The 72,089-nt window shown below is 40.8% G+C and overlaps 3 protein-coding genes across 3 annotated transcripts; all 3 read right to left on the bottom strand.

Annotated features, from left to right (window-relative positions):
* Nucleotides 1-14,690: 14,690 nt before the first annotated feature.
* LOC130466260 (protein MAINTENANCE OF MERISTEMS-like) lies at nt 14,691-31,902 on the bottom strand. Its single transcript, XM_056835022.1, has 6 exons — nt 31,327-31,902; nt 16,323-17,163; nt 16,078-16,237; nt 15,675-15,992; nt 15,271-15,592; nt 14,691-15,185 (listed from the first exon to the last, which is right to left on the bottom strand). Exons 2-3 carry the CDS (start codon nt 17,160-17,162, stop codon nt 16,082-16,084), a joined length of 996 nt encoding a protein of 331 aa, XP_056691000.1. The 5' UTR covers nt 17,163; nt 31,327-31,902; the 3' UTR covers nt 14,691-15,185; nt 15,271-15,592; nt 15,675-15,992; nt 16,078-16,081.
* Nucleotides 24,097-26,294, bottom strand: LOC130466259 (uncharacterized). The gene is made up of 2 exons (XM_056835021.1): nt 25,654-26,294; nt 24,097-25,461 (listed from the first exon to the last, which is right to left on the bottom strand). Exons 1-2 carry the CDS (start codon nt 26,086-26,088, stop codon nt 24,484-24,486), a joined length of 1,413 nt encoding a protein of 470 aa, XP_056690999.1. The 5' UTR covers nt 26,089-26,294; the 3' UTR covers nt 24,097-24,483.
* Nucleotides 31,903-44,201: 12,299 nt separating the features above from the next.
* LOC130462755 (uncharacterized) lies at nt 44,202-44,687 on the bottom strand. The gene has a single exon (XM_056831646.1). The coding sequence runs from the start codon at nt 44,685-44,687 to the stop codon at nt 44,202-44,204; it is 486 nt and encodes a 161-aa protein (XP_056687624.1).
* Nucleotides 44,688-72,089: the final 27,402 nt, after the last annotated feature.

Here is a 72,089-nt window from a genome sequence, read left to right as displayed (position 1 = left end):
AGGGTCCGATGTACGAAGAATTAGAGTCTGAATCTGAGTCTGACTCCGAGTCCGAACCTAACAAAATTGTAACCCCTCCCAAAAATAGTTTAGACCCGGAAATATCTACTCCGGGAGATCTTTTTGATGTAATGCTTCATGACTTTAATAAGACAAACAAAACTTTTGAGTATATGTCGCCTAAAAATTCGAGTAATAATGCAGAATGTCTCGCCACTAATGAGCACGAAAAAGAGCCAGAAGAGGAATATACCGAACTAATAAAAACTGTAAGTGAACAAGAACTCAAAACTCCTATAATTGAGGACACAGAATCGGTAAATATTGGAACAGAAGAAAATCCTAAAATCATTAAAATTGGCCTCACCTTAACTCCTACTGAAAAGGCCGATCTAATCTCCACTTTGCGGGAATTCGAGGGTGTCTTTGCTTGGTCCTACAAAGACATGCCAGGAATAGATCGAGAAATCGCTGAGCATAAAATTCTGCTAGATCCCAAAATGACGCCAGTAAAACAAAAGCTACGGCGGCTCAAAACAGAGATAGCCTTGAAAATAAAAGAAGAAGTCACTAAACAATTAGACGCCGGCTTTATAAAAGTCTCCAACTACCCAGAATGGGTGGCCAATATTGTCCCCGTAGCTAAAAAAGATGGACGAGTACGATTGTGCGTAGACTTTCGAGACCTCAACAAAGCCAGTCCCAAAGATGACTTCCCTCTGCCTCACATTGACATACTAGTAGACTGAAGGAAATAATGCCCTTGGTCCAAGTATGCATTCAATGATAAGTCTAATAAATGCGGTTCAGTATTAATTAACAAGTTAATAATTCAGTGAGATCAAGTGAGCTGAATGCCTAGCTAGAGGCCGCTTCAGTTCAAGTGGAATTAATGATATTAATCCACAGCTTACTCTTGACTGAACCCGTAGGGTCACACAAATAGTACGTAAACGGATCAAGTATTTAATGGCATTAAATACTCCATCTATGGATATTCGGAATCGACGGATCTTGGTTTCAGTGGGAGCTGAGATCGTCACAGGCAAGAAATGAATACTCCGGAAACGATGATATTGCCGGAAACGGAAATATGGATCGTATCGGAAATATAAATATTATCCAAGTCGTAGATGTTGCCGGAAACGGAAACATGGCACGTATCGGGAAATATTATCGGAAATGGAAATATTGCCGGAATCGGAAATATTGCCGGAAACGGAAATATTGTCAGAATCGGAAATATTATCAGAATCGGAAAATAATTCCGGAAACGGAAATATTAAATATTTGTTCGAAACGGAAATTAATTCCGGAATCGAAAATATTAAATATTGTTCGTATCGGAAATGAATTCCGGAATCGGGAATTTAATCGGAAGCGTATCGTACGAATAAGCATCGGACGAGGCCTGCCGGACGAGGGCCTAGCACGAAGCCAGGCCATTGCCCAGCAAGCCAAGCGCGCCACACGAACAGCCAAGGCCACGCCAGGCCCAGCGCAAGGCCAGGCCCAGCTGGCCGTGGCAGCGCGCACAGCGCGCGCAGCGCGCGTAGCTGCGAGCAGTGGGCTGCGAGCATTGCTGCAGCTCGCGTGGGTTTGTAGCTCGCGTGGGCCGTGCGGCCGTGTGGGCTGTGCGCGGGCATGGCCTGCACGCTTGCGGGTCATGCTCGCGTAAGTGTTTGTGTTCGCATACGAAACCTAAAACGTGCAGAATTCGTTTAATGATTAAATTCCTAATTCTATTTGATAAATTAATTAAATAAGAGTTTTATTATAATTCTAATTTAATTAATTCGTATCCTAATAGGATTCCAATTCTCTTTCCATACCCCTATAAATATGTGGCCTGGCTTCACAATTTATAACGAGTTATTCAAGTATTCAAAGTGAGTTTTTGAGAGAAAAATTCAGTCACACATCTTGCTCAAAAGTGCCGAAAATTTATAGTACCTTAGGGGCGATTCTAGTTGGTCAATCTTAAGGCGGATCCGGACGTGCTGTGGACTATCTACGGAGGGACGACATTTGGAGTCCTAAAGACTTGTTCTTGTTCGGTTCGGGCGCAGCTAGGGAAGGCACGCAACAAAGAGTATGCATCTAAATTATGCTATATGATTATGTGTAAATAATATGTATTCCTGGCTTAATGGTTGTTTCCGCATGATTTATGAATTGTCATATGTATCATAACCTAACAGTGGTATCACGAGCCTCTTATTATTTTCATAATCTAAATTGCATGAACATGGTTAAATATTACAAATTTGCAAGAATTAAAAGGGGTGATTAATTTTCGTAATTGTTAATTAATTGCAAATTGCGTTTATTTAATTATACGTACGCAGTTTTTCGGCAGTTTCTTCGTTACTCATCCAAATCGAGTGATTTTTGTGTCAATTCCGCATGTAAAAGGCATTCTAAACCTAGAATTCTCAAATTCGAAGCCTAACTATGACTTTTCGAAGGTTTTAGTTTTTCGAATGCAAAATTTCGTAAATCTTGAATTTTTGATTGACCTACTGTATATGTTTAACAAGTTTGAATGCCTAGCCTTGTTAATTATGCAATCTAATTTGTAATTATGGTTAATTAGTTGAAAATTAGAATAATTTAGAATTAATTTGATTTTCATAATTAATTATAATTTAATTAGAAACCTATGATTAAAAACCACCATAAAAATTGTAAATTTATGATAAATTTTAAATTTTTATGACCTATGCTTGAATCCATGATAATCTGAAATCAATTGAATAATAAATTTTCGATTTTTCGCCCTAAAATTATGAAATTAATATTAATTTATTAATTTGTCATTAATTTTAAATATAAATTTTAAATTTTTATGCGATTCGATCATATAACTTGCACGCACAAAGCAATGGACGCTACGTGTTACCCTTAAGGGGTGTTGTATAGTGCGGGCATGCGACGACGAGCAAGGGAGCTCGTCGCCCGTGCGGCACGAATGCAATGAGCAAGGGCATGGTGCACGAGCACAAGGCAGCAGCCCTGCCTTGTGTCGTGGGCCACGAGCTATGGACGAATGGGCATGGGCGAAGGCAAGGCACGGCAGTCGCGTGTGGGCAGCAAGCGAGCTGCGCCACAACGCGCACTGCCTCGCGCAAGCGCGCGCAGCCTCGCGCGCAGCGAGCGCAAGCTCGCGTGCCACGAGCGCTGCGCCCAGCGTCGATCGCGCGCAGCGAGCAATTGCTCGCGCACAACGAGCGATGGCTCGCGCACAGCGAGCGATGGCTCGCGTGCATCGAGCGCTGGAGCGCGCGCAGCAAGCGCTGGCGAGCGCGCACAGCGAGCGATGGCTCGCGTGCATCGAGCGCTGGCGCGCGCGCAGCGAGCACCAACTTGTGCGATGGCTTGCGATGGGTAGATGCAGCAGCTATGCGACGAGCGCATGGGCTGCGCGCACATGGCCAGCGATGGCTGTGTGCGTGTGGCCCATGGGCGTGCGATGCGTAGGGTGTTTGCATTACGATTAGATCGTTTTGAATGTTTAATTTGAAATTTTCAGTTTACGTAATTTTAATTAATTTTAAAATTAATAATTTAAATTATTTTCTTGGATTTTAATTTTGAATATTGTAATTATAATAAATTTTATTTATTCTAATTATTTTACTAAAATTAAAATCATGAATTAATTTAAATACGACTGAAATCAAATTAAAATTTTTGGATTCAATTATAAATTTATATGGGCTTTAAATTTTAATTAAATTTGTATGTTTCCGGTTAGACTTGAAATACATTTTTATGTTTAAAATTAGTAAAGCATATGAATTTATTGGTTTAAGTGGGAGCCCTTTTTAGTCATAAACTCTTGATTAGGTCTACGAATCCTTAAGGTTAAAACAACTTGATTAGAATTAATAAGGACTGAATAATTGGTAGATTATTGGTGCCCTTGATTAATTACTGCAAATGTTTACGTGATGCATAATGTGTTTTACTAACCAGCTATGTGGGCCATTCATGATAATGAATGGGTGAATGGTATATATTGTATATGTACTGTTTTGCAGGTTATGAAGTGACTAGTATGGCCCAAATAGGATAGAAAATATGGTCTGCGTACCATTAATTTGAATGTAATTGGTCTAAAGTACCAAAGATGTTTTTCAATTCAAATATGGTCTGCGTACCATCAAATAGTTGTAATTAGTTTTAATTATAGCTTATCCTATTTGAAGAAAATGGTGCCTCCCACGGAGATTTTCAGACGGACTTTGAAGTCAAAGCTTCAAGATGAAGTCGGGCCATACTAGATCACATTTATCTTATGCATGCTTTAAGTTATTTATTGCTTTAAATATGTCTTAATTATGCATAAGATTGTGGCTTGATTATGTTGCATGATTAAGGATTTTAGTTCACTTAAAATCTAACCAACATAGTAAGAGCCTTAAGTTCCAAACTTAAAAATTGAGTTAAAAGGTGCCATGCCAAAATATACACTTGCTTGGATATCCTTTACATCAATCTAGTAATAGTTTTCGCTCAGCGAGGTGTTACTTATTGGTCCTAAAGGGGCAAGGTACACAAATAATTGTGAGTACATGTTAGTTTTGGTGAAACTCAACGATATAAGTAAGGAGTCCTTTTATGTCGTGGCAAAATCGATAGGTTTACCTAATAAGTTCTTAGACGTACCTATCAACCAAGAATAGTTTCTAGACTATTAGCAAAAGGCTTTTGCTTACCTAAGATGTTTTAGGATTAAGTCGACAAACTGTGCTTAGTTCTTCAATGATTTTAGGATCTTGGAATCATTTTATTCACACCTGCCGGAACACATAACTTGAATAAAATGCTTAATAAACATTGAATTATGCATGTATGCTAGAATTTAAGTTTATTAAGAGAAACTGTGAATGGTTATTTATTTGTTTATTCTTTTCAATTGTAGTTTAAAATATGGCAAACAACAATTCATTCAACATTCGATCAATTCTCGAAAAGGAGAAGTTGAACGGGAAAAACTTCCTTGACTGGCAAAGGAACTTGCAAATAGTTCTTATGCAGGAAGAAAAGGAGTATGTCCTAGATGAGGCGATGCCCGAAGCCGCAGGCGACGGGGTCACTCAGGCAGCCCTCAATCGTTGGATTGATGCCAACAAGGATGTGAAATGTCTAATGCTCGCCACCATGAGTGCGGATCTGCAGAAAACGTTCATCAACTCAGATGCTTTCACAATCATCAGTGAGTTGAAGAACATGTTCCAAGATCTGGCTCGAGTCGAAAGATTCGAGACTCATAGGCAAATTCTTGAGACCAAGCTTAAGAAAGGCGAGCCCGTAAGTCCACATGTTCTCAAAATGATTGGACTCATTGAGAATATGAGTCGGCTGGATCAGCAATTTTCTCAGGAAATGGCTATAGACACCATCCTCCATTCTCTTCATAGCGGGTATGATCAGTTCAAACTGAACTACAGTATGAATAGTCTGGATAAAACGCTCACTGAGATTCACGGTATGTTGAAGACCGCTGAAAAGACGCTCAAAAGTGATAAGCAGGATGTGCTTATGGTGCGTGGGGGCAAGTTCAAGAAATCTGGAAAGAAGAGGAATGCTAAGAAAGGTGGCAACAAGGCCAGCCCAACTAAGCAAACTGGCGCCAAATCTGTAAAGAGGAAGGTCAGTCAACCCACTTCTGAATCCGAATGCTTCTACTGCAAGAAGAAGGGGCATTGGAAGAGAGATTGCTTGAAGCTAAAGGAAGATCAGAAGAACGGAACAGTCGTTCCATCTTCAGGTATTTTCGTTATAGACTGTATACTTGCTAATTCAACTTCTTTGGTATTAGATACAGGTTGTGGCTCACACTTATGTTCCAATCCACAGGGACTAAGAAGAAGTAGAAAGTTAAGCAAGGGTGAAGTCGACCTACGAGTGGGAAATGGAGCACGGATTCCTGCATTAGCTGTAGGAACTTACTATTTGTCGTTGCCCTCCGGGCTAGTTTTGGAACTGGAAGAATGTTTCCATGTTCCAAGTCTTACTAAAAACATCATTTCAGTTTCTTGCTTAGATGCTAAGGGATTTTCCTTTTTAATAAAAGACAATAGTTGTTCGTTTTATTTTAAAGAGATGTTTTATGGATCTGCTAGATTAGTCAATGGACTTTATTTATTAGATCACGACAAACAAGTATATAACATAAATACCAAAAAGGCCAAAAAGGATGATTCAGATCTCACCTATCTGTGGCATTGTCGATTAGGCCATATAAACTTGAAACGCTTAGAAAGACTTCAAAAGGAAGGAATTCTAGAACCATTTGACTTAGAGGATTATGGTAAATGCGAATCATATTTACTTGGCAAAATGACAAAGCAACCTTTCTCTAAAGTTGGAGAAAGAGCAAATGAACTATTGGGTTTAATCCATACAAATGTATGTGGACCAATGAGTACAAATGCTAGAGGTGGTTTCAGCTACTTTATCACTTTCACTGATGACTTCAGTAGATATGGTTATGTCTACCTAATGAAGCATAAGTCTGAATCATTTGACAAATTCAAGGCATTTCAGAGTGAAGTAGAGAATCAATTAGGCAAGAAGATTAAGGCACTGCAGTCTGATAGAGGCGGTGAATATCTGAGCTATGAATTTGATGACCATCTGAAAGAATGTGGAATTCTATCAGAATTGACTCCTCCTGGAACACCACAATGGAACGGTGTGTCGGAACGGAGGAACAGAACCTTGCTAGACATGGTCAGGTCAATGATGGGTCAGGCCGAACTTCCATTAGAATTTTGGGGACATGCACTAAATACAGCTGCACTCACTATAAATAGAGCTCCGTCTAAAGCTGTCGAAAAGACTCCATACGAATTATGGTTTGGAAAGCCTCCAAATGTGTCTTTTCTTAAGATTTGGGGATGTGAAGTATACGTCAAACGATTAATTTCAGACAAACTTCATCCAAAATCTGACAAATGTATCCTTGTGGGCTATCCAAAGGAAACAAAGGGGTATTACTTCTACAATACATCTGAGAACAAGGTGTTTGTTGCTCGAGATGGTGTCTTTTTGGAGAAAGATCACATTTCCAAAATGACAAGTGGGAGAAAAGTAGACCTCGAAGAAATTCGAGTCGAACAACAAACTCTGGAGAATGCTCAAGATGACATTCAGGATGAAACTCATTCTTTAGAAGAATCTGGTGAGAATCATGGTCAATCTAGAAATGTTACCCCGCGTAGATCGCAAAGATATAGATCTCAACTGGAAAGGTACTTAGGTATTTTGACGAACGAGAGCTATGACGTTCTATTACTTGAAAGTGATGAACCTGCGACTTACAAACAAGCTATGACGAGCCCTAGCTCCAAGCAATGGCAAGAAGCCATGCAACTGAATTAGACTCCATGTCTGAAAACCAAGTATGGGATTTGGTCGATTTGCCAGATGGCTACCAAGCCATTGGAAGCAAATGGGTTTTCAAACTGAAAAAGGACAAGGATGGGAAACTTGAAGTTTTCAAAGCTAGATTGGTTGCAAAAGGTTACAGGCAAGTCTACGGTGTGGATTACGATGAAACCTTTTCACCAGTTGCAATGCTAAAGTCTATTCGGATAATGTTAGCAATCGCTGCATATTACGATTACGAAATATGGCAGATGGATGTCAAAACATCTTTCTTAAACGGCGTTTTAACAGAAACTGTGTTTATGACACAGCCTGAAGGTTTTGAGGATCCAAAGAATGCTAAAAAGGTATGCAAGCTAAAGAAGTCAATCTACGGATTGAAGCAGGCATCCAGGAGCTGGAATATACGTTTTGATGAAGCAGTCAGTGACTTTGGTTTCATCAAGAACGCGGACGAATCTTGTGTATACAAGAAGGTCAGTGGGAGCAAAATTGCTTTCCTAGTATTATATGTCGACGACATATTACTTATCGGAAATGACATTCCTATGTTGAACTCTGTCAAGATTTGGCTTGGGAAATGTTTTTCGATGAAAGATCTAGGAGAAGCACAGTACATACTGGGCATCAAGATTTACAGAGATAGATCTAAAAGGATGATTGGACTTAGTCAAAGCACTTATATCAATAAGGTGCTTGATAGGTTCAAGATGGCGGACTCCAAGCGAGGCTACCTACCCATGTCTCATGGAATGACTCCAAGCAAGACTCAGTGCCCAAAAACACTTGATGAGCGTAGACGAATGAATGGGATTCCATATGCATCATTGATTGGTTCAATAATGTATGCTATGATATGTACACGCCCGGATGTTGCGTACGCACTCAGTGCTACGAGCAGATACCAGTCAGACCCAGGAGAGGCGCATTGGACTGCTGCCAAGAATATTCTGAAGTACCTGAAAAGGCACAAAGATGACTTCCTGGTCTATGGGGGAGATGATGAATTAATTGTTAAAGGCTATACGGACGCAAGTTTCCAAACCGACAAAGATGATTTCAGATCACAGTCTGGGTTTGTCTTCTGCCTCAACGGAGGAGCAGTAAGCTGGAAAAGTGCTAAGCAAAGCACCATTGCGGATTCTACAACTGAAGCGGAGTACATTGCTGCACATGAAGCAGCAAAGGAAGCTATATGGCTAAGGAAGTTCATAGGTGAACTCGGTGTAGTCCCCTCCATTAAAGGACCAATAGCCCTGTATTGTGATAATAACGGAGCTATTGCACAGGCAAAGGAGCCTAGACACCACCAGAGAGTCAAGCATGTACTTCGTAGATTTCACCTTCTACGAGAGTTCGTTGAAAGAAAAGAAGTCGAGATAAGCAAAATTGGTACTAATGACAACATATCAGATCCATTAACTAAACCTCTGCCGCAGGCGAAGCACAACTCGCACACTGCAGCTGTGGGAATCAAGCATATTGGAGAATGGCTTTGATGTCTCTGTTTAATGTTTTAAAGTTTTAGATTTTAAATCTTTGTAAAACATTATTGGTTAATCATTCACAATAAATGAAAAGAATTCATTTTTCCATTTAATTTGTGGTTTATTAAATGATGAGTCCCTTCAATTTGACGATATATTCAAGATAGACTGTCATGACCAGTCATGTGACTAAGAAATGTCTATCAAGTGAACTTGAATGTCAAAGGTTGAAAATGGTCCCTAGTCGGAGTTTTTTATAAAATTGGACGCATAGAAAACGTTAGACGATTAGAATGCAAGATGACTAGTAGTTCTGTTTCTTGAACTATGTGGACATGGCAATGTCATAATCATTTGCATAGATACTTACTTTGGGAAGACTAGTATCGGACAAGACCTATGAAACTTTACTGTAAGAGATGAAAATCTGTCATAAGTAAATTTCATTAAAATTATTAGACACTAAATCCTCAATACCTGAGTGATTTGAGATTACTTGTTTGAGTACTGGTTGCTTTGACGTTGACCAACCGTCGCACCGTAAAAGGAGGCTATAAAGGCAACGCTCAGGTAATCACCTATCAAACGAAGTCTAATCTCAAGATCACAAGATTGGGATTGTCCTCCCATAAATCGGGATGAGATGCTTAAAAGTTGTACAAGGCCACTCGGAGAGCTAGAAACTGTGAAATGCATGGCCGTGCTCGGATGAATCATAGGCTATGATTATCTGTTTATTTGATCAGTTGAACTCTGAAACCGAGGAACACCTCTGGACATAATAAGGATGACAACTCTTACCTTATGTTCAAGAGCAAGCATCGAGCGACAAAGGAATTAGGAAATGCACACTTGTCCCTAAGGACAAGTGGGAGACTGAAGGAAATAATGCCCTTGGTCCAAGTATGCATTCAATGATAAGTCTAATAAATGCGGTTCAGTATTAATTAACAAGTTAATAATTCAGTGAGATCAAGTGAGCTGAATGCCTAGCTAGAGGCCGCTTCAGTTCAAGTGGAATTAATGATATTAATCCACAGCTTACTCTTGACTGAACCCGTAGGGTCACACAAATAGTACGTAAACGGATCAAGTATTTAATGGCATTAAATACTCCATCTATGGATATTCGGAATCGACGGATCTTGGTTTCAGTGGGAGCTGAGATCGTCACAGGCAAGAAATGAATACTCCGGAAACGATGATAGTGCCGAAAACGGAAATATGGATCGTATCGGAAATATAAATATTATCCAAGTCGTAGATGTTGCCGGAAACGGAAACATGGTACGTATCGGGAAATATTATCGGAAATGGAAATATTGCCGGAATCGGAAATATTGCCGGAAACGGAAATATTGTCAGAATCGGAAATATTATCAGAATCGGAAAATAATTCCGGAAACGGAAATATTAAATATTTGTTCGAAACGGAAATTAATTCCGGAATCGAAAATATTAAATATTGTTCGTATCGGAAATGAATTCCGGAATCGGGAATTTAATCGGAAGCGTATCGTACGAATAAGCATCGGACGAGGCCTGCCGGACGAGGGCCCAACACGAAGCCAGGCCATCGCCCAGCAAGCCAAGCGCGCCACACGAACAGCCAAGGCCACGCCAGGCCCAGCGCAAGGCCAGGCCCAGCTGGCCGTGGCAGCGCGCACAGCGAGCGCAGCGCGCGTAGCTGCGAGCAGTGGGCTGCGAGCATTGCTGCAGCTCGCGTGGGCTTGTAGCTCGCGTGGGCCGTGCGGCCGTGTGGGCTGTGCGCGGGCATGGCCTGCACGCTTGCGGGTCATGCTCACGTAAGTGTTTGTGTTCGCATACGAAACCTAAAACGTGCAGAATTCGTTTAATGATTAAATTCCTAATTCTATTTGATAAATTAATTAAATAAGAGTTTTATTATAATTCTAATTTAATTAATTCGTATCCTAATAGGATTCCAATTCTCTTTCCATACCCCTATAAATATGTGGCCTGGGTTCACAATTTATAACGAGTTATTCAAGTATTCAAAGTGAGTTTTTGAGAGAAAAATTCAGTCACACATCTTGCTCAAAAGTGCCGAAAATTTATAGTACCTTAGGGGTGATTCTAGTTGATCAATCTTAAGGCGGATCCGGACGTGCTGTGGACTATCTACGGAGGGACGACACTTGGAATCCTAAAGACTTGTTCTTGTTCGGTTCGGGCGCAGCTAGGGAAGGCACGCAACAAAGGGTATGCATCTAAATTATGCTATATGATTATGTGTAAATAATATGTATTCCTGGCTTAATGGTTGTTTCCGCATGATTTATGAATTATCATATGTATCATAACCTAACATAGACAACACCGCAGAGCACGCGCTCCTCTCCTTTATGGACGGGTACGCCGGATATAACCAAATACTCATGGCAGAAGAAGACATGGAAAAAACAACTTTCATTACCCCTTGGGGTACATATTGTTACACTGTAATGCCTTTTGGTTTGAAAAACGCGGGGGCCACCTATCAAAGAACAGCCACCACGTTACTCCATGACATGATACACAAAGAAATCGAGGTCTATGTGGACGACATGATCGTCAAATCTAAAGACCGGCACGGTCACCTCCCGGCACTTAAAAAGTTCTTCACCCGAATCTTGAAATATAACATGAGACTAAATCCACAAAAATGTGTGTTCGGGGTAACCTCGGGAAAATTGCTAGGATATGTTGTTAGTACGCGAGGAATCGAGATTGACCCATCTAAGATCAAAGCCATTACCGAAATGCCCCCACCAAAAACTGAAAAACAGATAAGGGGCTTCCTAGGAAAGCTGCAATACATTAGTAGGTTCATTTCCAAGCTTACTATGACTTGTGAGCCAATATTCAAAAAATTAAGAAAAGAAGAAAAAGTCGAATGGGATGAACAATGCCAAACTGCCTTCGATAAAATCAAAGAATACCTAAGCAAACCACCCGTCCTCTCCCCGCCTTTGCCTGGAATCCCTTTACGCCTATACCTAACCGTCACAGATACTGCAGCGGGAGCTATGCTCTCACAGTGTGTACATGGATCCGAGCGAGCCATTTACTACTTGAGCAAGAAGTTCATACAGTACGAGACGAGATACACAGAACTTGAGAAAACCTGCCTCGCCCTCGTCTGGGCATCCAAAAAACTCAGACATTACCTATTGGCCCACACTATTCATATAGTGTCACAACTAGACCCCTTAAAATACACGAAAAGCCCGCCCTAAATGGTCGCCAGTCCAGGTGGCTAGTCATGCTCTCAGAATTCGACCTAAAATTCATGCCAGAAAACACAATCAAAGGAAGAGCGGTTGCCGAATTCCTGGCCGAGCATGCCACGAATGAGGAGACCACGGAAGCTTACCTCCTCCCCGACGAGGAACTTCTGATGATACGAGACGACTATTGGACACTATACTTCGATGGTGCGTCCAACCAGAAAGGATGCGGCGTCGGAGTTCTCCTAGTCAGTCCCGAAGGGGCCCATATACCAATTTCCGTCAAACTTGACTTCGAGGCCACAACCAACGCCGCCGAATACGAGGCCTGCATAGTTGGGCTAGAGGCCGCAGTTAGCCTCGGAGTCAAACATCTACAAGTCTTCGGGGATTCTTCCCTAATAATCAACCATATATCCAAAAGATGGAATGTCCGAAGCACTAGTCTCTCAAAATATCAAGCTAACTTAGACCAAATAGTCGAGCAATTTGAAAAAATCGAGTATACGTACTTACCAAGAGACGACAACCAATTCGCGGATGCACTAGCGAAGCTAGCTTCAATGCTCAACATCCCGAATAAATGGGACGGAATGACCCTTCGGGTCGAGCGAAGGAAAGAGCCGGCTTATTGCTGTGCCATAGACTCCGAACCTGAAAACACCGAAGAAGAACCATGGTACACGGACATCCTTCGTTACAAAACAAGTGGGGAATTCCCCCCAAACACCTCCCCGCGAGCACAAAAGGCCTTACGCCTCCTCGCTTCACAATATAGCATAATTCTGGGAGAACTGTACAAATACACGCCGAATAAAATCAAGTTACTTTGTGTCCACCAAAACCAAGCCCAAAGACTAATGGAAGAATACCATAACGGCGTGTGAGGACCCCATATGAACGAAAAAATGTTATCCCGAAAAATATCCCGCTCAGGGTACTATTGGACCACTATGGAAACCGATTGTCACCACTTTGTAAAAACTTGCCCAAAATGCCAAATCTTGAGTAATCTTAACCATTTGCCTCCCTCGGAACTATACACCTTCACTTCTCCATGGCCCTTTTCCACCTGGGGTATAGATATAATCGGCAAGGTAACACCAACAGGCGTAGGGGAACACGAGTACGTTTTAGTCGCAATTGATTACTTCACTAAATGGGTAGAGGCAGTCTCCTATGCAAAATTAACGGCCAAACATGTCGCTCGATTCCTAGAAAAGAACGTATTCTGTCGATACGGGGTTCCACATGAAATCATAAGTGACCAAGGTTCCCACTTTAGGGCCGAAGTCCAAGACCTGCTCGAAAAATATCATGTTAAACACCATAAATCCTCTCCCTACAGGCCGCAAATGAACGGCGCGGTAGAGGCGGCCAACAAAAATATTAAAGTCATAATCGAAAAAATGGCCGAAAATTATAAGGATTGGCCCAACAAATTACACTTCGCATTATGGGGCTATCGAACCTCAATCCGCACCTCCATTGGAGTAACACCCTACTCCTTGGTATACGGAATGGAAGCAGTTCAACCAATCGAGTTGGAAATTCCCTCCGTCCGGATCGTCCTAGAAAGCAAGCTACCCGAAGCTGATTGGGTTCAAGCTAGGTACGACGAGCTCGTCCTTTTAGACGAACGGAGGTTGAGAGCTTTACATCACGTGCAAGTGTATCAAAAGCGCATCGCAAGGCAATTCAACAAAAGGGTCAAACCTCGAAATATCAAAGAAGGCGATTTTGTATTAAAAGAAGTCCGCACACCTACTACGGACCCTCGAGGAAAATTCCGGCCTAACTGGACAAGACCATATTTTGTAAAGACCATCCTACCTGGCGGAGCAGTCCAACTAGCTGACATAGATGGAGCGGAATTCGCTAACCTCACGAACTTACACCAATTAAAAAAGTACTATATTTAATAAAAACCAGTCCGGAGTTAAGGCATCTAATAAAACACGTTAAGACTCATAAGCGAGCATTCTGTACATTACTCTAAGCAAACGGCATAAAACTCGATAAAGTAGGAAAAAGAGAAAGACAAAACTTCAACGCCCAGGGCTGGGTGCTGTTATTTTTTACGCCCAGGCCTGGGCACCGATATTTTCGCCCTTGAACGGGCGTCATTCTCTCTTGCCACCTATCCTCCCGATTCTGCAAGTGTTCGTACTCCTTTTTCGAACCATCAAAAGAACCACGAACACTTGGGGGGGGAAGCAGACGTGTAATGAACACCCTTTCAAATTTTTTTTTCAAAAGCTAGAACTACGCGCGACCTGATTCTGACAAGATACGTAGGCAATCCTTATCAAGGATTCGGTCCAATAAAAATAAAAAAATAATAAAGTCATGCAACGCATCAAGAAGAAAAGATATTGCAAAGGGCACTATACCCTAACCCATGCACGGGCAAGACCAAATAGAATGAAAAAACAAAGCCACAAGAATTTTCAGGAACAAGCCCAACAAAGGAGTATGGCACGAGTCGGAAAAAAACAAAAAAATAGTGAACATGCATATGTAATACCCCAAGTAGTCGGTTAGTCTAAAAATATGTGTGCACTCTTGTATGAACTCATTATTTTTACGAAATTCTTTCCCTTTTCAAAATTCGTCGTTGGTTTAGAAAGCTAATATTACTATAATCTGTCAAAGCAAAGCCCACGGAAGGCTCAAAACATTCTTGCACCAAAAAATCGCAAAAAATATATATACATGCGGAATACAAGAATGAATATATACAAAACAGGAGGTAAGCCTAAGACTCGTCATCGGCTCCATGTCTCCAAGCCTCATCGGTCCATCCACTCCACTTCCCGTGGTATGAGGGCCCCCAGCCAGAATCACCCCAAAAATGAGGCTGTGACTCCAACTCAGGGCTAGGCTCTCGGGCCACCGACACGGAACGTCGCCTACGCTCCGGCTCGGACCTCTCCCCGGAAGAACTCACCCCCGCGTCGGAACGGCGATGCCGTAGGGGCGAGTGCCGTGACCTCTCTCTCTCTCTCTCACGACCGTGTCCCCCGCCCGAGGGACCTGCGTCGTCGGCCCCGGCTCGTCCAGCACCCGTCTACAAGAAAAGACAAAAGGAGAGTGAGTAAAAGAAAGCCAAACAAGAGGTACAGGTCAACAGAAAAAAAAAGAGGGCACATTACCCGAGTAGAGTGGGGGCTCCTGCAAGAAAGTGCAGATCGGGCTCGAACCAACGCGGACTTCAACCGGTTGATCACCCCCACCATCGCGTTGGCCGTATGGGCCGTAACATGAAACAGGAATGTTAGTAACAAAAGAAAAAAAGAAAGATATAAGAAGAGTGCACAAATAAAAGGTGCATACCGCCTGTACTCCCTCAGGGAGCGGAGCATGGAAAACCCGGTCTTTCGGGAAAGTCTCCACAATCTCGGATCCACTCTCTCCGGTATACAAGATCCGAGCATCGGGAAGCACCCATCCCCCCAACGAAGGGTCAGGACGCTCCTGCACAAAACACAGTAGACATAAACACATGGGCACGAGCATGAAAACACTAAAATCAATACGAAAAGAGAGGGCAACTTACAGCGCCAGGCTCCGGGAGACGAAGAGAATCCTGGATAAATTGATGATAGCTAGCTCCATCTATCACCAACTCCGTCGCCGGCACGCCAGTCCTCGAGTGGACCCTCCACGACTCGCCTATCGAGCGAGTAGACAACGTGGTTGCAGGCGGAGGCCTAGGCACCGAAAAAGCCCCGACCGTCTGCATACGTACCCGCTCTCCCAGGTACAAGACAGGGTCCCGGCGGCCAACAAACAAGACCCGCATCTGGCTCAGGGCATAACTATCCCTGACCGAAGCATGAGTACCCCTAAAAGAGAGCCATGGGGTCCAAACCACCTGTTTTTGTACAAACACGGTCAGATCTCGCACATAGAAAATAAAAAGAATGACGAAATACGAGATAGAGGATGAGATTCTGTACATGCTCAGGGATCCCGTCCCGAATAAGATCCTACACGGTATCGGGCGGTGGACGCACTATCAGCTTCTTCTTCCAACCCCAACGGCGACCGGAAGGGGAACTCCAAAGGCCTCTGCCCCTTTCGGGGAGCCAGCCAAGGTAAGTGCTCAAAGGCCCACAGCTGCAAAAAGAAAAGACAATAAAACATCAAAAAAAAAAAGAGGCCCGGTAAAAGCGAGAAAACAAACGAAAGTCTAGACACATACCTCGATCAAACGCGGCACTCCCGCTAATGTAATCACAAAGTGACGTCTACTCGGGTCCGAGTCGCGCACCGCCAAACTCATCTGGCCGACGAGCATCGCATAGCCCAAATCGCCCCAGCGATAGTCACCCAGTGTAGACACGTCCTCCACCATGCCTATCCACCTCGGGTCAAAGGTGTCAGTCGGACCCGATAGAAAAGTGGAAGTAATAAAATGGAGGTAGAGCAGCCGAGCCTGTCTCGAAGGCGACTCCTCTACCCCATGCTCTAAGGCCCACATCAGGTCAGCGAAAGGTATCCCACGGGGCTGGTACGAAGGCAATCTCCTACCCATCCACGAGCCCAAGAGCCTGGTACCCTCAGCAACAGTCGGCGATGGGCCATCCGACCTCAGACGAACGGGGTTCCCTGTAAAGGTCAAGCCCGTCAAAGCCGTGTAGTCCTCGGGATTGATCGTCATCTCGCCCCAAGGAAAATGGAAGGTGTTGGTGGTATCCCACCACCGCCTCATGAATGACCGCAGAAAAGACAGAGAGATGTTAAGCCGCAGTATCTCCCAGAAGGTCTCGACCACCGGAAATAGTGAGCTCGCCCTCACCAAAGCCTGGGCGTCCGAGCTCAGGAAGCTAAAAACGGTCTCACTCGTCGCTGCGCCATAGCCGCGAACCGTAGTCTCTCTCCTCGCATGAAGGTGGGAAGTCACGTGGTGCTCTAGGTCGTAGTGCAGATCACGACCGTCGTAGAGCTCAGGGCCCACCCATAGGGGACCCGCGCCAGTAGACTGCCGCGTCATGCCACGCTCCTCGTGGCCACCAGAAGGAGGTGACGACTCGTCAGGCATGCTGATCAATAATACAATAAGGCATTATACCTTTAACAAAACTGGCACTCACACCAATCACTAAAGGAGCGCATTCCTCTCATAAAATGGAGTCATACAATTTTTTTTGTTCCCTAAGACATGATACTAAGTTCATATCGAGCAAAAAAAATTCCCTAAGTGAATTTTTTTTAATTAACTCCAACAAAATTCCTCCATAATTTGTCATTCATGAATTATGAGGAACGCAAGCAATATACCAAGAACACCTACATTGCAAGAGAACACTAGAGTCGTAGGTATACTTGGGGGCTAGCATGAAAATGCCCAAATTCAACAAAAATCAACATACTTGCGAAAATTAACATGCACAAACTAATTAACATGTTATGAGGAACATTTCCAACTATCTAATTAAAGGAAAGGGGCACAAAATCAAAAACCCCCAAATTAATTTCATGCATAAAAAATACTTGACAAAAATATTGAAATTGACAAAAAAGCTCAAAATTACTGAAGATTACTTACATTGGGAAGATTAGGAAGTGATTTGGAGTAGAATTCGTAAAGAAAAGTGAAGAAACGAGCAAGAAATCAGTTGAAAGAGATGAGGAGCTTGAGCGAAAATGGTGGAAATGGGAAAGGAAGGAGACGGTCCGCGAATTTAAAGACCCGTCTCCCCTTTCGCATTTTTAACGCCCAGCTCTGGGCGTTAGAAATTCTCGCGCCCAGAGCTGGGCGCTGAAAATGCTTCCCAGACAGCGAATATTCGCTGTCAGGCACGCGCAATCCCCTATTTTGTGTAAAATATCTGTTATCTTGATATTTCTTTCCCAAAGACGGTATTTTGCAATATCGTTAAAAATATACACAGTGTGGACCCACTTATAGGACACACCTGATCAGGAAATATTGCGACCCACCAACAGGATGTAATCACAAAAGCCCTTCTACGTAGGCAAAATAAGAAATTCAAAATGGGCTCGCCCACCCTCAGCGGGCGGGGTCTGCCTCACTAGCCGCGCAGGTCCTCAGTTTTCCAAAAATCAAATTTTCAAAATTCAAAATAAAATAGGCTCGCCATCTTTAGCTGGCGGGGTCTACGGCGCAAACCATGTAGGTCCTTATTTTTAAAAAGCGCAAACAAATTTCAAAATAGATTCGTCCACTTCTATCGGACGGGGTGTCCACCCTTAGCGGACAGGTTCGCCATCTTTAGCCGGCGGGGTCTACGTCACAAGCCGCGTAGGTCCTTATTTTCAAAAAAATAAGCAAACAAACTTCAAAACAGATTCGTCCACTTCTATCGGACGGGGTGTCCACCCTTAGCGGAAAGGCTCGCCATCTTTAGCCGGCGGGGTCTGCGCCACTAACCGCGCAGGTCCTTAGTCGCTGCAGCGATAACTTTTTCTGGTTTTCCCTTTTCCAAAAACTAAAAGGATTGGTTTTCCGTTTTTTCCAAAAAAGAGCGATGTGCTGGATTTTCCTTCGTTTTACGTCCCATAAAAACAAGGGGGTTTTCTCGTTTAGCTAGCCTTGAAAATGAGAATCTTTATAAACATTTTTACCTCGTGATTGGGCTTGGCCAGGCCCAATTACACTTTATAGCTTTGATTTCGAAAACATCTGTACCTACTCCCAATGACAAAGTGAGGGAGTTTCTACGCACCTTTAGATCCTTCCAATGACAAAGTGAGGAATTTTCTATACTATCAGTTGACAAATCCCAATGACACGTGACGGATATGTCGACATTTCAAGTGATGACCCTTAAGTCAAATGTTATCACTCGGGGGCTCGTGAGACCCTCGCAAAACAGGTCGCATACACCATGGCTTGTGTGACGCACTCCGTCTAGTACTTTGACCATCGTCTTACTCCAAGACTCAGTCAAAGTGGGGGCTAACTGTAGACACCTACTTTTGTCCCCATTCCCGAAAGGGAAAGGTTCGATGATGAAAGCGTAAATCTCCACTTGACAACGCATCTCCTATAAAATAAACGAATCTCAAATTCCCCTTTTCATTTCACCCGAAACCTGCTATTTATAGAAACCTGCTAAAAATAGTAACTGCCGTAAAGGGTAGCTTCTAAAAGTGGCAAGTCATAAAAGATAGAAACCTGTCAGAATTAGGTGTTTCATTCCAACATAAATCCTAAATGAGATAGAAAACTGCGAGAATCCTATTCCTAATATGATTCGGAAATAAGAGTTACGTATTAATTAAAATCCTAACGAGCCTAGAGTTCGTAACGGGGCCAGACGCATTCCGTCATGAAATTGATACGCACTAAAAGACTCGATTAAGTCTCAAACACTATGGATTTCAGGAATCCGAATCTGACTAAGAAAACAGCCCAGACCCTATTTTCAACGCCTGGCTCTGGGCGCCGAAATCTTCGGCGCCAAGGCCTGGGCGCTGAAAATACCTGGGTACGTGTTTTTTCCTAATTCTTTGTGGATTAGAACTCTGCAATTCTATCTTTCCACGAACTCTTCCCTATAAATACAGCCCCAAATTCGACGTGAAAGGAACACACAACACACAATTCATATTCTGAGTATTGACTCCAACCCTTAGCCTAAGCCTCACGCTGCGAAATTGTTCACGCGTTCTGTCGCAATCGATCCATAAATCAAACAGAACGTATTCTGTCCCATAATTTGAGATTCGTTAAATAAAAGGAGAAATAGCAAAGTCAAAGTGGTTAGTTTTCTGAGAACCGTGACGCACCTCTCAAGGGTGCGTCGTAATGTGTCCCTTTTCGATGATTTAATTGCTTTCCTCGCCCTTTTTATGAACTGTTAAACTAACTAAATCTTATTGTTCTATCACGCCTAACAAATATAATATTTTTTGGGAAATTGGATTATAATGCTAGGTCCCTTAATACTATTTAAATCAGATAATCACGATCGATCTAGTGTTATGTGTTGCATATTGCTAAAATCAACTCAGATTAGTTTAATAGTTAACGCATGTCCCTTCAATTATTTATGCTGAGCTAGTAAGGATATCCTGCCTCTAGAGTTATCGACGAGCGAAGTACTCCTCTCGGTAGTTACAGTCCCCCGAACCCTCAATCTCTACCTTACGGGTGTATCTTGAGAGATCCCCACACCAGGGATCACAAGGGAACATATGGCCGTCGCGGTCAAACATAATTGCACTCCCTTTATGTCACGATAACCGGGTTTTGTCAGTTTTTCTCATTGTTGTTAAAAACTGAATGGCGACTCCTATATTACTAGTCAATTGGGTGTATACTCACAGGAAATCCAATTACACTTGATTGAATAAAAGAATCGTCACACCCACGAGGGACGAGGTCACGCATTAGCCTCGTGCTTTTTCGACCCCCTCACAGGCTGCACAAGCCAAAAATGACCTCGATAACGAGAAGAGGATTGAAAAAATGGTCCTACAGCAAACCATGGGGAGCAAGTACTTCTCCCTGGATCCTGAGCCTTTTCCTGGCAAACTACCAGAAAAGTTTAGTTCATCTGACTTACCAAAGTTTAAAGCCACGGACAATCCCCGTGATCATCTATTGAGCTTTGTGAATGCCATGAACTTGAAAGGCGTGGACAAGTCCATGTATTTACCTGCCTTTCCTTTGTCCTTGGAACCTGTGCCGCTCAAATGGTACTACCACCAGGACCCTAAGCTCTTCCCCACTTGGGAAGACTTTGTCAATGTCTTCATCAAGGAATACTCGTCGAACATGGATTTTCAAGTCACCATGCGCGAGCTGGAAGTTCTCTTCCAAAAGAAAAATGAAGGTTTCACAACCTACTTTGCTAGATTGAGGGACCAGGCGGCCCAACTAATCAATAGGCCTCCCGAAACAGAATTGGTCCAAAAATTCATTGACAACCTGGACCCGGCTTACAGACAACACCTTAGGTACCTGGGACTTGACACTTTCAAAAGAGTTTATGATGTGGGAATAAAGATCGAGGATGACCTCGCAAAAACAATACAAAGTAAACCCGCATACAAAAGCAACGCCTACAACAGGGGCAACACATCCCAAGCCCAAGAAGTCCATGCCGTAGAGGAGACTCCCGCCCGAAGAAACCCTGGAAGATGGGTCCGAGACCGAAAGTTAGCCCCACTCGAGTCGACTTTGGTACAAGCCTTTGAAAGACTAACCAATCAAGGAAAGTTGAGGCCTATAGGCCCCACCCGTGACCCTCCTGTCAAGAACAAATATTGGGTCACGGGTGGGGCATGACACCAAAAACTGCTGGAATCTAAAACATACGATCCAGGACATGATAGAGGATGAAGTGATACCGCTCCCTAACGTTGGCAAACCCAACAACAACAAAAGCCCACTCGGCTCTTGTCACGTCTCTCTCGACCAACCAGAAAATGAGAACTTCGACCCTACGATGTATATTACACCTCAAGGTGCACCACTCGCTGTGGTCCCTATGGATCGAATCGAGAGAGAAGTGTGCGGTGTGTGGGATGATGATGCTGAAGATATCTACCTATCTCAAGTCTCGAGCCAAGGACCTCTTTATTGAAACTTGGCCCGGGTATGCTCTCATTGACACCACCCCTCAGGAACCCGAAGTCGACAATCTCACCCGATCCGGAGGGATACATCAATCGGATATTCGCCCACCTCCTATGGACGATATCCCAGTCAGACAAACTCCTAAGAATGGACGGCACACCACCGTCGCGGAAGTCATTGAAAATCCTCTCTTGAAGCAGCTAAAAAGAACCAAGGCCGAGATTACCATCTGGGACCTCATGTGTACTTCAAAGGAACATCGCGAAAAGCTTATCCGCTCACTTGACCTCATCTCGGTGCCTACAAATATCACACCTGACTCATTGGTTAACCACGTCACGAGAGATGCTGGAGAAAAGGCCATAGTTTTCACTGACAAAGACTTGCCCAAAGAGGGGGGTGCTCACAATAAAGCCCTCTATCTAGTGGTCGGATGCAAAGGACAAAACATCCCCCTAGCGCTCGTAGATAACGGTTCGGCAGTTAACATTTGCCCATTGCGAACCGCCCATTGCTTGGGGCTAGGAAACGATGACTTCCAAACCTCCACGCAAGGGGTACGAGCCTATGATAACTCTCGAAGGCCTGTGTTGGGAAAAATCAACCTTACCATACAAACCGGGCCTGTGGCACGCACCACGGAGTTTCAAATAATCGACATCAAGCCCACTTTCAACCTCCTTTTGGGGCGACCATAGCTCCCTAACTTAGGAGGTATGGCTTCTACCTTGCACCAAATGGTTAAACTTAACCATAACGGGGTAATACTGGAAATCCGCGCCCCTCCTCTCGACGTCAATTGTACTATGACGAAATCCAGTTCATCGAATATTATGATCCAGCATTCCTAGACCCGCGCGCATCCCGAGTCGTCCCTAGAATGCTGTTAGCTCAAGGTTATTTCCCAGGAACCCCATTGGGCATAAGGAAGAAGGAATGCACATTCCATCCTTTACCCAAAAAATCTACTCCCTTTGGCTTAGGCTATGAACCAACGGAGGAAGATATTGCTGACCGCCTGTCTGGGCTACGCCTCAACAAGGCCAAACAAACCACCCTCCTTCCCCCGTATCAAAGGACCCTTAACGGGATGTTCGTTCGGGAAGGAGAAGAACACCCATGCTGTGATTTCCCTGAACCCTTCATTCAGGATGGCTTGCTAAAACCCGGATTTGAAATTTTCCATGACTGCCACACCTTGGATGAGGCACCCCACCTCACCAAGACCAAAACAACTGAATTATTGGACAACTAGGCTCTATGGACATTGTTTAACGAATCAAGGCCTATGGAGGACGAGACTGTGATGACTACCCTAGCTTTACAAGATGAAGGTTCCGATCCAACCCGGTTAATCTATCCTGCATCAACACTAGAAGAGATCGAGAACGGATGGGTGAAGACATATCAGTGGGTCAATGCAAAAGGAATAGAATTCAAGATGAGTACCGGTGAAGGACCAAAGTTTTACGAGACTAAACCCAAGGCTTGAGCCATATAGAGCACCATAGTAAAAATCGCCTAGTAGTTCTTTAGATTGGTAGAAAAAATAAAGGCTTTAGACGGTCCTAAGAACCCTTAGAATATAGGGTAATTTTTTTTCAGTGTGTTTTCCTTACTTTCCAAATTAATAAAGGCGTAATATTCCTCCTAAAAACTTTATTTCTAACACTAAATGAGCACCAAACATACTTGCAAAGAGGCAGCCCACTCTAGGCCCAATAAACAAGGCCCACTCGGTCTTCAATCGCGGCATCGGAATTCATCAATCCCCAAAATAAGCCACACTATCATATTGCCACAACGTGAGGGTCTAACCCACGCAACCCAAAGAAATCAAAAGGAAATCAAATTCAAACAATACAAATGTTGCTCAAAAAAAAACTCATAAAAATAAACGCCGCCCCCGGCATCAACACGCACCTCAGCCCACTCAAAAGCCTATACAAAGATCTTCATATCATCCACACACTAACCCCATTCTCAAAACCGTTCCGAGTCACGAATAGAAAAAATTAATCCGGACAAAAATGCGTCTCACGCTAACAGTCAAAAAAGCCTCCGAAATAGCCTCAAAATTGATCTTAATACAAGTAAAAAGCAAAGCACAAAACGAAGAAAAAAAAGAAATAAATGCAAGAACATGTGAAGCAAAGCGTCAAAAACGACCGCCCAGAAATCATTTTCAGCGCCCATGGCTGGGCGCCGAAATCTTTGACGCCCCATCCTGGGCGTTGAAACTCTCTGCCTGCCTAACTTTTTTCCAGAAAGTGCTCGTCATTTTATCCGCACATAACGGAAAAATAAAGAACACTTGGGGGGTACAGCACGTATCCAGATATGCGTACCAAAAAAAAAAATATATGCGTACCAAAAAATAGCCGTACAAAAAACACATGGAATTTCATTTTTATACACGGCTTACGGCAAAAAACAGCGGGCGAAAATAATGATAATACTTCACTCATTTGACCGATTAAATAAAATGTTTCCACCTCAGGGCATATCTATTTAAATCCGGCATCCTAGAATTTATTCTAGCTAGAACTACGCGCGACCTGATTCTAACAAAGATACGTAGGCAATCCTATTTATGGATTCGGTCCAATTAAATAGCAAAATATATATACATTGTGAAAAAGTGTTAGACATATATAAAATATAAAAAAAGGGGGAGAAGCAAAAACGAAAGTAAAAAATAAAATACGCCTTTATTAAAAAAAATAATAAGAAGGAAAACAAAAGTGCGAAGAAGGAAAAACAAACACAACTGGAATAAACAAAGGGCACCTACACCCTAGCAGGAACTACACTATTCTAGTTCTTCCGGATCATCAAATAAAGTCTTGTAGAGGGCAAGATTCGCAGGATCCACACCCACAGTCTTCTGCGCTGCCCCTATATCAATCTCCATAAGAACCGGCTTCTGGACACTAACTTCCAAAGATGCCAAGACTTCAGAAACATTCTCAGTTATAGCCCGCTCAGCCTCAAGGGCACAGACAATGGTGGGAGAAGGATTATCAACATCAACTAGATTAGTCACTGTTTCTACAGGCGCCTGAGCCTTCTTAACCCATACATTGTTCCGGCGACGATCTCTGCGAGAGCCTGCATTTCTTTTAGCAATGGCAGGCCCCTTCATGTTAGGCATCTTCTTAGGCCTAGAACTGGAACGGGGAGGAACTTTCTTTCGCTTTCGATCAGGACGAGCTATCACAGTCTTAATACCATGGGTGCGAGGATTGGCAGAATCACGACCCTCATATCTAACCCGAATACGAGGTATCAAAAGCTCAGCCGGCTCCCCATTTCGAGCCTCGGTCCTCACAGCTTTATCATCGGAGCTCATCCACAACTTATAGTTTTCAGAAAGACCCACAAAGCCATTTGTAGGTACGGTCCAACACGGGAGACCATCATAATACTTAGCCCATGCTTGAACCCGTGCTTGTGAAAAGGCCTCTACTTTAGGTGGTACCGTATCAGAAAAGGGGATGGTCTGCCTTAAGCTGTATTGACGCATGACTCGGTAAGGAAAGATATAAATGGGCCGGGATAGCCCCAACAAAGAAACATAAACCGATACATCAGAACCCCCCGTCATAGTAGTCAAACTCCACCACGGTACCACCCACTTAATAGAACAGATACCATGAGTAAAAAAGGAGGCCAACTCGGCCTCGTCCTGGCCTCGGTGCAAACATTTCCGATTACCCAAGGCTATAGGGCGATAGTGTTTAGGATCGGCAGGAATTTCTAAGAGCCTAAGTCGTTCCATGAGCCAAATCTGCAAGAAACGGGTATGATCAGATCAAAAAATAATAAATAAACAAACGAAGCCTGGGGCGCAGTTTCAACGCCCAGGACCAGGCGCCGAAAATTCTAACGCCCAGCCCTGGGCGCTGAAACTCAGCTCCAGGCAGGACGAGTAAAAAGGAATGCAAAAAAAAAAAACATGCGCAAGGAAAAGATCGATTACCTGAAGCAATAGGGGGCTCCCCTTAAAATATTCAGATTTGGCATCCTTCTTCAGTTCATCCACGCTCAGCAAAGTCTCGGCAACAACCAACGGCATAATAGAATAGCAACTTTCCAACTGGCTAATCAAGGGGATCAACCTTATGTCACCGAACTCACCATTGTTATTCGACAGCAAATAATGATTCAACAAGCAAAATACAAGGGCTCGAATGTTCAATTTTTGTTCGGTCATATTTTTACTAGGTCTAAAGTGATGTTTTACAAGCTTCGCCAAATTAACCTCATCACCTACAACAATCTCAGCAAGCATGTTAGCATCTAGTCCTAGGAAAGCCCCTATGGTTGTTTTACCCTCTTCAATGGTGCTAGGGGTGGCAGGAGTAGCATTAGTAGGATAACCAAGGATCGCGGAAAATTCACTGGGAAAGGACATATTTCGTTGCCCCGAAAGACAAAAACATGATGATCGGAATCCCAAAAGCTTAGGGATGCATGCAGAAAGTTATAATAAATGTTAATTTGTTGTAAGCCTAAAAGTGCCTCTAAGTGGTATTCTTTCAACAAAGCCTTTTCTGTAGGAGTAAGGGCTCGTAGCCAACGCCTAACAGCTCGTTGGAGTGAGAAGGGAGGAATCGACATGACAAAAGCAAGGAGAGATTAAGACTAAGCAACTACAAGAGAGAAGAAAATTGAGAGTGATAGAAAATAGGGACGTATCTAGCCCCTATATATAGCTGAAGACATCAAGTGACATCCTGATCCCATTCGGAAACGCATTAAGAAATCTGAAAACCAAAAATCGCCAGGAAAGGACTTTCAGCGCCCACGGCTGGGCGCCGAAATAATTAACGCCCTGCCTTGGGCGCTGAATATGCAGCCCAAGGCCCAGATTTCACAAAACGCGGAACAGGAAAGGACGTAAAACCGTGTCGCTAGACACGAGGCCATATTGCAATTAAGATCAAGCCCAAAAGCACCATTAGCACCCAAATATCAAAAATGAATGCTAAAACTTGGTCAAAACTTAGATTCGTCTCAAGGAATATATGTGTACACTTTTCAAAACGAGCGAAATAAATATCAAGGTCATTCTTCGAAACACCAAAAAATATTGTTAAGTCGTTGGTTTCTCAAAATAAAAAATATTTGTTTGTCAAAAGATTAAATCCGGGCCAAGCTAAACCGGATATTATTGGAAAATAAACTTTGTCGCCCGAAAACTGAAGTCGCACTCCACGACCTCACTAAAATAGCACACCACTATAAAGGCCGCTCGCACATACGAGCACGACCCCAAACATGATTAAAAGACGTTATAAAATACGTACCTCTCTTGGCAAAAAATGACCGACGAGCCCAAGTGCTTGGGGGCTCGCGAAAAAATATGTACTCCAACAAAGAGTGTGCGCAGTCAGAATCATATTCCCGGACTACGCTACACGCAGTCCCATGTTTGGGTAAACTCAAAAGAACCGGTTTCGACCGCAGAGAAAGGTCGCCGTTGAGACTTGTACATGGTCCTCCGATCAAAGACCAAGTAGTGGCAAAAAACCGAGCCGTAAAGACTAGCTCGAAACCATGAAAAAAGAGGACCACAAGACAAAGGTCCGTCTAAACCCGTTGTCAACCCACATTCAGGTTACAACTAAGTCCGAGCATCCCTCGAAAGAATTCTCTCTTGCAAGAATGAATAAAATTCTCAAAAGAAATCACGATGAACAAAAAAGGGAACTTACCCATTTTCAGTTGGCAAGATCGCGTCACGAACCACGCGAGTTCCCAAATTGAAAAAAAAAAAAAAAAAAAAAAAGAATTAAGGGACGTCCACCCTCAACGGACAGGGCTCGCCCACCCTCAGCGGGCGGGGTCTGCGTCACTAGCCGCGCAGGTCCTCAGTTTTCGAAAAATAAAGTCTTCAAATTCAAAATAGGCTCGCCATCTTCAGCCGGCGGGGTCTACGTCACAAACCACGTAGGTCCTTATTTTCAAAAAGCACAAACAAATTTCAAAATAGATTCGTCCACTTCTATCGGACGGGGTGTCCACCCTTAGCGGACAGGTTTGCCATATTTAGCTGGCGGGGTCTACGTCACAAACCGCGTAGGTCATTATTTTCAAATTTCAAAAACAGATTCGTCCACTTCTATCGGACGGGGTGTCCACCCTTAGCGGACAGGTTCGCCATCTTTAGCTGGCGGGGTCTACGTCACAAACCGCGTAGGTCCTTATTTTCAAATTTCAAAAACAGATTCGTCCACTTCTATCGGACGGGGTGTCCACCCTTAGCGGACAGGCTCGCCATCTTTAGCCGGCGGGGTCTGCGTCACTAACCGCGCAGGTCCTTAGTCGCTGCAGCGATAACTTTTTTCGGTTTTCCCTTTTTCCAAAATTAAAAGGATTGGTTTTCCGTTTTTCCAAAAAAGAACGATGTGCTGGATTTTCCTTCGTTTTACGTCCCATAAAAACAAGGGGGTTTTCTCGTTTAGCTAGCCCTGAAAATGAGAATCTTCAAAAACATTTTTACCTTGTGGTTGGGCTTGGCCAGGCCCAATTACACTTTATAGCTTTGATTTCGAAAAACATTTGTAGCTACTCCCAATGACAAAGTGAGGGAGTTTCTACGCCTTTTTAGATACTTCCAATGACAAAGTGAGGGAGTTTCTATATTATCCGTTGACAAATCCCAATGACACGTGAGGGATATGTCGACACTTCAAGTGATGACCCTTAAGTCAAATGTTATCACTCGGGGGCTCGTGAGACCCTCGCAAAAGCAGGTCACCATGGCTTGTGTGACGCACTCCGTCTAATACTTTGACCATCGTCTTACTCCAAGACTCAGTCAAAGTGGGGGCTAACTGTAGACACCTACTTTTGTCCCCATTCCCGAAAGGGAAGGTTCGATGATGAGAACATAAATCTCCACTTGACAACGCATCTCCTATAAAAATAACGAATCTCAATCCCCTTTCCATTTCACCCGAAACCTGCTATTTATAGACACCTGCCATTTATGGAAACCTGCTAAAAATAGTAACTGCCGTAATGGGTAGTTGTTAAAAGTGGCAAGTCATAAAAGATAGAAACCTGTCAGAATTAGGTGTTGCACTCCAACATAAATCCTAAATGAGATAGAAATTGCGAGAGAATCCTATTCTAATACGCTTCGAAAATAAGAGTTACGTGTTAATTAAAATCCTAACGATCCTAGAGTTCGTAACGGGCCCAGACGCATTCCGTCATAAAATTAATACGCACTAAAAGACTCGATTAAGTCTCATACACTCTGGATTCTAAGAGTCCGAATTTGACAAAGAAACGGCCCAGACTCTATTTTCAGCGCCTGGCTCTGGGCGCCGAAATCTTCGGCGCCCAGCCCTGGGCGCTGAAATTACCTGGGACGTGTTCTTTCCCAATTCTTCGCGGATTAGAGTTCTAAAATTCTATCTTTCCACGAACTCTTTTCTATAAATATAGCCCCAAGTTCGACGTGAAAAGAACACAACACACAATTATTATTCTGAGTATTGACTCCAACCCCTAAGCCTAAGCCTCACGCTGCGAAATTGATCACGCGTTCTGTCGCAATCGATCCAAAAATCGAACAGAACGTAGCCTGACTCGTATCTTGAGATTCGTTACATAAAAGGAGAAATAGCAAAGTCAAAGTGGTTAGTTTTTTGAGAACCGTGACGCACCTCTCAAGGGTGCGTCGTAATGTGTCCCTTTTCCATGGTTTAATTGCATTCCTCGCCCTTTTATGAACTGCTAAACTAATTGAATCTTATTGTTCTATCACGCCTAATAAAGATAATATGTTGGGAAATTAGATTATCATGCTAGTTCCCTTAAAACAATCTAAATCAGATAATCACGATCGATCTAATATTATATGTTGCATATTGCTAAAATCAACTCAGATTAGTTTAATAGTTAACGCATGTCCCATCAATTATTTATGCTGAGCTAGTAAGGATATCCTGCCTCTAGGGTTATCGACGAGCGAGTACTCCTCTCGGTAGTTACAGTCCCCCGAACCCTCAATCTCTACCTTGCGGGTGTATGTTGAGAGATCCCCACACCAGGGATCACAAGGGAACCTATGGCCGTCGTGGTCAAACATAATTGCACTCCCTTTATGTCACGATAACCGGGTTTTGTCAGTTTTTCTCATTGTCGTTAAAAACTGAATGGCGACTCCTATATTACTAGTCAATTGGGTGTAAACTCACAGGAAATCCAATTACACTTGATTTGACAAAGAGAAACGTCACACCCACGAGGGACGAGGTCACGCATTAGCCTCGTGCTTTTTCGACCCCCTCACAGTTACCTTAATTTCCTGCTTGACTAGGCTTTTTCTCTAGTCTTTATTATCGTCTTTCCTGAGCTCCAAGGGTCGAGATATTTATGAAAATATGTATGGCCAAGTTATTACTTACTTTTAATAATAATGATAATAATAATGATAATAATAATGATAATAATAATAATAATAATAATAATAATAATAACAATAATAGTAATTTAACATAAGAATATATTAATTAGCTTATAAATCTTCATTAATACATTAATATTAGTATCTTACTTTGAAGGTCAACTATCTATTACTATATACTAAAAGAGACACCTGGAATGACACGTGTTAATTCCTGGTGCGATTTTTTTCCGCCAAATTTTTTTCTTTTTTTATTTTTCTTAAATTTCCATTACTAAAACTAAAAATGTTTGCTATAGTTTACTAAAGACATAATGCCCACGATTATACATTGCTAAAATTTAAAAGGTTGACCGCCATTTTAAATTGTTTTAAAATGGTTATAATCTTTTCTTTTTTTTTCCTTTTTAGTATTAGATTCTTTAACATCAGTCCAATTAATAATATTAGACCAAAATTTATGGTCATAATTTCAGCGATTTAAGTAATTTTGGGATAATGTATTAAAGCAAGGTTGTGATTTCCTTAAAATGGTCAATTTAGATTGCTGAAATTGCTAAAATTACGACTTTAAATTTGGTCATTATTTCAGCGATTTCAACAATCTTTGGAGAATATATTAAGCAAGATTTCAACTTAATAAATAGAATCGTGAAACTACCAAAAACATAAAAGGAAAAATGATATAGAATATAAATATACAAGTGCACATTATAGAAATTATATATTACAAAAATTATATACATAAAAAAATAAAAGGAGATCTTTGATAAATTCATCCGAAAAATATGACACATACATCACTTTCGGCTACATTCTTTAAATCAACACCTATAAAAAAAAGATCTCCTTTTATTAGACATTAAACTATCTGAAAAACTTACCTGCCAAAACTCGAGTTTTGGCGGGTAAATAACTTATGGAAAAGATCCAGTATATTTGACTAAAACTTAATGTTTTGAAAATCTATCCAAATCTTTTGTACTTCATACTAATGTATTTTCGAACAATTCTTTGTTAGTCAACGACGTGGTATTTTATAAATAATGGTCAAATTATAATTTTATAATATCCGTGTGTGCACGGGACCTAATCTAGTAAAGTAATAAATCCCACATAATTTTACAATTGGGAATGAAAGCCCACTAAAATTTTGATAGCAATAAAAGCCCCTTACCAACTAAAGATACGAATGTTCGAAGCTCCAAACAAAATAAAAGAAAAGCTTACTGTTTGCAAAGCCGCAGAACAAATAATGGAGGAGGAGGAAGGAAAAAGGGGCGGCTGACTGGTCCTGTGCAAGAAGGGTGACCAACACCTGGTGGAGCTGCGTGGTTCGAAGCACGGCGGAAGTAGCGCCGGTGGTGGTTGTTGCGGCCGCAGCGTCAAGGGAATGCAGGGGAGAAAACCCGCAAGAAAGAGAGAAGAGGAGGAAAGCGAGTAAGGGTTGCGGTGATGGTGCTCGGAGGCTGAAGGTAGTTTGGGTGGTCAATGGTGGTGGTTTCCGGCGGAACAGGGTGGCAGTGGTGGTTAATGGTGGTGAGTTATGGTAATTTCCAGAAATTGAACTTGTTTAAGAGGGCTTTTAATGGTGGTTTAGAAATTGAAAGTTAATTTGAATTGTATTATTTTTGGAATGATTGAGCAGCTATTTATAGGGACCATGTTGCTCCATGGATGCACAACTCAGATTGTTGAAAGAGACAAGTGTAAGAGATTTGAGTCAATAAATTGGTGATTAGGATTAGCTAGTCTAGTTTTAGGTAAATAGGTTTGATGAATTAGCAAGGAAAATGAATTAGTAGAGACACATAGAAAGCCATGGGTTTGAGCTTCATTGAAATGGTGACACGGAAGGAGGAGGAGAAATGGGTTCAAGAACTTGGTTTTCCAATTCTATGAATACATAAGGGCATTTTAGTAAATAGATAATATTTAGATTTTTAATTCTCCTTTTTGCTGAAAATTTACTAAAAAAATTAAGTTTTAACACAATTTCTAATTAAATCACAAAACCTGAATATAATATTTATCATTAAAACATTTAAAATTTTCAAAAATCTTCGTTAATCAAGTTAAGGATTAATTATAAAGGCTAATTAAAATAATTAGCATAATTAATCATGTTTTAAAATCAGGGGTATTACACCCTCACCCCCTTAGAAAAAGTTTCGTCCTCGAAACTGGAGCTCAGTTGTACTTGGTTTAATCACCACTCATTGGAAACATATACATAAGCAATCATACATGAACATGGTTGAGATAATTGAAGGAAATAATGCCCTTGGTCCAATTATGCATTCAATGTTAAAGTCTAATAAATGCGGTTCAGTATTAATTAACAAGTTAATAATTCAGTGAGATCAAGTGAGCTGAATGCCTAGCTAGAGGCCGCTTCAGTTCAAGTGGAATTAATGATATTAATCCACAGCTTACTCTTGACTGAACCCGTAGGATCACACAAATAGTACGTAAACGGATCAAGTATTTAATGGCATTAAATACTCCATCTATGGATATTCGGAATAGACGGATCTTGGTTTCAGTGGGAGCTGAGATCGTCACAGGCAAGAAATGAATACTCCGGAAACGATGATATTGCCGGAAATGGAAATATGGATCGTATCGGAAATATAAATATTATCCAAGTCGTAGATGTTGCCGGAAACGGAAACATGGTACGTATCGGAAAATATTATCGGAAATGGAAATATTGCCGGAATCGGAAATATTGTCGGAAACGGAAATATTGTCAGAATCGGAAATATTATCGGAATCGGAAAATAATTCCGGAAACGGAAATATTAAATATTTGTTCGAAACGGAAATTGATTCCGGAATCGGAAATGTTGAATATTGTTCGTATCGGAAATGAATTCCGGAATCGGGGAATTAATCGGAAGCGTATCGTACGAATTAGCATCGGACGAGGCCTGCCAGACGAAGGCCCAGCACGAAGCCGGGCCATCGCCCAGCAAGCCAGCGCGCCACAAACGCACCAGCCAAGGCTGCGCCAGGCCCACCGCAAGGCAGGCCCAGCGCGCGCCAAGGCTACGGCAGCGTGTGGGCTTGCGGCAGTGGGCTGTGAGCTCGCGGGCTGCGCGCGCGCGCATGGCGCCCCTCGTGGGCTGCTGTGCGTGCGTGTGTGTTTGTGTGCTACTCGAATCCTAAAGCTACCGGGATTTGTCATATGATTAAATCTAATCCTAAAAGATTTAGTTTATTTAATTAGAGTCCTAGTAGGATTATAATTAAATAAATTAGTATCCTAATAGGATTTCAAATCCTTTTCCATAACTCTATAAATAGGTGCCTAGGGTCACATATTTACATAGAGCATTCAAGTATTCAAAGTGAGTTTTTGAGAGCAAAATTCAGTCATACAATTGCCTATAAAGTGCCGAAAATTCTAAGTACCTTAAGGGCGATTCTAGTTGGTCAATCTTAAGGCGGATCCGGACGTGCTGTGGACTATCTACGGAGGGACGACACTTGGAGTCCTAAAGACTTGTTCTTGTTCGGTTCAGGCGCAGCTAGGGAAGGCACGCAACAAAGAGTATGCATCTAAACTATGCTAAATGATTATGTATAAATAATATGCTTTCCTGGCTTTATGGTTTTTCCGCATGATTTATTGTTAGGTTATGATACATATGACAATTCATAAATCATGCGGAAAAACCATAAAGCCAGGAAAACATATTATTTACACATAATCATTTAGCATAGTTTAGATGCATACTCTTTGTTGCGTGCCTTCCCTAGCTGCGCCCGAACCGAACAAGAACAAGTCTTTAGGACTCCAAGTGTCGTCCCTCCGTAGATAGTCCACAGCACGTCCGGATCCGCCTTAAGATTGACCAACTAGAATCGCCCTTAAGGTACTATTATTTTCGGCACTTTTTAGGCAAATGTGTGACTGAATTTTTCTCTCAAAAACTCACTTTGAATACTTGAATTCTCGATGTAAATATGTGACCCTAGGCACTTATTTATAGAGTGTATGGAAAGGAATTATAATCCTATTAGAATACAAATCTATTTAATTAAAATCCTACTAGGACTCTAATTAAACAAACTTTATCTATTAGGATTAGATTTAATCATATTACGAATCCCGGTAGCCTTAGGATTCCGAGTAACACACACGAGTGGCACACAAGCACCGCACGCCCGCACGCAGGCCTTGCGGCCCACGCCGAGCGCACAGCGCAAGGCCCACTGTCGCAGCCTTGTCCGCGCGCGCGCCCAAGCTTCGGCTGGGCCTGGCTTTTGCGCTGGGCCTGGTCGTATGCTTGGCGTGTGGTTGTTGCGCTTGGCTTGCTGGGCGATGGCCCGGCTTCGTGCCGGGCCTTCGTCTGGCAGGCCTCGTCCGATGCTAATTCGTACGATACGCTTCCGATTAAATTCCCGGTTCCGGAATTCATTTCCGATACGAACAATATTTAATATTTCCGATTACGGAATTAATTTCCGTTTCGAACAAATATTTAATATTTCCGTTTCCGGAACTATTTTCCGATTCCGATAATATTTCCGATTCTGACAATATTTCTGTTTCCGGCAATATTTCCGATTCCGGCAATATTTCCATTTCCGATAATATTTTCCGATACGTACCATGTTTCCGTTTCCGGCAACATCTACGACTTGGATAATATTTATATTTCCGATACGATCCATATTTCCGTTTCCGGCAATATCATCGTTTCCGGAGTATTCATTTCTTGCCTGTGACGATCTCAGCTCCCACTGAAACCAAGATCCGTCGATTCCGAATATCCATAGATGGAGTTTTTAATGCCATTAAATACTTGATCCGTTTACGTACTATTTGTGTGGCCCTACGGGTTCAGTCAAGAGTAAGCTGTGGATTAATATCATTAATTCCACTTGAACTGAAGCGGCCTCTAGCTAGGCATTCAGCTCACTTGATCTCACTGAATTATTAACTTGTTAATTAATACTGAACCGCATTTATTAGACTTAACATTGAATGCATACTTGGACCAAGGGCATTATTTCCTTCAGTCTCCCACTTGTCTTTAGGGACAAGTGTGCATTTCCTAATTCCTTTGTCGCTCGATGCTTGCTCTTGAACATAAGGTAAGAGTTGTCATCCTTATTATGTCCAGAGGTGTTCCTCGGTTTCAGAGTTTAACTGATCAAATAAACAGATAATCATAGCCTATGATTCATCCGAGCACGGCCATGCATTTCACAGTTTCTAGCTCTCCGAGTGGCCTTGTACAACTTTTAAGCATCTCATCCCGATTTATGGGAGGACAATCCCAATCTTGCGATCTTGAGATTAGACTTCGTTTGATAGGTGATTACCTGAGCGTTGCCTTTATAGCCTCCTTTTACGGTGCGACGGTTGGTCAACGTCAAAGCAACCAGTTCTCAAACAAGTAATCTCAAATCACTCAGGTATTGAGGATTTAGTGTCTAATAATTTTAATGAAATTTACTTATGACAGATTTTCATCTCTTACAGTACAGTTTCATAGGTCTTGTCCGATACTAGTCTTCCCAAAGTAAGAATCTATGCAAATGATTATGACATTGCCATGTCCACATAGTTCAAGAAACAGAACTACTAGTCATCTTGCATTCTAATCGTCTAACGTTTTCTATGCGTCCAATTTTATAGAAAACTCCGACTAGGGACCATTTCCAACCTTTGACATTCAAGTTCACTTGATAGACATTTCTTAGTCACAGGACTGGTCCTGACAGTCTATCTTGAATATATTGTCAAATTGAAGGGACTCATCATTTAATAAACCACAAATTAAATGGAAAAATGAATTCTTTTCATTTATTGTGAATGATTAACCAATAATGTTTTACAAAGATTTAAACTCTAAAACTTTAAAACATTAAACAGGGTCATCAAATCCATTCTCCAATATGCTCGATTCCCATAGCTGCAGTGTGCGAGTTGTGCTTCGCCTGCGGCAGAGGTTTAGTCAATGGATCTGATATGTTGTCATCAGTTCCAATCTTGTTTATCTCGACTTCTTTTCTTTCAACGAACTCTCGTAGAAGGTGAAATCTATGAAGTACATGCTTGACTCTCTGGTGGTGTCTAGGCTCCTTTGCCTGTGCAATAGCTCCGTTATTATCACAATACAGGGCTATTGGTCCTTTAATGGAGGGGACAACACCAAGTTCACCTATGAACTTCCTTAGCCATATAGCTTCCTTTGCTGCTTCATGTGCAGCAATGTACTCCGCTTCAGTTGTAGAATCCGCAATGGTGCTTTGCTTAGCACTTTTCCAGCTTACTGCTCCTCCGTTGAGGCAGAAGACAAACCCAGACTGTGATCTGAAATCATCTTTGTCGGTTTGGAAACTTGCGTCCGTATAGCCTTTAACAATTAATTCATCATCTCCACCATAGACCAGGAAGTCATCTTTGTGCCTTTTCAGGTACTTCAGAATATTCTTGGCAGCAGTCCAATGCGCCTCTCCTGGGTCTGACTGGTATCTGCTCGTAGCACTGAGTGCGTACGCAACATCCGGGCGTGTATATATCATAGCATACATTATTGAACCAATCAATGATGCATATGGAATCCCATTCATTCGTCTACGCTCATCAAGTGTTTTTGGGCACTAATTCTTGCTTAGAGTCATTCCATGAGACATGGGTAGGTAGCCTCGCTTGGATTCCGCCATCTTGAACCTATCAAGCACCTTATTGATATAAGTGCTTTGACTAAGTCCAATCATCCTTTTAGATCTATCTCTGTAAATCTTGATGCCCAATATGTACTGTGCTTCTCCTAGATCTTTCATCGAAAAACATTTCCCAAGCCAAATCTTGACAGAGTTCAACATAGGAATGTCATTTCCGATAAGTAATATGTCGTCGACATACAATACTAGGAAAGCAATTTTGCTCCCACTGACCTTCTTGTATACACAAGATTCGTCTGCGTTCTTGATGAAACCAAAGTCACTGACTGCTTCATCAAAACGTATATTCCAGCTCCTGGATGCCTGCTTCAATCCGTAGATTGACTTCTTTAGCTTGCATACCTTTTTAGCATTATTTGGATCCTCAAAACCTTCAGGCTGTGTCATAAACACAGTTTCTGTTAAAACGCCGTTTAAGAAAGCAGTTTTGACATCCATCTGCCATATTTCGTAATCGTAATATGCAGCGATTGCTAACATTATCCGAATAGACTTTAGCATTGCAACTGGTGAAAAGGTTTCATCGTAATCCACACCGTGGACTTGCCTGTAACCTTTTGCAACCAATCTAGCTTTGAAAACTTCAAGTTTCCCATCCTTGTCCTTTTTCAGTTTGAAAACCCATTTGCTTCCAATGGCTTGGTAGCCATCTGGAAAATCGACCAAATCCCATACTTGGTTTTCAGACATGGAGTCTAATTCAGATTGCATGGCTTCTTGCCATTGCTTGGAGCTAGGGCTCGTCATAGCTTGTTTGTAAGTCGCAGGTTCATCACTTTCAAGTAATAGAACGTCATAGCTCTCGTTCGTCAAAATACCTAAGTACCTTTCCGGTTGAGATCTATATCTTTGCAATCTACGCGGGGTAACATTTCTAGATTGACCATGATTCTCACCAGATTCTTCTAAAGATCTCTGAGTTTCATCCTGAATGTCATCTTGAGCATTCTCTAGAGTTTGTTGTTCGACTCGAATTTCTTCGAGGTCTACTTTTCTCCCACTTGTCATTTTGGAAATGTGATCTTTCTCCAAATAGACACCATCTCGAGCAACAAACACCTTGTTCTCAGATGTATTGTAGAAGTAATACCCCTTTGTTTCCTTTGGATAGCCCACAAGGATACATTTGTCAGATTTTGGATGAAGTTTGTCTGAAATTAATCGTTTGACGTATACTTCACATCCCCAAATCTTAAGAAAAGACACATTTGGAGGCTTTCCAAACCATAATTCATATGGAGTCTTTTCGACAGCTTTAGACGGAGCTCTATTTATAGTTAGTGCAGCTGTATTTAGTGCATGTCCCCAAAATTCTAATGGAAGTTTGGCCTGACCCATCATTGACCTGACCATGTCTAGCAAGGTTCTTTTCCTCCGTTCTGACACACTGTTCCATTGTGGTGTTCCAGGAGGAGTCAATTCTGATAGAATTCCACATTCTTTCACATGGTCATCAAATTCATAGCTCAGATATTCACCGCCTCTATCAGACCGCAGTGCCTTAATCTTTTTGCCTAATTGACTCTCTACTTCACTCTGAAATTCCTTGAATTTGTCAAAGGATTCAGACTTATGCTTCATTAGGTAGACATAACCATATCTACTGAAGTCATCAGTGAAAGTGATAAAGTAGCTGAAACCACCTCTAGCATTTGTACTCATTGGTCCACACACATCTGTATGGATTAAACCCAATAGTTCATTTGCTCTTTCTCCAACTTTAGAGAAAGGTTGCTTTGTCATTTTGCCAAGTAAACATGATTCACATTTACCATAATCCTCTAAGTCAAATGGTTCTAGAATTCCTTCCTTTTGAAGTCTTTCTAAGCGTTTCAAGTTTATATGGCCTAATCGACAATGCCACAGATAGGTGAGATCTGAATCATCCTTTTTGGCCTTTTTTGTATTTATGTTATATACTTGTTTGTCGTGATCTAATAAATAAAGTCCATTGACTAATCTAGCAGATCCATAAAACATCTCTTTAAAATAAAACGAACAACTATTGTCTTTTATTAAAAAGGAAAATCCCTTAGCATCTAAGCAAGAAACTGAAATGATGTTTTTAGTAAGACTTGGAACATGGAAACATTCTTCCAGTTCCAAAACCAGCCCGGAGGGCAACGACAAATAGTAAGTTCCTACAGCTAATGCAGCAATCCGTGCTCCATTTCCCACTCGTAGGTCGACTTCACCCTTGCTTAACTTTCTACTTCTTCTTAGTCCCTGTGGATTGGAACATAAGTGTGAGCCACAACCTGTATCTAATACCCAAGAAGTTGAATTAGCAAGTATACAGTCTATAACGAAAATACCTAAAGATGGAACGACTGTTCCGTTCTTCTGATCTTCCTTTAGCTTTGGACATTCTCTTTTGTAATGGCCTATTCCATCACAATAAAGACAGCTTGATGTGGACTTGTCCTGCTTTGATTTAGCATTGCCCTTGGACTTTCCACCTTTCTTGAACGGTCTCCTTCTAGCCTTGAGTAAATCTTTGGCTTCACAGTCCAGTATTATTTCAGCCTTTCTGACAAGGTGAACAAATTCTGCAACTGTTTCTTCTCTTGGTTCACTTAGGTATAGTTGCTTGAAGCCACCAAACCCACTGTGTAGTGAATTGAGCAAGATAGAGACTGCCATCCTTTCGCTTATTGGTGTTCCTAGTAGACTTAGGCGATCAAAGTATGAACGCATAAGATCCACATGGAACCTCAGTGGGACGCCTACCCTCTGTTTAGTGCGAAGGAGCTGAACATGTGTTTCTTGGACCTCCATCCTATAACACCTGTTGGGAGAACTAACCTTTAGACCAGACATTGATTCAATCAACTCATGGACGTTCAGGTCCCTGTCCTCCGTGCTTCCATGACAGATATCCCTCAGATTCTTGATGAGCGTAAAAGGTTCATAGGCTACAAACCTTCTAGCCCAATCATCAGGGATATTGTTCAGCATGAGACTCATAATCTTTTTGAGATCCGCATCCCAGGCGTAAAATCTCTCAGGGGTCATGTCTCTGGCATAGTAGCTTGGCATGGGATGTGACAGTACATACTCAAGTCCATTGAGTTTGACTATTTCAACTAGCTTAGCTTCCCATTCAAGAAAATTTGCCAGGTTCAGCTTCACCATAAGCTCAGAACCTATGATGATGTTTTGATTGTTGTTTGCCATATTTAAAACTACAATTGAAAAGAATAAACAAATAAATAACCATTCACAGTTTCTCTTAATAAACTTAAATTCTAGCATACATGCATAATTCAATGTTTATTAAGCATTTTATTCAAGTTATGTGTTCCGGCAGGTGTGAATAAAATGATTCCAATATCTTAAAATCATTGAAGAACTAAGCACAGTTTTTCGACTTAATCCTAAAACATCTTAGGTAAACAAAAGCCTTTTGCTAATAGTCTAGAAACTATTCTTGGTTGATAGGTACGTCTAAGAACTTATTAGGTAAACCTATCGATTTTGCCACGACATAAAAGGACTCCTTACTTATATCGTTGAGTTTCACCAAAACTAACATGTACTCACAATTATTTGTGTACCTTGCCCCTTTAGGACCAATAAGTAACACCTCGCTGAGCGAAAACTATTACTAGATTGATGTAAAGGATATCCAAGCAAGTGTATATTTTGGCATGGCACCTTTTAACTCAATTTTTAAGTTTGGAACTTAAGGCTCTTACTATGTTGGTTAGATTTTAAGTGAACTAAAATCCTTAATCATGCAACATAATCAAGCTTTTGATCTCATGCATTTTAAGACATATTTAAAAGCAATAAATAACTTAAAACATGCATAAGATAAATGTGATCTAGTATGGCCCGACTTCATCTTGAAGCTTTAACTTCAAAGTCCGTCTTGAAAATCTCCGTGGGAGGCACCATTTTCTTCAAATAGGATAAGATAAAATTAAAACTAATTACAACTATTTGATGGTACGCAGACCATATTTGAATTGAAAAACAACTTTGGTACTTTAGACCAATTACATTCAAATTAATGGTACGCAGACCATATTTTCTATCCTATTTGGGCCATACTAGTCACTTCATAACCTGCAAAACAGTACATATACAATATATACCATTCACCCATTCATTATCATGAATGGCCCACATAGCTGGTTAGTAAAACACATTATGCATCACGTAAACATTTGCAGCAATTAATCAAGGGCACCAATAATCTACCAATTATTCAGTCCTTATTAATTCTAATCAAGTTGTTTTAACCTTAAGGATTTGTAGACCTAATCAAGAGTTTATGACTAAAAGGGCTCCCACTTAAACCAATAAATTCATATGCTTTACTAATTTTAAACATAAAAAATGTATTTCTAGTCTAACCGGAAACATACAAATTTAATTAAAATTTAAAGCTCATATAAATTTATAATTGAATCCAAGAAGTTTAATTTAATTTCAGTCGTATTTAAATTAATTCATGATTTTAATTTTAGTAAAATAATTAGAATAAATAAAATTTATTATAATTACAATATTCAAAATTAAAATCCAAGAAAATAATTTAAATTTTTAATTTTAAAATTAATTAAAGTTACGTAAACTGAAAATTTAAAATTAAAATTTCAAAACGATCTAATCGTAACGCAACAACCCCACGCAACGTACGCCCATGGGCCACACGCACACAGCCATCGCTGGCCATGTGCGCGCAGCCCATGCGCTGCGTCGCATAGCTGCTGCTGCTTTCCTTTGCAATGCATCACGCGAGCTGGTGCTCGCTGCGCGCGCGCCAGCGCTCGATGCACGCGAGCTATCGCTCGCTGCGTTCGCTCGCCAGCGCTCGCTGCATGCGAGCCAGCGCTCGCTGCGCGCGCTCGCCAGCGCTCGCTTTATGCGGGCCAGCGCTCGCTGTGCGCTCTTGCCAGCGCTCGCTTTGTGCGAGCGAGCGCTCGCTGCGCGCGCTCGATCCTGCGAGCCATCGCTCGCTGCGCGAGGCATCGACGCTGGGCGGAGCACTCGTGGCACGCGAGCTTGCGCTCGCTGCGCGCGAGGCTCCGCACGCTTGCGCGAGGCAGTGCGCGTTGTGGCGCAGCTCGCTTGCTGCCCACACGCGACTGCTTTGCCTTGCTTTCGCCCTTGCCCATTCGTCCATTGCTCACAGCCCACGACACAAGGCAGGGCTGATGCCTTGTGCTCGTGCACCATGGCCTTGCTCATTGCATTCGTGCCGCATGGGCGACGAGCTCCCTTGCTCGTCGTCACATGCCCGCACTATACAACACCCCTTTAGGGTAACACGTAGCGTCCATTGCTTTGTGCGTGCAAGTTATATGAACGAATCGCATAAAATTTAAAAAATTTATATTTAAAATTAATGACAAATTAATAAATAATATTAATTTCATAATTTTAGGGCGAAAAATCGAAAATTTATTATTCAATTGATTTCCGATTAACATGGATTCAAGTCTAGGTCATAAAAATTTAAAATTTATCATAAATTTACAATTTTTATGGTGGTTTTTAATCAGAGGTATCTAATTAAATTATAATTAATTATGAAAATCAAATTAATTCTAAATTATTCTAATTTTCAACAAATTAATCATAATTACAAATTAGATTGCATAATTAACAAGGCTAGGCATTCAAACTTGTTAAACATATACAGTAGGTCAATCAAAAATTCAAGATTTATCAACAAGAATCGCAAATATTTAATTTAACATCTTAAATTTACGAAATTTTGCATTCGAAAAACTAAAACCTCCGAAAAGTCATAGTTAGGCTTCGAATTAGAGAATTCTGGGTTCGGCAGAAAAATATTTATTTTGTCAAAATTTTAGAATGCCTTTTACATGCGGAATTGACACAAAAATCACTCGATTTGGATGAGTAACGAAGAAACTGCCGAAAAACTGCGTACGTATAATTAAATAAACGCAATTTGCAATTAATTAACAATTACGAAAATTAATCACCACAATTCATAAATCATGCGGAAAAACCATAAAGCCAGGAAAACATATTATTTACACATAATCATTTAGCATAGTTTAGATGCATACTCTTTGTTGCGTGCCTTCCCTAGCTGCGCCCGAACCGAACAAGAACAAGTCTTTAGCACTCCAAGTGTCGTCCCTCCGTAGATAGTCCACAGCACGTCCGGATCCGCCTTAAGATTGACCAACTAGAATCGCCCTTAAGGTACTATTATTTTCGGCACTTTTTAGGCAAATGTGTGACTGAATTTTTCTCTCAAAAACTCACTTTGAATACTTGAATGCTCGATGTAAATATGTGACCCTAGGCACTTATTTATAGAGTTTATGGAAAGGAATTATAATCCTATTAGAATACAAATCTATTTAATTATAATCCTACGAGGACTCTAATTAAACAAACTTTATCTATTAGGATTAGATTTAATCATATTACGAATCCCGGTAGCCTTAGGATTCCGAGTAACACACACGAGTGGCGCACAAGCACCGCACGCCCGCACGCAGGCCTTGCGGCCCACGCCGAGCGCACAGCGCAAGGCCCACTGTCGCAGCCTTGTCCGCGCGCGCGCCCAAGCTTCGGCTGGGCCTGGCTTTTGCGCTGGGCCTGGTCGTATGCTTGGCGTGTGGTTATTGCGCTTGGCTTGCTGGGCGATGGCCCGGCTTCGTGCCGGGCCTTCGTCTGGCAGGCCTCGTCCGATGCTAATTCGTACGATACGCTTCCGATTAAATTCCCGGTTCCGGAATTCATTTCCGATACGAACAATATTTAATATTTCCGATTACGGAATTAATTTCCGTTTCGAACAAATATTTAATATTTCCGGAACTATTTTCCGATTCCGATAATATTTCCGATTCTGACAATATTTCCGATTCCGGCAATATTTCCATTTCCGATAATATTTTCCGATACGTACCATGTTTCCGTTTCCGGCAACATCTACGACTTGGATAATATTTATATTTCCGATACGATCCATATTTCCGTTTCCGGCAATATCATCGTTTCCGAAGTATTCATTTCTTGCCTGTGACGATCTCAGCTCCCACTTAAACCAAGATCCGTCGATTCCGAATATCCATAGATGGAGTATTTAATGCCATTAAATACTTGATACGTTTACGTACTATTTGTGTGACCCTACGAGTTCAGTCAAGAGTAAGCTGTGGATTAATATCATTAATTCCACTTGAACTGAAGCGGCCTCTAGCTAGGCATTCAGCTCACTTGATCTCACTGAATTATTAACTTGTTAATTAATACTGAACCGCATTTATTAGACTTAACATTGAATGCATACTTGGACCAAGGGCATTATTTCCTTCATTTATGAATTGTCATATGTATCATAACCTAACAATAATATCATAATCGTTCACACTAAAAAGCAAGATTCATTCCTTTTACCATTTTTAAGCGAACAACTGAGGGTATTTAGATTTAAATTGATCCTCGACTTCCCATGTGGCCTCGGATGTCAAGTGGTTAGCCCACAAGACTTTAACCATCGGGATCATTTTGTTTCTAAGGCGTTTCTCTCTACGATCAAGAATTTCAATTGGTTTTTCCTCGTACGTAAGATCGTTTCGCAACGATAAAGGTTCATGTGTGAACACATGGCTTGGATCGGGAACATATTTTCTCAACATTAAAAAGTGAAATACGTTATGCACTTTCTCCAAGTCGGTCGGTAAGGCAAGTCGATATGCCACTTTAGATACTCTTTCTAATATTTCACATGACTCGATGTATCTTGGGATTAGTTTTCCAGTTTGGCCGAATCTCATTACTCCTTTCGTAGGTGAAATCTTCAAGAACACGTGGTCACCAACTTTAAACTCTAACGGTCTTCTTCGTTGATCTTCATAACTCTTTTGCCTACTTTGTGCCGCTTTCATTCTCGATTGAATTAACCGGATCTTGCCGGTGGTTTCTTGAATCAATTCTGGTCCTATGCCACATGCTTCATCAAAGTCGCTCCAACACAATGGGGTTCGGCATTTTCTTTCGTAAAGAGATTCGTATGGGGCCATGCCAATGTTCTCTTAATAACTGTTGTTGTATGAGAATTCCACCATTGGTAAAAACTTTTCCCACATTCCTTGAAAATCCAAAATACATGCTCTCAGCATATCCTCGACAATCTGATTAGGGAGTTCAGTTTTCCCATCAGTCGCTGGATGAAAGGGGGTGCTGAAATTAAGCTTCGTTCCAAGGGCTTTCTGTAATTCCTTCCAATATGTGGCTTGATACCTCAGATCGCGGTCAGAAACAATTGAACTAGGCACTCCATGTAATCGCACTATGGTGTTCACATATAATTCAGCAAGTTGATCCAGACTCCAATTGTTCTTTATTGCCAAGAAATGTGCCGACTTCGTCAGCCTGTCCACAATGACCCAAATGGCATTCATTCCCTTGGTTGACTTTGGTAGACCTATGATAAAATCCATCGACACTGAGTCCCACTTCCATTCTGGCACATCCAGAGGTTGCAACAAGCATGCTGGTCTTTGATGTTCTATCTTCATTCTCTGACATGTTAAAAATTTAGCCACATATTCTGCTACTTCTTGCTTCATGTTGCTCCACCAATACACTTGTCTCAAATCTTTAGACATCTTGTTTCCTCCAGGGTGAATCGAATATGGTGAAGAATGAGCTTCTTCTAGGATTCTCTTTTTCAACTTTTCCTCATTCTGAACACATAGTCTTTCTTGAAATCTTAACATGCCATCTTCTTGAATCACGAAACCTGGTGACTTCCCATTTCGTACTTCATTTATGATTCGTTCCAACTGCAAGTCCTTTCCTTGTGCTTCCTTAATCTCATCGATCAAAGTTTGCCTTTTTTCGAGCGTATTCAATTGAGCGATTATTTTATTCCTAATTAACTCGATTTCCGTCTTTTGCAGATCATCATGATTGGCTCGGGAAAAAGGTAAGATCATATTTAGGTGAGATTTTCGGCTCAATGCATCAGCAACTACATTAGCCTTTCCAGGGTGGTATTGAATATCAAGATCATAATCTTTCAGGAGTTCGAACCATCTACGTTGTCTCATGTTTAGCTCTTTGGCTGAAAATATATTTAAGGCTTTTATGGTCGGTGAAAATCTGACAAGAGGCTCCATACAGGTAATGTATCCAGATTTTGAGGGCAAAAACCACAGCCGCAAGTTCAAGATCATGAGTAGGTAGTTTTGTTCATGGGGTTTGAGTTGGCGGGAAGCATAAGCTATGACTTTTCCTTTCTACATTAGAACACATCCTAATCCATGCTTAGATGCATCACTGTAGATAACAAATCCCTCGTTTCCAGATGGCAAGGTAAGAATAGGGACAGTGCTGAGGCGTCTATTAAGTTCTTGAAATGCTGACTCACAATCATCACTCCACTCAAATTTTGTGTTCTTTCTAACTAGGCGGGTTATGGGTGAGGGAACCTTAGAAAAGTCTTGAACAACTCTTCGATAATATCCAGCTAAACCCATAAATCTTCGTTCTTCATGGACATTGGTTGGTCTAGGCCATTCCACAATTGCCTTTATTTTCTCAGGATCAATAGATACACCTTTATCAGAGATAATATGACCCAAAAATGATATTTCTCTAAGCCATAACTGACATTTTGACAATTTGGCATACAACTGGTTTTTAATCAATGTGTCTAACACTTTCCTCAAATGCTCCTCATGTTCATCATTACTCCCAGAATATACCAAAATATCATTAATGAAAACAACCACAAATTTATCAAGGTAGGTTTAAAAATGCGGTTCATTAAGTCCATAAATACAGCTGGAGCATTGGTTAACCCAAAAGGCATGACAACAAACTCATAGATGCCATATCTGGTTCTAAAGGCAGTCTTTGGAATATCCCTGGGCTTAATGCGAAGTTGATGGTATCCAGATCTCAAATCTATCTTTGAAAACACTTTTGCACCTCGAAGTTGGTCAAACAAATCATCAATACGGGGTAAAGGATATTTATTCTTAATTGTAATCTTGTTTAACTCCCTATAATCTATGCATAACCTCAAAGTTCCATCTTTCTTCTTCACAAATAAAACTCGGGCTCCCCAAGGTGAAACACTCGGTCGTATATACCCTTTTTCAAGTAATTTATCTAATTGTTTCTTCAACTCTTGTAACTCAGCTGGAGCCATCCTATATGGTGCCTTAGAAATAGGGGTGGATCTTGGAATAAGTTCAATACTGAAGTCTAACTCTCTTGGTGGGGGCATACCAGGTATCTCCTTGGGAAAAACATTTGGGTATTCACAGACAATGGGTATGTCGGTAATGGATGGTTCGGGAGTATTAAGGTCAACCACACTACAAATATAGCCAGTAAATCCACTCTCAATCATTTTCTGAGCTCTCAAAGCAGAGACCATTTGAATAGTCGGTTTTCTCCCTAATTTTTGGAATGAAATCCTATCACCATTTGGTGTTGTAAGGGTCACACTCTTCCTTAAACAATTAATGCTAGGCTCATATTTCGTCAACCAGTTCGTTCCCAAAATTACATCAAAATCAGATAGGTCAAAAGCTATTAGTTCAGCTAGAAATTCTATTCCCTCTAACATGATAGGGAAATTTTTGTATAAGGTTCTACATTTCACAATTTCTCTAGTAGAAAGGGCTATAGCATGAAAATCATAGCATGGTTTTAATTTTAAGCGCTTCGCAAATGATGGAGAAATAAAGGAATGCGAAACTCCAGAATTAAAGAGAACATGGGCATGTGAAGAGTGGATACAGAAAGTACCAATGATAACATTATCATCCTCATCTTCCTCTTCTGGTCTCATCACGAAAACTCTTCCATTACACGGTGGTTGGGGTGGGTTGCGGTTGGCGCCTCCTGTGTTGTTGTTGTTGTTGTTGTTGTTGTTGTTGTTGTTGTTGTTGTTGTTGTTGTTGTTTCGTTCATGATCAGTGATAGTTGGCGCTGGTCCTCTTGTGATTGAAGCTGGTCCTCTTGCGGTTGTGTGAGGGGGTCGAAAAAGCACGAGGCTAATGCGTGACGTCGTCCCTCGTGGGCGTGACGTTTTCATATCAAGTGTAATTGGATTTCCTGTGAGTTTACACCCAATCGACTAGTAATATAGGAGTCGCCATTCAATTTTTAACGACAATGAGAAAAACTGACAAAACTCGGTTATCGTGACATAAAGGGAGTGCCATTATGTTCGACCACGACGGCCATAGGTCCCCTTGTGATCCTTGGTGTGGGGATCGCTCAACGTAAACCCGCAGGGTAGAGATTGAGAGTTCGGGGGACTGTAACTACCGAGAGGAGTGCTCATCGATAATACTCCAGAGGTAGGTTATCCTTACTAGCTCAGCATAAATAATTGAAGGGACATGCGTTAAACTATTAAACTATTCTGAATTGATTTTAGCAATATGCAACACATAATACTAAATCGATCATGATTATCTTATTTAGATTGATTTAAGGTATCTAGCATGATAATACAATTGTCCAAGGTATTATCTTATTAGGCGTGATAGATCAATCAAATTAATAGTTTGACAATTTTATAAAAGGGTGATGAAAGCGATTAAATCATATGATGGACACATTACAACGCATCCTTGAGAGGTGCGTTGTGGTTCTTAGAAAACTAACCACTTGGCTTTGCAATTTCTCCTTTTATTTAACGAATCTCGGGTTTCCAAGCAATGTTCCAGTAATAAGGCTTAATTCATCAAGCTACAAGGGGCAGGACGTGTTCTGTTCGACTTTTGGGTCGATTGCGACAGAACGCCGGATCAATTTCGCAGCGTGAGGCTTAGGCTTAAGGCTAGAGTCAATACTCAGATTATGACATTGTGTGTTTTCACGTCGATTTTAGGCTGTATTTATAGGAAAAGAGTGTGTGGAAAGATAGATTTTAAGATACGAATCCAAAAAGAATCCGAAGATTTCGGCGCCCAGATCCAGGCGTTGAAAATGGGATCTGGGCCGAGTTCTTTGTCAGATTTGGACTCTTAGAACACGGAGCTTTTGAGATTTATCCGAGTCTTTTAGTGCGTATTAACTTATGACGGAATGCGTCTAGGCCCGTTAAGAACTCTAGGTTCGTTAGGAATTTAATTAATACGTAACTCTTATTTTCGAATTATACCAGGAATGCAAATTCTATCTCTTCTAGGATTTATGTTGGAGTGCAACACCTAATTCTGACAGGTTTCTATCTTTTATGACTTTGCCACTTTTAACAACTACCTTTTACGGCAGTTACTATTCTTAGCAGGTTTCTATAAATAGTAGCTTTGGCTGAAATGAAAGGGTGATTGAGATCCGTTATTTTATAGGAGATGCGTTGCCAAGTGGAGATTTATGTTCTCATCATCGAACCTTCCCTTTCGGGAATGGGGACAAAAGTAGGTGTCTACAGTTATCCCCCACTTTGACCGAGTCTCGAGATGAGACGATGGTCAAAGTACTAGACGGAGTGCGTCATACAAGTCATGGCGTATGTGACCTGTTTTGTGAGGGTCTCACAAACCCCGAGTGATAACATTTGACTTAAGGGTCATCACTTGAAGTGTTAACACATTCCTCACGCGTCATTGGAATTTGTTAACTGATAGTATATAAACTCCCTCACTTTGTTATTGGAAGTGCCTAAAGATGTTTTTCGAAATCAAAACTATAAAGTGTAACTAGGCCTGGCCAAGCCCAATCACGAGGTAAAACTTTTTAAAGATTCTCATTTTCAGGGTTAGCTAAACGAGAAAAACCCCCTTGTTTTTATAGGACGTAAACGAAGGAAAATCCAGCACATCGCTCTTTTTTGGAAAAACGGAAAACCAATCCTTTGATTTTTGGAAAAGGGGAACCATCCTTTGATATTTGGAAAAGGGGAACCATCCTTTGATTTTTGGAAAAGGGAAACCAGGAAAAGTTATCGCTGCAGCGACTAAGGACCTGCGCGGTTAGTGGCGCAGACCCCGCCCGCTGAAGGTGGGCGAGCCTGTCCGCTAAGGGTGGACGCCCCGTCCGATAGAAGTGGAAGAATCTGTTTTGATGTTTTGAAAATAAGGACCTACGCGGTTTGTGACGTAGACCCCGCCGGCTGAAGATGGCGAGCCTGTTTTTGTTTTTTGAAGAATTTATTTTCTTTTCATTTTCGAAAACTAAGGAGCTGCGCGGTTAGTGACGCAGACTCCGCCCGCTGAAGGTGGGCGAGCCCTGTCCGCTAAGGGTGGACGCCCTGCCCGCTGGAGGTGAGCGAACCTGAATTCGTCTTTTCGATTTGGCACTCGCGTGGTTCGTGGCGCGATCTTCCCCGACCGAGGTGGGCGAGTCCCTATTTCATTTGTTCTTGGGATTTCTTTTGAGAATTTCTTTTTATTCATTCCTGTAAGAGCGAATTCTTTCGAGGGATGCTCGGATTTAGCTGCAACCTGAATGTGGGTTGGCAACGTGTCTAAACGGACCATTGTTTCGTGGTCGTCATCTTTCATGGTTTTGAGCTAGTCTTTACGGCTCAATTTTGCCACTACTTGGGTCCTTGATTAGGGGACTATGTATAAGTATCGACGGCGACCTTTGTCTTGAGGTCGTAATCCGGTTTTATCTTTTGAGATTATCCAAACACGGGACTTCGTATAGCGTAGTCTGGGAATATTGTTTTAACTTTCCATACTCTCTTTTGAAATATATATTTTCTTTCGAGCCCCCAAGCACTCGTGCTTGACGGTCATTTCTTGTCAAAGAGGTTCCTTGGGGATACGCATTTTGTAATGTCCTTGATCGTGTTTGGGATCGTGCGCGTAAGTGCGAGCGATCTTTGTAGTGGTGTGCTACTCTTAACAAAGCCGTGAGGTGCGACTTTCAGTAAAGAAATTGGCAATTTTCGAGTCGAATGGATACGGCAGGACCCTATAGAAGTCAGGGCTTCTTTTGGGCCTGGGCTCATTTGGTCCCAGGCCTGGGCGTTAGAAATAATTAACGCCCAAGTGGGGCGTTGAAAATATTGTTTGGGCTGGTCTTTTGATGACACAGTTGGCCTCTTGTTCGTTCGTTTATTTCACTTGGAAATTCTACGTATTCTCTTCTCTTTTGGTTTTTTCTTTATTTTTTGGAACGTAGAATTTTATTAGAAATCACAATGAGTTGAGTGATCGTGATGATTTCTGGAGAAGCCGTAGCCGATTGGTGGACTACGGTGTTTGTCGCTTTGGGGCGATTATTTAAAGGAACTGTCGCTCTTAAGGCGTACAGTTATTGCAATGGTTGGGCGAGTCTATATGGCCCGAGGACCATACCTTGAGGCGTAAGACTTTGATCGCGTATATATTTTTTTTTTGCTACGGTCGTTTCGTAGCTTGGAGCCCCCAAGTATGCATGTTGGGATGCTTCCTTTTGGCGTACGATTTTTGTAGGTTCTTTCGAGAAAGATGCCTTGGGGTCCCGCTCGTGTAGGTGCGAGCTATCCCTTCCGTGGTAGGTAATATTTTGCTACCTTTAATCCTTAATGTAGAAGTCGTGTGGCTTGCATTTTGAATTTGGGCGATAAGTAGTCTTTGCCTCATGCTCTTGGTCGTGCCCGCATTAGTGCAATATGCCTTACTCTTTTTTTTAGACTTGTACCGTGGGATGGTTGAACTTATGGTGCGACGTAGGCTTGTGTGGCCTAACAGCGTGTCTTAGAACATTCCTTCAGGTGTCGGGATATCATTATTATTTTTTGCATTGGAGTACTTCATCACGCCTCGTTCAGGTGCTCGAACAAGTGTAGCACCTTCTGCGTGGGTGTGCACGGCTTATTACTTCGTTCGATGCGAGGATTAATAGATGTTTTTTTTTTTTTAATCCTTGATTTTTCTTTCGCTTTTGCTTTGGAACGACGTAGACTGTGCAACGGGCGCTTGTAGGGCGAGCGTTATCTGCAGTAGTTTGATCGGAGTTTTGGTGACTCGCGATTTTCAGTTACCCTTGTTAGTGGGGTGACTTTATATATTCCAAGTAGCGCTTAGAATTTGGGAGGGGTTGTAGCCATTCTAAGGTTCGTTTTACACGATCAAACCTTAGGATTGTGCCCCAATGACGTGTGTATAGCATTAGCGTCGAGAATTTGCGATAAAATCGTCATTTCAAGCATTTTTAGAGTGTTTTTCTCAAGCCCCCAATTGTAGCTACGGGATTGGCTTGGTGCTATAATGCTTGGCATATGTTTTTATGCATTCATGGTGACATGGATCATGAATAGTTTGAACCAGACTCGTTTAGTGCGAGGTACGTTCGAGTAGCGATTTGCTACTTCTCTTGTAAATGTCGTATTGTGCGACATTGCCATTGTCAAGGTAGTCACATGTTGAAGTGTGCCTTGAACAAAAGCTAGGTGCCTTTCTTTACCCATAATCATATTTAGAAATCTTTTTGACTCACTTGCAACATCGAGATAAACGCATACTTAGCTTAAACCAACGACACTTTATTATGTTCGAAGAAGTCTTTGAAAATTATTTGAAATCCGAGTCCTACTGTGTACAATCCGAGGTGTCCTAAGTAAGTTGACTTATAGAAGGGTTCGTACAGGATTACATGAGTGAATCAAAATACTGTTACAATTTTCGGAATGCTTTCAAAGGATTTGCTGGAAGCCAGGGTGCAGGCGTCAAGATATTACTTGTTCCCGTTTGGCACATGCTTTAGGCTTTTAGGGCCATCATTTCCAGAATTGCGGAATATAAACCGCTTTCAAATTGACTTAGATTTACTTGGTGTATGTCTGCACAAAAGGTCAAGGTATACTTAGTTCTTTCCCTAGTTCTTTCATTTCAATGTTCAGCCCCCAGTTGCTATTATGTCTTCTCATTAATGATGCTTTCAGTTTTAGATTTTAGATGCCCGTGTCATATGTCTGAGTAGGGTGAGCCTTGGTTAAGTGCCAAGTCCTATTGACAATCTCTGATTTTTTCAAAGGGGATTCGCAAGCATTTGAATTACCATGAACGTGTGCCCTGAGTTCGAAGGAACGATGGGGCGATGCCGTAGAACAATCCTCTTTATTGCAAGCTTACTGCCTTTACTACTTGTTGGCGATTATGACTGTGTCTAGTGGTGAAAGAAGGTCTTTAAGTGAGTTACTTTGCTTTAGGGAGGGTCAAGTCGAGTACTTTAGAGGTCATGGACGCTCGCGCTAGCCCCCATTCAATTGAGGCAAAGCAATCTTTCGAGTATTGGCTAAGTGCCTAGGAGTGTGAGTGCTCCTTCTAGCAAGGGTACGTGCCCTTATTATTTTTCGATGTGTGCTCATTTTGGCATCTTGATGACTTGGATTCTTCCTTTGACTTAAATTTTTCTTTCAATTTGGATTGCAAGTAATTAAATTTCAATAAGGGACTCTATTTTTTATTCTCGTTATTCTATAGGCTTTAACATTTTTGCAAATTGGTTGGACCGAATCATGGATTGCCTACGTATCCGCCTTAAATAGATTTAATTTGGAATCAGGTCTTGCGTAGTTCTTAGCCAGAAAATGGTTTCTTAGAATGCCGATTTTAAACAAGTACGTTCGAGTGGAATCGTAATGTTTGAAATAGGGTGAAATAAGTGTACGAAAATTTTGGAGCGCGCGTATTTTGCGTATTTTATACGATCTTCTACCCCCAAGTGTTCGTTATTCTTCCGCATGTATATAGGAAAATATACGAACACTTTTAGGAATTGGGAGTTGAAAAGTGATAAGCAAGAACGGTGCCCAGGGCTGGGCGTTATTATTTTTGGCGCCCATGTCTGGTCGTTGAAAACGTGTTCTGGGCTGCCTTTTTGTGCCGCTCCTTTTCGTTTTGTGACAAATATTTGCGAATCTTTTTTTGTGCGCTAAATGCTTTTTTTTTCGACGAACTTTAAAGGCGCTTTGCAAAGTATCTTTTTTATTACTATTAATATTTTATTTTTATTTATTTTATTTTATTATTTTTTTTTTACGTTAAGCATAGAATGTACTTTTCATTTGTCTTTATTTTATTTTATTCGTGACTCAAGATGACTTGAAAGATGGGTTGAATGAGATAGGATTATTTTTATAGGTATTAGTCAAGCATGAGGATTGGAAATGGTAGAAGATCGTAGAACTTTATGTAGTTTTTGTGGTATGATTTGGATTGGTTGACTCAATTCTTTTCCTTCGTTTACTTGGGTAAATTTCGCACTTTGGGAGGTACGGGCTAAGTAGTTCATGGCTCGCTCTTTTCGCTCTCCCTTTTCGCTTTCTCTTTTTTCTTTTTTGCTTGGGATTTCTCCCCCTTTTTATTTTGGCTAAAAGGTAGATGGTTGTGGTCTTTGAGTCACGAGGTGAGACTGAGTGATCCTCGTTTGGTAGGCCTATAGTGGACCTTTAATTTTAGTAGGCCTAGGGTGGACCTTTAAATTGTCTTACTTTGCAAGCGTATTTAGTCGTTTCTTAAAATGTGCAAATAGCGTAAATTCAAAATGTTGTTTTTACTTTATTGAAATTTAACGAAAGAATTACATCGAAAATAATTTTTTTTTGCTTCTTTTCAGATTCCAGTTTCCGGGATTGAATTGGAAGTTGTGATTTAGACTCGAACTTTCATTAATTTTTCTGATTATAACCCGTGTATGAATACAAGGAGGTGGCCTAAACTCAAAATAATGACGTGGCGTAAGCCTATAATACTTGACCAAGCGACTTTCAGACTTAGGCTAATTGGACCATAACTTTCGTTGGTTGACACTTTAGATTTTAACCCTTGGTTGTTCATTTGTCATGCGCCATTTTGCTTAATGTTGGCAAGGTAGTTAGTTCGGGAGATCGAATTTTCATTTTTGCAAGACTAGAATCATTAGTGCGGCTTCCCTCTTAGTGTGTATTGCTTTACCCCAATGGTAGCCTTATGGCATGGCGACTTGGGTATTTTCATGGTTCGTCATGTTGCATTCATGGAAAATCTTTTAGTCCGTACTTAGGAGCATTCATGGCTCGAGAGGACTATGATAGTCGTGACCCAATGTGATCATAAGCCTTGAGGCCATTAATTTTTTTTTTTTTTTTTGCCAATGGTATTGACACCTTAGGCTCACTTTGGGAGTTGTGCGACTATGGAGGAATGATTTTCAGAATGTGACTGTTTCCATTTTGCAAATACTTGAATTACATAATATATTCTTTTTATTGGTGAGAGAGAGTATTGAGGCCGTAGATTCTTAGCAAGGGATGACAATTTCATATGGGTGCTTACTGATTTCTTTTAAATGTTAGGAAGGGAGACTCAATATGGTTTGACCTTTTAACTTGCAGAACGACACCAAGAATTAGGACCGATTCTATGTATAAGACAACTAAGACTTAGGATTTAGATGGTACTTTGGCATAGCCTAGTCTAGACTCGGATTTATTTATTTTTTATTCGAACATTATTTTCCTTCAAAACTTTATTTGAACATCATTTTTTGAATACTTTGCCCATGTGAAATTCAAGGTCATTTAATCAGCGTGCTCGGTTTAGTGCCGAACATTGTCATCATAGGAGGCCTAATGACGACACAAGGAGTTGTTTATTTTATAAGTCGTTCTTAGAATCGAGTGCCTTTTTTCATACGTCCTCGTAGAAAATTTGTTACGAATTTTTTTATTGCTACGTATACTTTATGCGCGGGTACCGAGGCTGCTGTGCCTGACCAAAAGGCCAGGCAGCAACTTCAGCACCCAGAAGGGGCGTTGAAAATTATTGGCGGCCAGCCAGGGGCGCTGAAAATGCGTCCCTGACTGGTACTCGTATTCTGTTCGTTTATCCTTTTTTCGTACATACGACTTAATTTTGCGTGCTTGCCTAATAACGTCCTTTACGCGTTGTGCGGCGTTGATCCGTTACAGGCTGTCCTGGGCGTCGCTTATTTTTGTGGCGATCGCCCGGGGCTGCGGAACACGTATTTTGGTACAACTCTTTGCCCAATTGGTGTTTATGAATGTTTGGGCAATTTTTTTAGGGTCGTTGGTTTTCTAGTATTATTTGTCAGACACAATCACATAATTCGCTACACATAACTAACATTACAACATGAAGCAAAATAATATGTCACGTAGTTTATGATAGGCTTCTATGGGTAATATTTACGCCGGCTTGGTACCTCCTCTATCTTCGATCCAACACATGCCCCGGTCGGGGAAGTGCATTCACGAGCGAATTTCGTCCCAAGAGGCGAATCACGATGTAAGCCAAGGGGGCATGCACCAATGAGAGGGACCTAGTGGGCGAGCGATTTGGTTTTGGGTAGGTGTACTACTAGCGAAAGTGCCGAGTGGACAACATTCGAAGCGTATGCAACCCCCCGGGTGGCGATGGGTATCCTTATTCCCAACTCCCGAGATGAAACAAGCCAAGGGAGCCAAGATTCGTTATGCGGTTCTGTCTGTTCACATTAATATGCTGATTTTCAGGTCGTTCCAACTTGATAGGGAAATAAACGCGGGGTAGGATCGTTTCACCCTTCGGCTATTTTGATTACCTACGAGCACGAGTATTTCATTAACGTCCCCAGATGATTCGCCACAGTGAGGGGGTCGAAAAAGCACGAGGCTAATGCGTGACCTCGTCCCTCGTGGGCGTGACGTTGTCAGATCATGTGTAATTGGATTTCCTGTGAGTTTACACCCAATCGACTAGTAATATAGGAGTCCCCATTCAGTTTTTAACGACAATGAGAAAAACTGACAAAACCCGGTTATCGTGACATAAAGGGAGTGCCATTATGTTCGACCACGACGGCCATAGGTTCCCTTGTCATCTCTGGTGTGGGGATCGCTCAACGTACACCCGCAGGGCAGAGATTGAGAGTTCGGGGGACTGTAACTACCGAGAGGAGTGCTCATCGATAATAATCCAGAGGCAGGTTATCCTTACTAGCTCAGCATAAATAATTGAAGGGACATGCGTTAAACTATTAAACTATTCTGAATTGATTTTAGCAATATGCAACACATAATACTAAATCGATCGTGATTATCTTATTTAGATTGATTTAAGGTATCTAGCATGATAATTCAATTGTCCAAGGTATTATCTTATTAGGCGTGATAGATCAATCAAATTAATAGTTTGACAATTTTATAAAAGGGTGATGAAAGCGATTAAATCATATGATGGACACATTACAACGCACCCTTGAGAGGTGCGTTGTGGTTCTCAGAAAACTAACCACTTGGCTTTGCTATTTCTCCTTTTATTTAACGAATCTCGGGTTTCCAAGCAATATTCCAGTATTTAGGCTTAATTCATCAAGCTACAAGGGACAGGACGCGTTCTGTTCGACTTTTGGGTCGATTGCGACAGAACGCCGGATCAATTTCGCAGCGTGAGGCTTAGGCTTAAGGCTAGAGTCAATACTCAAATTATGGAATTGTGTGTTTTCACGTCGATTTTAGGCTGTATTTATAGGAAAAGAGTGTGTGGAAAGATTTATTTTAAGATACGAATCCAAAAAGAATCCGGAGATAAAACGGCCCCAGGCACTTTCAGCGCCCAGGGCTGGGCGCCGAAGATTTCGTCGCCCAGACCCATAAAGGAAATAATGCCCTTGGTCCAAGTATGCATTCAATGATAAGTCTAATAAATGCGGTTCAGTATTAATTAACAAGTTAATAATTCAGTGACATCAAGTGAGCTGAATGCCTAGCTAGAGGCCGCTTCAGTTCAAGTGGAATTAATGATATTAATCCACAGCTTACTCTTGACTGAACCCGTAAGGTCACACAAATAGTACGTAAACAGATCAAGTATTTAATAGCATTAAATACTCTATCTATGGATATTCGGAATCGACGGATCTTGGTTTCAGTGGGAGCTGAGATCGTCACAAGCAAGTGAATACTCCGGAAACGATGATATTGCCGGAAACGGAAATATGGATCGCATCGGAAATTCTGACAGGTTTCTATCTTTTATGACTTTGCCACTTTTAACAACTACCTTTTACGGCAGTTACTATTCTTAGCAGGTTTCTATAAATAGTAGCTTTGGCTGAAATGAAAGGGTGATTGAGATCCGTTATTTTATAGGAGATGCGTTGCCAAGTGGAGATTTATGTTCTCATCATCGAACCTTCCCTTTCGGGAATGGGGACAAAAGTAGGTGTCTACAGGTTGGCTCTATTGGTCTTGGACAGTTTCTAAGGTAATGATCAGGGCTCCCACATCGAAAGCAGGTGTTTGTGCCAGCTCTACACTCGCTCTCAACATGACTCCTTCTTCCACTTTCGCCACATTCTTGTGAACTATTGTACTGATTTTTGTTGCCTCCGTGATAAACTTGACCCTTATTACAGCGTCACTCCTCCTTTAATTTCCTTGATAGCCTTGGTTAGGCCTCTTTGCTCCTCCTTGGTTTTAATTATCACTTTTTCGTTTATACCCGGCCGGCATTTTGTGATTCTCGGAGTAGCACCACTCGTTCCACATTAACTGCAATGTCAACCATATCTTGATAAGAAGAAAACCTTTGAGTTGCCAACCTATCTTGGTACTTGAGGTGAAGACCTCTCTCAAAGCAGTTCATCCTAGATTTCTCTGTTGATACCAACTCCGGTGCAAATCTTGATAACTCCATGAACTTATTTGCCTATTCCATTACACTCATCGTCCATTGTTGTAAGTGAAGAAACTCGTCTTCCTTTTGCTTCCTCAGGGATGGTGGGTAGAACTTGTCTCTCATTAACTTCTGCAGTTGGGTCCAACCAAATCCCGGCTCATTCTTCCTTTCTTTGTTGACTTTCCACCACAATCCTGCTTGACCCGATAAGTAAAATACGGAAAAATCAACTCTCCACTTCTCAGGGCATTACAGATTCTCGAATAACTGATCTATACTACTGATCCAATCCTCAAACTCAACTGTATCGGGCTTTCCATCATGGGACGGTGGGTTGAGAGATGAAAAGTTCTTGAACATCGCCACAGTCTCGTTTTCATTTTCATCTTTCTTCTTTCGAGAATCTTGGATTAACTCGGCTAACATTGCACTCACGTTTTCTAATCGTTCCATCCTTTCTTCGTGAGCTCCTTGAGGTTGTTCCTCATTGTCATTATCGTGAGCGCCATTATCACGGAAAGCATCGTCATGAGTACCCTCAATGGTCGACATTATTCCACTCACGCATGATTAAGAAAAATTTAGAAAATAAATTCCCTTTTATCTCGTGGCTACTCTTACGCTCATTTATATTCATTTTAACTTAGTGTATTCTTAGCTCTTAATTAAAAGTTATCCTATAGCTCTTACTTAAAGCCTAAATTAATTCTAGCTCATGTAAAACCCGTGGGGTTTCACATGCAAGGTTCAGAACCGTTTCTCTGATACCAAGTTGTAACGCCCCGACCTCTAACTCAAGTAATTAAGCAGCGGAATAGCCCTAATTTGGTCGGGACATTACCACCATAACTCCCTCTTGGGAATTACAAGGCTATTATCCTCATAATACTTTTATAAAACTAATATAACTATGTTCTATATTATTATTCAAAAGTAGCTTACATAACTTAGTAGAAAATTTCTTACTTGAACTTGATACAAATTAAGCTTAAACCAGGTGAACCCTAATAAGAGGAAATCCTTGCCACTATTCGCATTCCCCGCTCGGCACCTAAAACATAAAACAAAACGGTGAGCCGAAGACTCAGTAACGTACTATTTTAGCAACGTAAAATCATTTCAACTCATTTTAGTTACTAAAACAGGGAGAATAGAATATTATTATAAAACATTTAATAAAACATCATATTAGTTTACTTGTAACCTTTTCTTTATTATCATGCTAGTTGTTGGCAAGTATAAACTAGTAGAACGTCTTCCACGATGGTCCAGTGCCCATAAGAGCCTGTGCTCAACTGTGGGCCATTGCCCCTAGGTACATGCATGATTGAAACTGTAACCTGTGAACTGAACTGCTACTGCCAACAAAACTAGGCCTTTCACTTTTACTTATCATGTTTTAATTAGTTTTATAATTCTCAACCTCTGTACTTCAGTTGAAGTAAAATAACCCTTGAGATCAGGTGATCAATAAAACATAATTGTTTCATGGTTCTCATAAATATTATATAAATATGAAATAGTTTACTTAAAGCATACTTCTTTCCCCCAAATCATAAAACACTATAAACATGATTAAATATTTCAAATGTAACGTCGTAATTTTATAATCTCATTTAGAAGGGATTTGTGGGTACTAGCAATAGTCGTTACCTCATTTTCCTGCTTGACTAGGATTTTTCTCTAGTCTTGATTATCGTCTTTCCTGAGCTCCGAGGGTCGAGATATTTATGAAAATAGGTATGGTCAAGTTATTACTTACTTTTAATAATAATAGTAGTAGTAGTAGTAGTAGTAGTAGTAGTAATAATAATAATAATAATAATAATAATAATAATAATAATAATAATAATAATAATAATAATAATAATAATAATAATAATAATAATAATAATAATAATAATAATAATAATAATAATAATAATAATAATAATAATAATAAAACCTCTCAAATTAGGCGATTAGGCCACGATTATGTGCGATTAGGGTATCTTCAGCGTCGATAATCCGGGGGGCTCAGGCGTCGGCGGTCAAGTGTCAGGCGACGGCGATCGGGATTGGTCGAGGTCAGGCGGTGGTGTTTGATTTCGTGTGAAGGGTGAGGTTCGTGCTCAGTGGTTTGATCAGGTTCGTGCTCGTTCGTTTGGTGTTAGTTGCTCCAGCTAAGCGGTTAAACGGTGCATTCGGTGTTTGCAGGCGGTCGGTGTAGGTGTCAACGGGTGTAACACTGGAATTTCAGGCGGTTTTCAGGCGTCGGCGGGTTTTTCTGCTAGGGGATCTCAGGCAGTTTCCGGTGGTACAGCAGCGTCGATAGAGGTTTCAGCCATAGGAGTTTGTGACGGAATTGGTTTCAGGTTTGACAACTCAGTTTCAGTCAGTTTCAGTTTCCAGCAGTTTCAGTCAGTCAGTTTCAGCCATAGGCGGTGTTTGGCAGTTTGGTGAGTTTAGTTTCAGATTCGGTGTTCAGTTTTCGACAATTCCGTGGGTTCAGTATCGTATTCAAGCGTTCTCCGGTAGTGTGGAGTATTGGCCGGGAGCTTGTGTGTACGTTGTGAGTATCGTGGGTGTGTTTGGCAGTGGGTGCATTGGTGTTGCTTTTTGGTGTTTGGCAGTGAATATCGTGGGTGTTGAGTGGTGTTTTACGTGGTTTTTATTGAGTGTTGTACGTGGTTCTGCATAGTGTTTTTGAATTGGGGGCCGATTGGCAGTGGGGTTGGAGTTGTCAAATCCATTGTCCTTTTGTCCATTTGTCCATAATATCTACTGGTGTGGTGCGTTTTCATTGTCCATTTGTGGGTCTTAGTGGGTGTCAAGACGGCGGTGTAAATGGGCTTACTTAGTCCTCTTTGATCACTCATCTTCGTGATCGTCGTTGTAAGGGTGATGCTCAAGTCGTCACACGACACTCTCTAACCACTGACTTGGCAATTTTTTCTGAGGCTGAGTTGACCTTCCGCCGTATGGGGATTTAGCTTTGTGGGGATTATTTTAAGACGCATGCTCTTCGTGCTAAATGTCGTCATGGTTCTGATTTTGTGGCCCCACTTGTTGTTGAGGATGGTGTTGTTTGGTTTGTGCTCTATGGTTTTTCTTAACCATCTCATGCTTCTGATGTTCGCATGGATATTGCGGTGCAAGAACAGGATTGTGGTTTTACCGTCACTCTTCTTGACATATCTTTTTCTAAACGACTTTGCACAGTGAAATCCATCCCTCCTAAATGTCGTTTGGGTTTATCCCGGGTTTTAAGAGGCGCCCTTGATAGGGTTACTTGCAGGCCTGAGGACGTCTCTTATTGGGTTAAACTTCTCGTGTTGCCTCTATGTATCCTTAAGACCTTTAGTCCGAGAAGTAATCGTGAGTGCTCATCTGCCGTAAGGCGGAAACGGCAGGAGGAGAGCATTGTTAATGCTATTCGTACTTAGAGTGAGCCGGGTGGTGATATGCTTCTTTTGCGGGAAGCTTTGGCACCTGGATCACCTACTTTGATGGATGCTGATGAGGGTCTTGATTTAGCAGAGCGTAATATCAAGCAGTGTTGTAGGAAGATTGGTGATGGCCATTACACTGCTGCAGTTCGTCTTCATTCTTCTTCTGGCGTTGCGCCTTATAATTAGGCCACTCTTATGGATTAGCAGTAAAAACACCCTTCGTTTCCAGCGCCGTCCTTGCCTGATATTCATGTTGATGACCATCATCTCATGGCTACTTTTGCTGTTGTTTTGGACTGGATCAGGAGTTTTCCACGTGGCACATCTTGTGGGAGGGACGGTTTACGAGCTCAGCACCTTATGGATTGCTTGAGTGAGGCTGTTGCGGCTATTTCTCATGAGTTAGTTGACTCAATTTTTGGGGTGGTTAATCTCTTTTTAGCTGGGAAATGCCCTATGGGTTTGGGTGAGTATGTTGCTAGTGCTCCCCTCACCCATGTTGTCAAGCCCGGTGGTGGTATTCGTCCTATTGTTGTTGGTACTGTTTGGTGACGTCTGGTTTCAAAGGTTAGTGTTGTTATGGTTGGCCCGTCTTTGGGTAGTTATTTTGATGGTCTTCAATTTGGTGTCGGGGTATCTGCGGGTGGTGAGGAAATTCTTCATTGTGAACAGGTTGATGGAGGATCGGGGTTCTGATGTGGGTCTTTCAATGTTGTTGGTGGATTTCAAAATGCCTTCAATTTAGTTGATCGAGCGGCCATGTTGCGTGAAGTTTGTCTTCGTTGTCCGGGCATTTAGCGATGGGTTGAATTCTGTTACTCTACTCCAGCTAGATTGTATTATGGGGAGCATACGTTATGGTCGTCTCAGGATGTGCAGCAGGGTGATCCCCTTGGTCCTCTGCTCTTTGCTTTGGTTTTACAAAATCAGCGCGTTCGATGTATGTCTTCAGGCATGGTATTTGGATGACGGCACTATTATTGGTGATACCTTGGTGGTGGGGAAGGTTCTGCAGTTGATTATGGAGGACGGGCCTTGTCTCGGGTTACATCTTAATGTGGAGAAGACCGAGTTTTCTGGCCTACAGAGGACCCTCGTAGCAGGCTTGTGGGAGTCTTTCCCCCTGATATTGCTCTGTAGGGGAATACAGTTAAATATAAATAACATGTGCGGAACAATCCCCAAAGCCAGGAAACATGTATAAAGCACAGATTAAGCAAACTTACATTCGAAGCGTGTTTTCCCAAGTAATCTGTCAAAGAACACGAACAAATAACTCCACTTGTCGTTCCTCTACTTGGTTCACCGACACGTTCAGATCCGCCTTGATTATTGTAGCTTAGACAAAGTACAAGGTTTTTGCTTTTTGGGATGAACAGTTTTCACAGAGAGAAAACAAAAGAACGTAATATTAGGTTTAGGGTTTTGGAAAACTGATGTTGCAATTTTGTTGTGTGTTGTGTAAAAATATAATTAGCCTAATTATATTAATCATGTAACCGGCCAAGACCAAGGGGCCTTGACCGGCCACACCACACAACCACACGGACACTCCCGCGCACAGCCCACACTACAGGCCGAAGCCCACAACGCGCAGCCGAGCAGCATGGGCCATGGGCCTCGCTGGCTCGCTGATGTGCTGCTGCGCGTTAGTGCGCGCGCTGCCACGCCCCGCGGGCTGGCTTGCTCGCTTTCTCGCGAGCTCGTTGGCTCGTTGGGCCTTGCGCCCTTGCGCGCTAGGCTCGACGGGCCGGCAGCTCCGATGCTCTTTGTTTTCGCGACTAATACCTTACGGCTATTATTTATCGTATCGTATCCGACGAATCACCGTAGTACGATACGATTATTCGTTTCTCCCAGCTTAAAAATATTCGTGATACGATATACGATTCCGATGCAAGGTCGTATCGTATTATACGTTTTCCAAAACTAATTCCCGAAAAGATATTAAATGAATTTTGATTCATTTGATCCGATGATCTGTTACGTGAGATTGGTGTGACCTTGTAGGTTCAGTCATGAGTAAGTTGTGAGATTAATATTCATTAGAACTCACTGATCGGAAGCATTGCTCCAGCTAACTGTTCCGATCACTTGATCTCACTGAATTAATTGTTTGCAGTTAATATGAACCTTGGTTATTAGACTTAATGCACCTTGGGTGAAGGACATATTTCCTTCAGTCTCCCACTTGTCATTCAGATACGTGTGCATTCACATTTCTTTGTCACTTAGTGTTACTTACTGAACATAAGGTAACATCCAAGCCATCCTTATTAGGTTCAGAAGGACAATCCATTCCTGCAATCTATTGTTGCAATCTATGAACACTCACTTTGATTCATAGTACGCCCAATAACTGCTTTTATAGCCTCCTTTTACGGTGCGACGTTTAGCTAGCATCAAAGCGAACTAATTCTCAAACGAGCAGACATAATCGCTCATGTTCTGAGGAATGGTTCTAATCACCATTAATGAGAACTACTTATGACATGACTTTAATCTCTTAAAGTGTTCCCATGGTCAATCCGATACAAGATCCAATAAGTATCTATGCAAAAGATTCTGACATCCAGTCAAACTAGTTCAAGAAACAGAACCAAAAATCTACTTGCAATCTAATCTTCATTAGTCATTGGTCATCCACCTTTCAATGACCTGGATTAGGGATCCTTTGTGACTTCAATATTCAAGTTCACTTATGGGTGTTTCTTTGTCGAAGAATCCATCTTGACATGCCATTTGAATGTTTTGAATCACATGGACTTATCATTTAATACTAAACCAAAATTAAATGAATATGAAATAATAATTTCATAACTGATAAATGTTTAAACCAAATGCTTACCAATTTGTGGGCCTCTAACCCAAAATCAAGCATTAAATGTTTTACAGATATAGGCCTTTCACCCAATACTTAAAACATTTATGGAACTCAAATTTGATTCCATTTCTGCATACGAATGTTGTGTCTCATTCTATGCAGAGGTTTAGTTTATCATACTTTGCTATTCTTAGCATCCTTTATATCGAAAGCCTTTCGATGTAAGATGAAAAGATCTTTGAATATGTTTATAGAATGATCTAGTCTTTCATTGCTGTTAGAATGATTCTCATATTCAAAATAGAAAATTATCCAGATAGTAGACTTGTGATCATCCTGAGTTCAATGAAGAACTCCCACTAGAAACAATTCCCTTTCATTGCTTCTTAGGCAATAATTAATTCATTTCAATTATGTAGAATTGCAAATGATGCCATCCTTTTGGAATACTCCAACCAGTTCACAGAGATGTGGGAGATACATCTTTCAACTGAGAACTTTGGAAACTAATCATTGATTCAGTTTCCCATGCATCACATATGGTTTAGAACCTATGTTACCACCTTTTAATCACGACGCCTAATTGCCCGTGTATGTTTGTGGTTTGCCTAACAACAAGATTCAACTTTTTCTTAGGCAAATGCATGTAGCATCAAAACTTTAGTTCATCTTCACTTCCTCGATCTTATCAAGTGCTCATCCTACATATCCAGATGTACTGGATGTTCTTGATATTGTTCTAATGATCTTTGATCTAGATCAATAGAGATTGGTATAAATTCGTCAAGATCCATTGTTCACGAGTTATCTTGGTGATCTATATATCACATCATACATGATTTATTGTAATGCAAAAACCATTCGCATTTTAAAATCCATCCATGTGACTTTTAGCTTTATTCTGTTTCAAGAGATACCGAATCTTGCTAAAATCTTGGCACTGCCATGTGATATAAGGTGAAGGAACCTCGTCAAGGTCCTTCATGTTTAACTTTAGTGATAACAGCCTAGCTTTATACTTTAGTTAAAGCATTCATTACTTAGACTTACTCATATGGGTTTAGAGTCTCTTTTGAGTCTCTCAATTGTGTTTGATTTAATAATCACTTTTACAGAATCCAAACAACGCTTTAGATCCTATCCAATATATCTTTAACCCAGTATGTTCTAAGTTTCGCCATGGTTCTAATATTGACAAATACTTTCAAATCTAACCAATTAGAATTTGAATGTCATTTTCAATAGAGAGATATGTATCTCATATGTAGAACCAATAATCTTGACTTAGCTCCCACTAAACTCCTCATCTACAAGATGATCTATATTTTCATAGAGCCATGATTTCTCAATAGCGTTGTTGAAAAATATGTTCCGATTCCCACTTGCATGCTTTAATCTACAACTAGATTTCTTAAGCTTGCTCTTTTATCTAGCATCAAAAACTTTTACATTGTGTAATGTGCACAATTCCTTTCTACAAGTCCAATTGAGGAAGGTGTTTCGTTTTCCAATTGCCATATGCAATGATTGCTAGATTTATCCAAAATAGTTCAAGCATTCCGACTTGGTGAAAAAGATTTCAACATTATCAACGCCGTGAAGTTGTTTACAATCTTTAACCACCAATCTAGCTTCTCTTTTGTAGGTGTAAACAATATCATATTTGTATGTTTTGAAAACATGTTTGCAACCAATGGGAGTGAACCCCTTATGCAAATCAACGTTGTATGTTTAGAAAACATGTTTGCAACTAATGGGAGTGAACCCTTTGTGCAAATCAACGTTCTATGTTTAGAAAACATATTTGCAACTAATGGGAGTGAACCCTTTATGCAAATAAACGTTCTATGTTTAGAAAACATATTTGCAACTAATGGGAATGAACCCTTTATGAAAATCAACTAAATCATTGATTTGATTCTTTAAGATGAAGGTACTTTGGATGAAATGGCCTCAAACCATTTTGTATGGCCTCGAACCATACTTATGTTTTTGATGGCCTCAAACCATACTTGGGAATTTTTAATTCGTCATAGCTAACCTGTAAGTCGTATGTTTTTGAAGCACTTTCAAAGTCTTCATAGTTTTCATTCCTCAAGATATCTATGTATCTATCTTGGTTGAATTATATTCCTTATACGATTTACCTAGGTATTGAACATCAAACGTTAGTGTCTAGAAATACATTACTCAAGTCCTTTGAGTATTAGGATTCTCTAGAAGCACTTCTAAAGTCTTCCTGAAGCTCTTCCAAAGGCTTCTAAGTATGGAGCTTTTCCAAAGACTCCTAACTATCCTACATTTGTTTGTTGCTTGACTCGAAGTTCACTTCGAGGTCATTTTTCTCCCACTTGCCTTTTTGGAAATATGATGGTTTCCTAAAAGACATTGTCTAGAGCAACAACCATATGTTCTCAGATTTGTGGTAGAATCAATACCTTTTGTTTCTATGAGTCGCTCATAAAGAGACATATATATATTCTTGAGTTTGTTTGATGTAAACACTAACTCCCACTGGGTTTGACAACCATAGATATATATATGTACTGAAAAGATGTACTGAACCGAAGTTCAAACCTTATGACATCTTATCCTTAGATTTGACAACTTTGTTTAGTGTGATAGTCACTTGAGAGTATCATTTAGAAAATGTATAGGAAAATAGTCGTGATTATCGTTAATCGAATAGATTCCGATTTCTCCATTTGGACATACCATATTCTTATGGAGCTTCGATTGTCATAATGCCATATAAACAATCTAGATAATCTTTCTTGGCTCATGCAAACATCACTTTGACCCAGCCTAGATGTTCCAAAATTCTTGCCAAGTTGATTTTATACCCTTTTGTGAATCGCATTGAAGTATTTCACATATTCCACGTTGAGTAAATATAGCCATATTTTCTCAAATTCTTGTGTAATAGGTAAGTCATAAAATCCATGTTTGGCCCATGAACTTTATTGTCTAGAAACTTCTAACAATAGTCCATTTCTATGTCATGTTCAACAAGCAAGACCCGTTTGTCTTAAATTAACCAACTTTCAGAAATCCATGCCATGGAATCTTAGAATGTTGTCTTGTTGATATGGTCGTATGACATTGCCAAAGATATGTGGAACACAAATCAAAATGTTTGATTTGAACCTTGTGAAGTTTGAGTGTGAAGAGATTCGTTTGTTTATTAATCAATCATTTGACTCAACCCTTAAATGACCATTTCATTCAAATAAACACTCAGCGAATGTTTTTGTTTACTAAATTAAGGTTCATGTGTAATTTTGACTTGTGTATACTCTTAGTTATGTTGTGGCCGATGTGTTACATCATGCACAACATATATAAAAAAGGAGTTATAAAATAAGAAAAACTATATATATACTCATTTAATGGGTATCTTCACCACAATTAGAACATAAAACCCCATAAGGTTAGAGACCTCAATCATCACTTAGCAACACGATCTCCCAACAAAATAGAAGGTTATGTATCTAAATCCACACGTAGGGAATATAATATATTATAAGGTATTTATGCAACATCTTATAACTTAATTCTTCTTGCGGAGTACTACATAATATATGAATTGATAAAGCTGCTTGATGGAGTCTCTAAGCACTATCATTCATTTAAAACCAAGTTATCATTGTCATGTGCCCTAATTATCCATGTCAATTTCAATTTCAAAAAGCATAATAAATACCCATAACTCTAATACATTAATGCACATATACTCCGTACTACATACATAACATACTCTAACTATATACATATTCAGAATTTCTTATCAGTTTAGCCATAATCTTCACTCTAAACCGCTTTTCTTGCCGGTAGTTTACTTTTTGTTGTTTCCATCTTCGTCTATAGTACTAAAATATACATAAAAATATTTACATAATCCACCGGTCAATAATATATGGAACCAATGCTATGTCGTATAAAATTTGTGCAATAGTTTAAAATATGTTTTTTTTTTAACGCAAACTGACGAAATATATTAATTAATTAAGGTGGAAACACTGCAACACAAAAATTATCCCGCTAAGTGAGATGATGTTCTGAAAAAGAAGCCAAAACCAACCCTAAGTCAAACTTGACACTTACAACCCCATCGATCTCCAAAAACTTGTCAAAATGGGGAAGGAAAATGAAACCATTAAAATGCCCTATGCATCCCCTTAACACCCAGTTAGTTAGAACTACATAGATACTTATATATACAACTAAAGCTTGAAGACCATGACGCCTTGCATGAGCTTGAGAATCATGCGTCTTCCAAAAGATAATCATCACACGATCATTTGTTGGTCACTGGAGTATCTTCATCATCATCCTCAATTTCAACAATCTCAATGTCCTTGTTAATTGTTGAACCGCCAACAATGGAAGGGGTGAAAGCTTTTAGTTTTCCTTTATCCATGCTCCCCACATCTGTACTGGTAGAGCTTCCCATCACTTGTTTGATAGTTGAAACTATACTGCCAAAAACAATCTCTGAAGCAGACGAACTTGCACCATCCTTGTTGGACTTCCTTTGATCCCCTACTTTTTCACCAACAATAGCCATGGCCTGATCATTAGCATTTCTTCTTATTTCTTCAACATATTCTGGATTAACCTTCTCGAAATCGCTTTCATAATCATCCTTAGCACAAGAAGGGATGATATAGTGTAATTTATGACCCACAGCCATGATCAAGGAATGAGCTGCCAAGGAATGTGCCACCTTATTGTAAACCTTTGGGGTGTGCTTGAAACTTACAATCCAGTTCTGGCTTAACAAAATGGCAACTTCCCTAAGGACAGGGCCTCATTCATGGTGCACCTGATTTTGAACTTTTCCCAAAAGTACTTTGAGATTCATAGCATCTGTTTCTACCTCCAGCTTATCAATCATCAGATCCTTTGCAATTTTCAGTCCTTCACGAAGTGCATATAACTCAGCAGCTAAAGGAGAGTGAACTGCAAACTTACTTGAAAATCCAACAAACCAAGATCCTGTGTGTCTTCTGAACACACCACCACCTCCTGAAACAAGATTGGATTTCCAAGCTCCATCTATATTCAACTTCATAAATCCTTCAACTGGTGGAATCCAGTGCTTCTTATGCTCCCACAAACCTCCTTTTCCAATTATATTCTTTCCCTGCAAAGCTGAGTTAGTAATTTTCCAATCCATATAAAATGAATTGTAAAGAGAAAAGGTTGTTTTCATTTTAAAATCAAAAACAGTTCTATTTCTTGAAACCCAGATATGCCAAAGAGAGATAGCAAAAATGACCTTCCATTTCATAGAATTTTGAAGATTAAAACTTATCCATTCTTTCCAAGAAGTATTGTAAAAGGAGTTAAAATCAAAAGTTTTGATATTCCATATTCTTTGAAAAATAAAACACCAAAGTACACTAGACTGAGGGCAGTCTCTAAATAGATGAATATGGTTTTCAGTGGAATTGGAACATCTACAGCAGTTAGGACTTATTTCTTTAATTCTTTTATTACGATTTTCAGCTACAGGTAGTATTTCATGACAACAATTCCAAAGTAACATTTTGTATTTGAAAGGAACTTTAACTTTCCAAATTGATCTCCAAGAAAAAGGATTAGGGGAAGGGATGGGATTTGGATTAGTTATTTGGATGTGATAAGCAGATTTTATCTCGAAATCCCCTGATTTGGAGTAGTTCCATCTAATAAAGTCTTCTTCTTCATCATTATTGGAGAGTGGGTAAGCTAAGATAAGGTTTTTGATACTGGTAGGAATGAGGTGTTGAATATCATCTAAATACCACTTCCCATTTTTAATAATATTATGCACAAACCAATGGGCTTTAGATTCTGGAACTTTAACCCCCTCCATAGTATAAAGGGGTGCATTCCCAATCCAATGATGATACCATAAGGAAGTAGTTTTACCATTCCCAATTCCAATTATTAAGCCTTTCTGAAGTAAATCCCTTCCTTTAAGGATATCTCTCCATAAGGGAGATTGATTATAATTAGGGAAGGTATTAATAAAATTAGAATGATTCAAATATTTCTCTTTAACAATCCTAACCCATAGTTTATCTGGTTTAGTAAGGATAATCCATCCTAGTTTGGCCATGAAAGTTAAATTCCACTCCTTTAACCTTCTTATACTTAATCCTCCTAAATCCATTGAGCTGGTCACCTTATCCCAACAAATTCTGGAAATATAACGACTTCTATCCACTTTGTTCCAAATAAATTTTCTACAGCATTTCTCTAAAGCATAGGTAATGGTGGTAGGGAGCAAATTGGTCTGCATGGCATAAAGGGGATAAGAGTTGAGAACTGATTTAATCAGAGTACATCGACCAGCCATGTTTAAAAGTTTAGCTTGCCAACCCCTAACCTTCTCTAAAGTTTTATCCAGTAAACCTAAGTAGTTAGTTAGTTTGAGTTTATGAGGTCTAATCTCAACCCCCAAATATTTCCCAAAAGGACTAGTAGTTTTAATTCCATAATTTGCAGCAATGTCTCTTCTAATAGAATGATGCAAAGAGTTAGGAAAGATCAGAGTAGATTTGGTCATACTAATTCTAAGGCCAGAGAGATCACCAAACTAATTAAGAATATTCATAATAGTAGACATATTATCAACAGTGGCTACACTAAACAGAAAGACATCATCAGCATAAAAAACATGAGAATTTTTGATATTTTTGGTAATAGAAATAGGTTCCCAAACACCTTGACTCACAGCTTCCTCAATCATAGTTGAGAGTCTATCAAGGCAAAGCACAAAAATGTAAGAAGAAAGAGGATCACCTTGCCTAATTCCTTTAGAGGGTAAGAAGGGATCACAAATTTCACCATTCCAAAGAACAGAAATAGAAGTTGAAGTAATACAAGTCATTATAAGCTTAATAAAGGACATAGGAAAATCAAAGTAAATTAAGGTATCCCTTATGAAATCCCATTCTAAAGTATCATAGGCTTTAGTAATATCCAACTTTAGGGCCATAATTTTATTTCGTTTTTTATCCTTGTGAAAATGATGAGCCATTTCTTTAACTAGGATAACATTGTCCTCAATACCTCTTCCTTTAATAAAACTAGATTGAAGAGCGCTAATGATACGATTCAGAATAGGCTTTAATCTAGAAGAAATAATTTTAGTGATCAATTTGTAAATCGTATTACATAAACCAATAGGACGAAACTCAATCATGACTGTTGGGGAAGCAGTCTTAGGGATCAAGGCAATATAGGACTGATTAATCTCCTTAGGTATATGCCCTTGATCAAAACAAGTAACACAAAACTGATAAATGGAAACACTTAATTCTTCCCAATGTTTTTGGTAAAATATTGGTTGGATGCCATCAGGGCCAGGAGTTTTAATAGGATCCATGGCAAAAAGATTATCACGAACTTCCTCCAAAGTTAGACTAGCTGATAAGGTGTTAATTTCATCTACATTAAGAAATAACTTGCTTTTAT

Source organism: Spinacia oleracea, chromosome 1 (assembly GCF_020520425.1).
Source record: "Spinacia oleracea cultivar Varoflay chromosome 1, BTI_SOV_V1, whole genome shotgun sequence".
Taxonomy (NCBI): Eukaryota; Viridiplantae; Streptophyta; class Magnoliopsida; order Caryophyllales; family Amaranthaceae; genus Spinacia; species Spinacia oleracea.
This window is presented reverse-complemented; position numbering and strand designations above follow the sequence as displayed.

Coding starts and splice junctions, on each gene's coding strand:
- LOC130466260 (XM_056835022.1), bottom strand. CDS start 17,162: ATGCCTGACGAGTCGTCACCTCCTTCTGGTGGCCACGAGGAGCGTGGC. Junction 16,238..16,322: donor GAGTGCCGCGTTTGATCGAG/GTATGTGTCTAG, acceptor TTCTTTTTGCAG/CTGTGGGCCTTTGAGCACTT.
- LOC130466259 (XM_056835021.1), bottom strand. CDS start 26,088: ATGTCCTTTCCCAGTGAATTTTCCGCGATCCTTGGTTATCCTACTAAT. Junction 25,462..25,653: donor GGAGCCCCCTATTGCTTCAG/GTAATCGATCTT, acceptor CGTTTCTTGCAG/ATTTGGCTCATGGAACGACT.
- LOC130462755 (XM_056831646.1), bottom strand. CDS start 44,687: ATGAAAGCGGCACAAAGTAGGCAAAAGAGTTATGAAGATCAACGAAGA.